Consider the following 72089-nt stretch of genomic DNA (forward strand, 5'->3'; position numbering starts at 1 on the left):
AACCAAAAATCTATTACATTTGGAAATTTTAGAAGCTCTGATGGAATAATTTAGGATGGAATGCTTCTGTTTAGTGGATCACTGTGCACTGACACTTTTATTTTTTAAATGATTTTTTCATGTGCATATGTTTTCTTTTTTTCTTTTTTTGAGATGGCGTCCCACTCACTCTGTCACTCAGGTTGGAGGGCAGTGGCGAACTCTCGGCTCACTGCAACAACCTCCACCTCCAGGGTCCAAGCAATTCTCCTGCCTCAGCCTCTCCCGTAGTTGGGATTACAGGTACGTGCCACAAAGACCAGCTAATTTTTGTATTTTTAGTAGAGGCAGGTTTCACCATTTTGGCCAGGCTGGTCTGGAACTCCTGACCTCAAGCGATCTACCTGCCTCAGCCTCCAAAAGTGCTGGGATTACAGGCAAGAGCCACCATGCCCAGTCTCATGTGTATATATTTTCTTTGGACTCCTTTTACTTTTTGCTGAACAGGTACTTCTCATGACTTCATCTTCTTAAGATGTTTCATGCTAAAGATAATCTGTTTGCAGTCCATTGAAACTTCACTTTAAGACTATTTGCCTCTGAAAATACTTTCATAATTAAAGCAAATCCTTTTGGATCCCACCCAAGAGAATTTAATTTCTGAGATAGCAATTTACTTCTTATTCCACTGCAGTCTTATCTGAAAAAGGTCCCCAAGTCTTGGGACTCTGAAGACAGCTTTGTGAAAAACTGCCACTGAATTCTCATAGTGTTCTAGAAAGACTGTGTGGCACAAGATAGAGCTCATTTTGGTTCTTTGCTATCCCTGGGCCATCCCACAAAATATTTATTGTTATGTGGGCAAAGGGTGTATTCTGTCAAAGGAGAGGTCAGAAAGAGAACTGGGAGAAAATTAAGGCAAGGCCAAGATGAGAGCTGTTGGCACTGGCTTTGCCACACCATCCACAATGCACACTTTCTGTTTTAGTTGGAGGGCATTGAGCAGTCTCTACTATATTAATGGCTCTGGGCCAAGTAAAGAAGGAAATGAGTCAAAATTATATGAGGCAATACGTTGGAGAAGTAATGTGTGTATTTCCAGGCCCAGCTGATTCTGAAAAATCACCACTGAAATTGGTGGTTTTACTGGTAATGTTCTAAAATAGACCAAGAGTGATAGGGCCACAGAGGCTCAACTTTATTGATCTCTAGAAATAGAGCATCTGGATTAAGCTTAAGGCATACTAGTGGAATTTGGGGAAGTTTTTAACACCTTAAATGACACTGCCTCTGCTGCACCTGTTCATTGGTGAAATAGAGGACTTCATTTAGGAAAACAAGCACCTTCCACGAGCACTCAATTTGCTTGTTTGAAAAAGTAATTGGAGAAAAACAAAGAGATTCTTGTTCAGTCTGAAATTCAGAAGAAACTCTTGCCAACTTTATGAATAATGAGAGTTCCCCTTTCCATGTCGAAATTACTGGCCCTGTTGCTGATATCCATAAATTAAGCAGTTGGGTTGTTGGTTTTTTTGTTTTTCCTTTTTGCAATTAAGCATGCAGTGCTCACAATGCACAATAGGTCCCCTAGAAGTGTGTCTAATCTTTCTACTCCTGTTTAAAAAAAAAAAAAACCTGGATACAGGATCTTAAACAAAGAGTCAGTTGCAGTACATCTGTACAGAGCTGGAGAGTTGAGTCCCAAGAGGATTTACATTGGGAAAATCCCCAAAGCAATAGAAGAGACAAGCACAAACATGTCCACACTCCAAATAGTGAGGCAGAAACTGCTCCCAGGCCAACATGTTGTTTCAAAGGACTGGAAGGCTTTTGTTTAGTAAAACATAATTCAAATAGCGGTGTTCACCATATAACAGTTTGCTGATAATGATTATTTCAATAAAGAGTGAATGTGTAAAGTTATTTTCTAATGTAATATGCCAATTTAAAATGCCCACACGGCACATGTATACATATGTAACAAACCTGCATGTTGTGCATATGTACCCTAGAACTTAGAGTATAATAAAAAATATATATAAAAAAATAAAATGCCCACATTCTTGCTATCGTGGTGTCATGATTTGAAGATAAGATCAAGCAGTAGAAAGTTGACGTCCCCCTCCAGTGAACTCTCAAAATAGACCTTTAACCGAAGCTGTGAGACTCTGGCTCCTTTCTGATAATGACAGACCTTAATCACCGTAGTAGTTTTAAAAATTTTAGGGTAGCAAGCACCACCAATATCTTTGTTCAGGTCTAACTACTTATTTAGAAGAGAAGTTTTCTGCAGTCGGAGTCATTCACCCTGGGAGTTGTGGCACTCTTTGGTTCACCTTCACCCCAGCATGACAGAGCAGGCGGCAACCTGGAACATTCACTGGGGGATGGAGTTTGGCTGTGTTTATAAGCAACACCTGTGTTTATCTGTGACTCGAGGTGCCAGATACCCCTTGGTCAAAAATAGCAAAGCTTCCACCAATATGCTAGTCATTTCTGATGACGGCTTATAGTATTGTTTTGTTTTCCAAAGAATCCTTTTTTCTCCATCTTTCTACATTTATTTTGATTTGAATAGAATTAGGAATGTTTAGAATCAGTAATTCTAGGGCTGAATTTCTAAACCTAAGTGAAAGAAATAACAATTTAAAAATGATAATCCTCTTAATGTATTACAGAGAAAGACTCCTTTCTTCTTTATCCTTATTTTTTCTTTCTTTCTTCCCCCACATCCCCTGCCACAAAGCAATCATGCCCATGCTTTTGGGGACATAACAGCTCTCACCCATCTTGAGAAACAGAAACATTGAAATGTGTCACTATTGTGATTTCAGTTCATGGTTTACTTTGGACCTTGAGCTCATTAGGGAAACATTTGACATCTCAACTCCAATTATTTAGTAGTCACCAAGCTGCAAAGGCCACACATAACTGCCTGCAACTGGTTATAATTGGAGAGGATCTGAAGAACGATAGCAGAGAACTGCATTTCTCTTAATCTCCAAAGACAACAGTACCTCAGGTCATGGTTCCTTTCCAAAGTATACTGAAAGGCTGGAAAACAATAGAAGTCCTTTCAGATTAGAAGCAACCAAAACATTTCTGCAGATTGGAAATATTATAAAGTCATCCCAGGAAAGTCTTATAGACCTACATGTGTTTCTCTCTCTCTCACTTGCTCTAACTTTGTGTATAAAAGCATTCTTAGTTTTTTTCTGGAAAGATTCATTTAGTGAATAGCTGCCTGGTTCTTCCTCCCCTTTGTTCTTCTCTGTCTTCCTTGTCCATAACCCAGTCTTAATTCCAAGTCAGCCTGCCAAGGCATTTCATTGCCAAAGGAAAATATTTGTTTCACAAGAGCTCTGTTTGTGAAAAGAAACCACTTCCTCATGTATAATATTTCCTTGAAAACGATTTTTCTCTTATAGTGTTTTGTAGTTGAATCTTCCTGGAGGCTTTATTTTACAAACACCTTCTTTGCTTTCATGGAGGAATCTTCGTGGTTTCTATGGGTTTGAGGAAGAGGGTAGAGTTTATTTAAAGACAATTAGTTTTTCATTTTAAATATCAATTCCTAAAAAAATTAAAAAGCTATTCACAACTAATTATTTTGTACTTCTTTCTCTCTCTGCCTTTTTTCTTCCAGTATAGATGCACTTCCTTTTCTTTTAACACTATAACTTAAGAATGTCCTTTTTTATTTTTTTGAAAGGAAAGTGTAAGGAACTCATGTACCTCTCACTCTACTTCCACAGTTACCCCCATTTGACCACTGTTGTTTAATCTCCTCATTGTTAAACCATGAGAATATTATAATGTAATAGCTATAACACCATTTACATAACTCATCTTCTATTGTTGGATATCAGATTATTTCTAATTTTGCAATATTAGGACAAAGGCTGTCAATTTTATTACATGCTTTGCACCCTCACATTTATGTTGATTTCCTTGAGGCCAAAGACTATTTTATATACTCTTGACATGTATCGCTAAATTACTTTCCAAAAGCCTTGTGCCAGTTTATACTCCCAATCACAATTTTATTTTATGTAATTAAAAAGTTATAGGTTAAAGACTATTTCTCTTTGGTTTATTTGATATTTCTTTTATTAATAAAAACTCTGAACAGCTTTCCTTAGTTTCCATTGCAGTTGAACTTTTTTGTTTTGGTGGTAAGTTTTTTGCTCATCTACCTATTGGGTCCTTAGTATTTTTCAAGTTGTATATATGACATCTCTGGTTAATAAGGGTATTAACCATTTGAGAGTGGTAGATTTTAAAGGACAAAACTATACAAAATGCTTACTTGTTTAGTGAAGAGCTAATATTAAGACATTTTCAGTCTGTAAAGAATTGACTTGTCATGGTTTGATCAGACCTGCGAAGACACGGTAGGTGATTTCATGGCCTCAGTCATGTTCTTAGACGAAATATTGTTTAAGATCATTGACAGATCCTTTTTTTGTTGACATTGGGAGGTAGATGTATGAGAAAATTAATTGATTGGTTATCAATCAATCAATCTATTGAGATACATTTATGAAGGACTTAAGATAAAAATGCCTGTGAGAAAACTTAGTTTTAATTATTTTACTCCTGTACATATAATTTTAAAGAGATATTGCCATTAACGAACAAACTTAGAGAAAACTGTATTGAGAAATTTAACCCACCAAATTTGGAATTGTTGTTAAAATGCATTTTAAATAATGAGTTTTCCAAATAACTACTCTTTATTTTTTCATATTCTTTTTAAATATAGAGTGGACCAGGAGGAGTTTTCAGAGGAGTCTGTGATAGGCGCTTTGTGACTCCAGGACACGTTGAGGTATGAGCTATGCTATTATGCCTGGAACCAGTCCTGGATCTGTCCTTGATATTTAGGTGATTGTTTGCCCACAAATATGCAATTTTTGTTTATAAATGAAAAATATATCTTTAGCTGCGACTTCTGCCTCATTTTGCCCCTGACTCTAAGAAAGAAGAACAACAAATAGAACTTGAAGGAAGAAAAGGTGACAGAAAATGTACTCTGAAATTGTACGTGTGGTTGGCACCATGAGGGGTTGCCCTGTAAGTCTGAAAAGGCTAGTGTTATTGTGCAGAGGTGTGGCTGTGCTGAGGACAAGCTATTGCATATGCTGTGGAATGTGAAAATCTGTCTGACAATGCTGTGTGCATTAATGTATTCAATGGCCACTTCCATCAGCTTTGAGAAGAACCAGGCCCAATAAATTCAAATGTATATTTTAAAAGTACCAAGACTATAAACACTACTAGCCTTTCCCTTCTCCATCCTGAAATATCAAATATACCTGTTCTTCTTCTGCATGATCTGGTTCATCAAGACTTGCTAGATGATTATAGTTAATTGGTTAAACAGAATTGTAGAATGATATTAATGGCTTATAATTACCTAATGCGATACACCCCCATCTTCACACAATAACATAGCAGTTTTAACAAAAGTCTTTGATGCCAAACTATGGCCCCTGGTGGAAATCTGTGAAGCAACGATTTCCTCATTATTAACCAATCAATCAATCTATCTATTGAGATAAATTTGTGAATGACTTAAGCTAAAAATGCCTGTGAAAAACTTAGTTTTAACTCTTTTACTCCAGTACACATAATTTTAAAAAGACATTGCCATTAGTTTACATTAAAATGGAAATAGTTATTCTCTCTTTAATTCCAGGCTAGTTTTCTTTCTACAGGAAAAGTAGATTTTTTATTGAAGTGGAAAAAATTCTGCCCTATCTAACAATGTAATCTAGGCATCACATTCTCAGAGCCTCAGTTTACCTATCTGTAGAAAAGTATCAATGGTACCTTTAATTGAGGATTGTTTGAGAGTTAATAAAGACAGTATGGGTGATTAAACTCATCTACAATTTAATAGGCTACTGTGACATAATTGATGATCAAGCTGGAATGTGAGAATTGCAATTTAGAAAAGAACAAGAATTGAGAAATTCTGACACATTCATTTTTTTTCACTATTTGTTTGTTAGAAACAGTTATATTAAAGGTGATTAAAAACCATAAGGCTAGTTTTGTTAAATATACTTGGTTGATGACCTCTAAAAGGAACATTTGCTTAGTTCAAATAATTGGAAGAATAAGCTTTTAGGGGGCTGCATTACTTGTATTCTATTCATTGAAATATGGTGGAGTGACTTCTAGTATCTGCGTGTCAGGAGAACCGATGTATTAACAAATTCCAGGGGCAGCTGTGAAGACGAAAGCTGTCAGTAACTTCTCATTAAATTCCAAGCTTCGGCCTAGCATGGAGAATGTGCTAGTCTCTGTGATGGATGATCTTTTTCAAATGCTGCATGGAAATGGCTTTCTATTGTGAGTGGTTAATCTTACTGAATTCAAATCAAGACTTTCTCAGAATTTTGTTGTATATCCTTTTAGTTTTGAAATCTGGGATATTTAAGACTCAATTTTTTTATTTTTATTTTTGAAAGTGTTCTTTTTGATTGGAACAATAATTGTACATATTTAAGGGGTACAACGTGTTGTTTTGATACTTGTATACATTGAGTAATGAGCAAATCAAGGTAATTAGCATATCTATCACATTAAACATTTATCATTTCTTTGTGGTGAAATCATTCAAAATCCTCTCTTCTAGCTATTTTGAAGTGTATCATACATTATTGTTAACATGCAGGATAGTCATCCTACAGTGCAACAGAACACCAGAACTTGTTCTTCCTATTTAATTGTAACATAATAGCCACTGACCAACCTGTTCACATCTGTCCATTCCCCCCTACCCTCCACAGCCTCTAGTAGCTACTACTCTACCCTCACTTTCTATGTGATCAACGTTTTTATTTTCCTCATATGAGTTAGAGCAAGAGATATTTGTCGTTCTGTGCCTGTCTTATTCGCTTAGTATAATGCCCTCCAGGTTCATACATGTCACAAATGACAGGATTTTATTCTTTTTTATGGCTGAGTAGTATTTCATTGTATATATATATATCACATTTTCTTTATGTATTTATCTGTTGATAGACACAGATAGTTGATTCCATATCTTGGCTATTGTGAATAGTTCTTCAATAAACATGGGAGGGCAGATGTCTCTTTAACATACTGATTTCATTTCCTTTGGATATACACCCAGTAGTGAGATTGCTGGATCATATGGTAGTTTTATTTTCAATTTTTTGAGGAATCTCTATAATGATTTTCACAGTGGCTATACTAATTTACATTGTCACTGACAGTGGGTTTCCTTTTGTCCACATTCACATCAAGACTTTTCATCTTTTGTGTTTTTGGTAATAGCCATTTTAACTGGAGGGTGGTGGTATCTCATTGGGGTTTAATCTGCATTTCTCTGATGACTAGTGATGTTGAGTATTTATTCATAAACGTATTGGTCATGTGTATGTCTTCTTTTAATAAGTGTCTATTCAGGTTTGTTGACCATTTTTTAATTAGGTTGTTTTTGTGATTGAGGTGTTTGAGCTCCTTATGTATTTTGGATATTAGCCCCTTGTCAGATGTATAGTTTGCAAATACGTTCTTCCATTCTGTAGGTTGTCTCTTTTCTCTGTTGATAATTTCCTTTGCTGTGCAGAAATTTCTTAGTTTGATATAGTCCTATTTGTTTATTTTTGCTTTTGTTGCTTGTGCTTTTGAGGTCGTATCCAAAAAAAATCTTTGCCCAGACCAAGGTCATGAACATTTCCCCCTGTTTTATTCCAGTAGTTTTATTGTTTAGAGTTTAGGTCTTTAACCTATTTTGACTTGATTTTTGTAAGTGGTGAAAGATAAAGGTCTAATTTCATATTTCTGCATGTGAACATCTAGTTTTCCCAAAACCATTTATTGAATAGACTGTTTTCCCTAATGTGTGTTCTTGGCACCTTTGCTAATAATCATTTGGCTGTATGCAAATTTATTTCTGGACTCTCTATTCTGTTCCATCGGTCTATATATCTGCTTTTATGCCAGTATGATGTTGTTTTGGTTGTTATAGATTTGTATATATTTTGAAGTCAGGTAACGTGATTCTTCATTCTTTTTTTTCAAGACTCCTTTGGTTTTCCAGATCTTTTATGGTTTCATACACATTTTAGGATTGTTTTTTCTATTTTTGTGAAGAATGTCACTGGTATTTTTATAGAGATTGCTTTGAATTTGTAGATCACTTTGGGTAGTATAGTTAGTATTCGATTTTTAAAAATCATACCCAAGGCCATTCAGTGGCTAAATTTTATCACTGAAAGTGAAAGTTTTTGCACTGAAATCTGTTGTGTCCAAAGCCCCCAGTCTTTAACCACTATGATTTTCTACCCATCACTAAATTTCATTACTTTTGGGGTCATCTCTAGTAAGTCTTATCATTTTATCCATCTACTTTAGGCCAATATTATCCATAATACTATTACTATTATGGAAGGAGGTGTTTTTATATGATGGTATTGTCTCATTTTGCAAAAAAAAATATTAATGTGATTTAAGATGAGGTCTCACTACCAGATCATTGAATCTATTTTGAGGACAGAAATATTTTTTATCAACATTTGAAATAATGCATAAAATGAGTAGAAAGTTAATTAGCATTTATTTCACTTTACATGATCATTGTAGGTGTGCACCTCTTTAGCCGTTTTGGTTAACTTTGGCATTAAAACAATCTCTGAGAAAAGTTTGACCTTTCAGAGAGATGGTCGTCTTTCAAAATTGCATCAGTGGGATATTCTCAGGTAGGATTATGCAGGAGTTCTTCTGTTATGGCAATGCTTTAATGAATGTAAAACCTTTCAGATGCTGGATGACTTGCTGTGTCTGATTCTCTTCACCAGGTTGACAGAGTCAGGATTTTTGCCTTTTAATGAAATGAGTTATCTCTTGGGTCCTTTGAAACCTAATTGGCAGAAGGGCTGGGTACAACCCTGATAGGGAGTGCCTTTCATAGAAGGATTTTTTTTTTCCAGCCTTAAAAGCTAAAAAGAAGCTTTGTGCCAAAAACCTTTATGATGTGCAGTTTTCTATCACTAAAATGACCCCGTGTTTTAATTCAACAGGTTTTAAACACACATTTCTTAGAAGCTAAGAAGGGACATTTCAGAGTTTATTGGGACCTTTCAGAATTATGAAAATATCCAGCCCTAAATGCTAAAAACAAGCTTTGTGCCAAAAAGCTTTATTATGTCTTGATTTTTTTTTAATTTTTAATTTTTATTATAAGTTCCAGGGTATATGTGCGGGATGTACAGGTTTGTTACATAGATAAACGTGTGCCATGGTGGTTTGCTGCACCTATCAACCAATCACCTAGATATTAAGCCCAGCATGCATTAGCTATTTTCCCTAATGCTCTCCCTCCCCACCCAATCCCCTGACAGGCCCCAGTGTGTGTTGTTCCCCTCCCTTTGTCCATGTGCTTTCATTGTTCAGCTCCTGCTTATAAGTGAGAACATGCAGTATTTGGTTTTCTGTTCCTGCATTAGTTTGCTGAGGATAATGGCTTCCAGCTCAACCCATGTCCTTGAAAATGACATGATCGTGTTCCTTTTTATGGCTGCATAGTATTCTATGGTGTATATGTACTACATTTTCTTTATCCGCTCTTATCATTGATGGGCATTTAGGTTGATTCCATGTTTTTGCTATTGTGAATAGTGCTGTAATGAACACACAAGTGCATGTATCTTTGTAATAGAATGATTTATATTTCTCTGGGTATATACTCAATAATGGAATGGCTGGGTCAAATTCTATCTTTGGTTCTAGATCTTTGAGGAACCGCCATACCATCTTCCACAATGTTTGAAATAATTTACATTCCTACCAACAATGTAAAACTGTTCCTATTTCTCAGAAACCTTACCAGTATCTGTTGTTTCTTGACTTTTTAATAATTGCTATTCTGACTGGCATGAGATCGTATCTTATTGAGGTTTTGATTTGCATTTCTCTAATGATCAGTGATGTAATGATGTTGGGCTTTTTTTGATATGTTTATTGGCCACATGAATGACACCTTTTGAGAAGTGTCTGTTCATATCCTTTGCCCATTTTTAATGTAGTTTTCCCTGTAAATTTGTTTAAATTCCTCATAGATTCTGGATATTAGACATTTGTCAGACGGACAGATTGCAAAACTTTTCTCCCACTCTGTAGGTTGCCTGTTTGCTCTGATGATAGTTTATTTTGCTGTGCAGAAGCTCTTTATCTTAATTTGATACCATTTGTCAATTTTTGCTTTTGTTGCAATTGCTTTTGGCGATTTAGTCATAAAACCTTTGCCTGTGCCTATGTCCTAAATAGTATTGTCTAGATTTTCTTTATTTTATTTTATTTATTTATTTTTGAGACAACGTCTCGCTCTGTCGCCCAGGGGCTGAAGTGCAGTGGCATGATCTCTGCTCACTGCAACCTCCGCCTCCGAGGTTCAAGCGATTCTCCTGCCTCAGCCTCCCAAGTAGCTGGGATCACAGGTGCACCACGCCCAGCTAATGTTTTGTATTTTTAGTAGAGACAGGGTTTCACCATGTTAGCCAGGATGGTCTCGATCTCCTGACCTTGTGATCCACCCACTTCAGCCTCCCAAAATGCTGGGATTATAGGCATGAGCCACTGCGCCTGGCCTTGCCTAGATTTTCTTATAGGGTTTTTATAGTTTTGAGTTTTACATTTACTTATTTAATCCATCTTGAGTTAATTTATGTATAAGGTGTAAAGAATGATCCAGTTTCAATTTTCTGCATATGGCTAGCCAGTTCCCCCAGCATCATTTATTAAATAGGGAATCATTTCCCCATTTCTTGTTTTTGTCAGGTTTGTCAAAGATAAGATGGTCGTAGATGTGTAGCCTTATTTCTGAGTTATCAATTCTGTTCCATTGGTCTATGTGTCTACTTTTAGACCTGTACCATGCCGTTTTGGTTACTATAGCCTTGTAGTATAGTTTGAAGAAGGATAGCATGATGCTTCCAGCTTTGTTCTTTTTGCTTGGAATTGTTTTGGCTATATGAGCTCCTTTTTGGTTCCATATGAATTTTTAAATTGTTTCTTCTAATTCTTTGAAGAATGTCAATGGTAGTTTAATGGGAATAGTATTGAATCTATAAATTAGTTTGGGCAGTATGGCCATTTTCAGGGTAATGATTCTTCCTATCCATGAGCATGGAATGATTTTCCATTTGTTTGTATTCTCTCTTATTTCCTTGAGCAGTCTTTTGTAGTTCTCCTTGAAGAGGTCCTTCACTTCCCTTGTTAGTTGTACTCTTAGTTATTTTATTCTCTTTGTAGCAATTGTGAATGGGAGTTTATTTATGATTTGGCTCTCTGCTTGTGTGTTGTTGGTGTATAGGAATGCTTGTGAATTTTGCACATTGATTTTGTATCCTGAGACTTTGCTGAAGTTGCTTATCAGCTTAAGAAGCTTTGGGGCTGAGATGATGGGGTTTTCTAGATACAGGATCACATCATCTGCAAATAAAGAAAATTTGACTTCCTCTCTTCCTATTTGAATACCTTTATTTCTTTCTCTTGCCTTATCCCCCTGGCCTGAACTTCCAATAGTATGTTGAATAGGAGTGGTGAGTGAGAGCATCCTTGTCTTGTCCTGGTTTTCAAGGGGAATGCTTCTAGCTTTTGCCTATTGAGTATGATATTGGTTGTGGGTTTGCCATAAATGGTTCTTATTATTTTGAGATATGTTCCCTCAAAACCTAGTTTATTGAGCGTTTTTCACATGAAGTGATGCTGAATTTTATCAAAGACATTTTCTGCATCTATTGAGATAATCACATGTTTTTGTCTTTAGTTCTGTTTATATGATGAATTATGTTTATTGATTTGCATATGTTGAACCAGCCTTGCATCCCAGGGATGAAACCAACTTGATCATGGTGGATAAGATTTTTGATGTGCTGCTGGATTTGATTTGCCAGTACTGTATTGAGAATTTTTGCATCAATGTTCATCAGTGATATTGGCCTGAAGTGTTTTTTTTGTTGTTGTTGTTGTCGTTGTTATATCTCTGCCAGGTTTTAGTATCAGGATGATGCTGGCCTCAGAAAATGAGTTAGGGAAGAGTCCCTCCTTTGCAATTGTTTAGAATAGTTTCAGAAGAAAGGGTATCAGCTCCTGTTTGTAACTCTGGTAGAGTTCAGCTGTAAATCTATCTGGTCCTGGGATTTTTTTTGGTTGGTAGGCTATGTACTACTGTCTCAATTTCAGAACTTGATATTGGTCTATTCAGGGATTCAATTTCTTTCTAGCTCAGTCTTGGGAGGGTGTATGTGTCCAGGAATTTATCCATTTCTTCTAGATTTTCTAGTTTATTTGCATGGAGGTGTTTACAGTATTATCTGATGGTTGTTTGTATTTGTGTAGGTATTTGTGCTGATAATCCACTTTGTCATTTTTTATTGTGTCTTTTTTATTCTTCTCTGTTTTCTTCTTTATTAGTCTACCTAATGGTCTATTTTATTAATTTTTTTTCAAAAAACCAGCTCCTGGATTCACAGATATTTTGAAGGGTTTTTGTGTCTCTATCTCCTTCAGTTCTGCTCTGACCTTGGTTATTTCTTGTCTTCTACCAGCTTTGGGGTTTGTTTGCTCTTGGTTCTCTAGTTCTTTTTAGTTGTGATGTTAGGGTGTTAATATGAGATCTTTATAGCTTTTTGATATGGGCATTTAGTGTTATAAATTTCCCTCTTAACTGCTTTAGCTGTGTCCCAGAGATTCTGGTATGTTGTCACTTTGTTCTCATTAGTGCCAAAGAACTTCTTGATGTCTGCCTTAGTTTCATTATTTACCCAGGAGCCATTCAGAAGCAAGTTGTTCAATTTCCATGTAGTTGTGTGGTTTTGAGTGAATTTCTTAATCTTGAGTTCTAATTTGATTGCACTGTGTTCTGAGAGACTGTTATGATTTCAGTTCTTTTGCATTTGCTGAGCAATGATTTACTTCCAATTATGTGATCAATTTTTTAGTAAGTGCAACATTGTGCCAAGAAGAATGTATATTCTGTTGTTTTGGGGTGCAGAGTTCTGTAGATATCTCTCAGGTCCACTTGATCTAGAGCTGAGTTCAAGTCCTGAATATCTTTGTTAATTTTCTGTCTCGATGATTTGTCTAATATTGACAGTGGGGTGTTAGAGTCTCCCACTCTTATTGTGTTGGAGTCTAAGTATCTTTGTAGGTCTCTAATAACTTGTTTTATGAATCTGAGTGCTCCTGTATTGGGTGTATATATATTTATGATAGTTAGCCCTTCTTGTTGAATTGATCCCTTTACCATTACGTAATGCCCTTTTTTGTCTTTTATGATATTTGTTGGTTTAAAATCTGTTTTGTCAGAAACTAGGATTACAACTCCTGTTTTTTTTTTTTTTTGCTTTACATTTGCTTGGCAAATATTCATGTATCCCTTTATTTTGAGCCTATGTGTGTCTTTGCATGTGAGATGGGTCTCTTGAATACAGCACACTGATAGATCTTGACTTTTTACCAGTTTGCCATTCCGTGTCTTTTAATTGGGGCATTTAGCCCATTTACATTTAAGGTTAATATTATTATGTGTGAATTTGATCCTGTCATCATGATGCCAACTGGTTATTTTGCAGACTTATGTAGTTGCTTCATAGTGTCATTGATCTGTATACTTCAGTTTTTTTTTTTTTTAATGGCTAGTAATGGTTTTTCCTTTCCATATTTAGTGCTTCCTTCAGGGGCTCTTGCCAGGCAGGACTCTTAGTGACAAATTCCCTCAGCATTTGCTTGTCTGAAAAAGATGGCCAGATAAGAAATTTTAGGTTGAAATTCTTTTCTTTAAGAATGTTGAATATTGGCTCCTAATCTCTTCTGGCTTGTATTGTTTCCACTGAGAGGTGTGCTGTTAGTTTGATGGGTTTCCCTTTATAGGTGACCTGGCTTTTCTCTCTGGCTGCCCTTAACATTTTTTTCCCTTCATTTCAAACTTGGAGAATCTGATGATTATATGTCTTGGGGTTGGACTTCTCATGGAGTATCTTACTGGGGTTCTCTGGATTTCCTGAATTTGAATGTTGGCCTGTCTTGCTAGGTTGGGGAAGTTCTCCTGAATCATATCCTGAAGTGTGTTTTTCAACTTGGTTCTGTTTTCCCCATCTCTTTAGGTACCCCAATCAGTCATAGGTTCAGTCTTTTTACATAATCCCATAGTTCTTGAAGATTTTGTTTGTTCCTTTTCATTATTTTTCTCCAATCTTGTCTGCCTGCCTTTTTTCAACAAGATAGTACTCAAGCTCTGATATCCTTTCTTTCACTTGGTCTATTTGGCTGTTTATACTTGTGCTTGCATTGTGAAGTTCTCGTGTTGTGTTTTTCAGTTCCATAAGGTAATTTATGTTTCTTTCTAAACTGGTTATTCTTTTTAACAGCTCCTGTAATGTTTTATCATGGTTCTTAGCTTTGTTGCAAGGGGTTAAAATATATTTCTTTAGCTCAGTGAAGTTCATTATTACCCATCTTCTGAAGCCTTCTTCTGTCAATTTGTCTCCACCTAAGCCCAGTTCTGTGCCCTTGCTGTGTAAGTGTTAAGATCATTTGGAGGAGAAGAGGCACTCTGGCTTTTTGAGTTTTCAATGTTTTTCTTTGATTCTTTCTCTTATTCATGGGTTTATCTACCTTTGATCTGTGAGGCTGTTGACCTTTGGATGCAGTTTTTGTGGGGTCTTTTTTTTGATGATGTTGTTGTTGCTTTCTGTTTGTTTTTCTTTTAGCAGTCAGGCCTATCTTCTGTGGGGCTGCTGTGGTTTGCCAGGTGTCCACTCCAGACCCTGTTTGCCTGTGTCCCTCTTGCACCTTGGGGTATCACCAGGGGAGGCTGCAGAACAGCAAAGATGGCATTCTATCCTTCCTCTGGGAGCTCTGTTCCAGAAAGGCACCTACCTGATGCCAGCCAAAATGCTCCTGTATGAAGTGTCTGAAGACCCCTGTTGGGATGTCTCACCCAGTCAGGAGGAATGGGATCTGGGACCCACTTAAATAAGCAGTCTGGCTGCCCCTTGACAAAGTAGGTGTGCTGCCCCCTCATCTGGGCTGCCCCGACTCTCCAGAGCCAGCAGGCAGAAAAGACTAAGACCACTGATCCACAATACTGCAGCTGTCCCTCCTCCTAGGGGCTTCTATAAGGGAGAGCAGAATTCTATCCATAAACCCCTGGCTGGGGATGCCGATAATCCCTCAGCGAGACCCCACCCAGTGAGAAGGAATAGGTTGGGATCTTGCTTAAAGAAGCATCCTGGCCGTGAACTGTCACAGCCACTGCAGTGTGCTGTGGGGAAATTCTCCTGGTCCAAACCGTCTGGTCTTGCTGGCAGCAACGGCAAGGGAAAATGGCCGACTGGAGCCACAGTGATGGCGGCGGCCTTCCCCACCTCGAAACTCAGTCTTCTTAGGGAGTTTCTAGCCATCTGTGCTGGCTGGCATGGATTACAAGTGAGTGGGCTTTAGCTTCAGCTTTTGGGGTTCTTTGGGACTGGGACCTGCAGATTGAGGCTGCTTGGCTCTCTTGCTTCAGCCCTCTTCCCATGGGAGTAGATGGTCTTCTGCCTCACTGAAGTTCTAGAGCTGTAGTATGTGAAAACTCCTGTGTCTCAGTGCCTGCCTGAGTGGCCACCCACCCAAGCAGCTGCAGTGAGTTTGTGCAGCTCTGTGCTTGGGACCCAAAGCCTTGGCAGAATGGGTTCACGAGGGGAACTCCTGATCTGCAGGTTGCAAAGACCATTGGGAAAGTGTGGTTTTCAGGATTGGGTAGCACAATCCTTCACCACCTTCCTTGGCTGGGGGAGGGAGCTCCCTTTGCCCTGTGCAGCTCCTGGTGGGCCCTCACTCCACCCTGCTTTTCTTCACTCTCCATGAGTCATGCCAACCACCTAGTCAGTCCCAGTGAAAGAATCTGGATATCTCAATTGAAGATGCCAAATTCTCTTGCTATTTTCATTCTTCTCTATGGGAGCCACAGAGTGGAGCTGTTTCTATTTGACCGTCTTGGGCTACAGACCAGAGCGGTTCCTATTTTGCCATTTTGGCTGCTCCCAGCAGATGGATTCTTAGCAAAAACCTAGAGGTCAGCTTTTTCCTTATAGAGTGCAGTGGATCTTAGGGTGTTCTGGATAATATCTGCCTAAAGTAGACGGATAAAATGATAAGACTTACTAGAGATGATCTCACAAGTCTTGAAATTTAGTAATGGGTAGAAAAGCATAGTGATTAAAGACTGGGAACTTTGGACTTAACATATTTCAGTGCAAATTTTACCTCTATCCCTCAGCCACTGAATGGCTTTGGGCAAATGGCTTATCACTCTCCATCTTTGTTTTCATGTCTATAAAATAGAAATCCAATTCCTATCTCTGAGTGTTTTTAGGATTAAATGAGTTAATATAGATGAAGCACGTAGTAGAAACCCAGACTCTATTGGCCTGCAATAAATGGAAGTTTCCCTAGGTAAACCTTTCCCCTCATTTAATAATCTGCTTCACTTTCCCCACCATTATGAGCTGCCAGAACGAATGCTATTTGGGGTATAATAGAAAATCTTTCTCAGATTTTTCTCCCACAGAGAACAAAGAATATAGCAAAAGGACCTCTATTCTTGGGCCATCATTATTCTCAGTGTCTGACTGACGTGGAGCAAATGCATGGCCATATTTGAATGCCCCGCTATTTCCTACAGCAGCAGTCAAGGTCAGAATGATACTATTGGCCATCAAAAAATATAATCTGTTGGATCTTGAAAGGCTTTAACTAGAAATTCTTCCCCTTCTCATATGCACCATCGTAAAGGCCAGTCTCAAAGCTTTTTAGTTTCTCTTTAGACTTTTATTTTTGGTCCTACATACTGTTAGTGTGCATTGCCTTGAACTATTTGAAGTTCATTGTTTACTTTCTTCTTCTTTGGAGTGTATTTCAAGCATGTTATTCTTCATGGTCTTTTGTTAAACCTCTCAGAGGCCTTCAGGCTCTAAGACAACAATGAATTAAAAGTTAATGTGTTATTATTTTTCCCTTGCTTTAATTCCATCTTATATTTGAGATGGCTTAACCCAGGAGTGCCAAAGCTTTCAAATACCTGACTCTAAACCTGACACAACACTTTAAATTCCTCTCAGAATTTACAAAGACTCATAAATGAACCAGTGGAATGATTTTCCCAATGTTACAGAGTCTGAAACATAAAGCTTTAACCTGTGAATAGCTATGTAGGAGAAACACAGGCAGAATGGTAAATGGTGAATTTTCCTGGCACAATAATTCCATGTGAAAAATGATGGCTTCTCCTAGATTACTTGTGTAGATTACTTTTCAGTAAACTTTAACTTCTTTATCTTTCCTGCTTAAGAAATAATGACTAAATATGAAACCACCTTTGCAAAATTATGACAGCAAGAGAAATCTGACACAGTTGACTCCATCTTGCTTCTAAGCTTCATGCTGTCCTTGTTCAATCCTGGAGATAGGCTAAGCTAATTTAGGGAGGAATTTAGTTTATAGTTTAACCTTAAAGCATGGACAATAATAGCTCTTTCCCAAACTAGACCACCTTTGTAAAACTAATGAAAGGCCACAAAGTTATAAGAGGGCTCTGAATTCTGATAAGATGTAGGCAAATTTTCTATAATTCCTTACTGCTCAGGAGTCATGTAGCCAGAGGTAACAGGATTTGTGACTTCCTCAGTTGCTCCTATGGATAACATCACCATTGTAGAACCTAAGCTTGATCTTATGAGATTTTTTCAGACATTTTTACAACAGACTGGCCCTGCCAGGACCTGTGACTCATGATACAACTGGTCCTGTGGCCCTACCCAGAGGCAGCCTCAATGCATGAGGACCATTTTCCACACCCTATGATTTCATCCCCAACCAATCAGCAGCACCCATTCCCTAGTCTCCCAGTCATCAAATTGTCCATGCAAACCCTAACCTCTGAGCTTTTAGGGAGGCTGATGTGAGTGATAACTCCAGTTTTTCCCATGTGGGCTGGCCTCTCATCAGTTAAATTCTTTCTCGACTACAATGCCATGGTCTCAGTGAATTCATTTTGTCTGTGCAGCAGGCAGGAAAAACCTGTTAGATGATTACAAATTTTCTTTCTTTATTATTTATCTCCATCTACACATGACACTAAAAAATCACCAATTTAAATAAATTATTAAAAATCATGATTATTCCCCCCCCAGGCTATATATAGATAGAAGCCAAACCACCTGTGTTGAAGAGACACCTAAACTCAGTATGGTACAGTATGCTAGGTACAGTCAGAGCAGAAACAGTATAGCTCAACCGTAAACTATTTATTACTTTTTAAAAATTTTTGTCTAGATTTTAATTTAATGCCCTTAATTTTCTAAATCTTGACTTAGTTTCTTGGATGGTACATCCTAATTATTGATCAATTACATCTTTAAATTCAATTTTTCCAAACTTGTGCCTGAAATATATTGATAGCTTTATGCTATGATATTACACATTGATGAAAGGGACAATAACACCCAGAGTGTCTAGTTACCACAATGGTCCTGGCAATGCAGAGATTACACACTTGGCTATGAGCTGAAAGCATACCTTTTGCATATCACTTGAGCTGATGGATATTTTGATTTCATACTCAGGACTGTCAGCCTGAAATTTTGATCATAAGTACCAGAAGGAGTTTCAAAATTACCTTGATAAAATTCTTAGACACTGCTAGATAAAGTACATTATTGTGTTCAGTGCAATGCATTTTACTAAACAGTCTACATTTACAACATTGAATATTTTACAACAAAATAAGTGTAAGTTATGAATAAATCAATTTCATGTCAGAACAGTTTATATTACAGAAAGTTGCTCCAACCTGAAGTACTTAGCATGTTTGCATTTTAGAGCTTTCAATTCGACTGGAAAATAGTTCAGTGTTTTAGATAATTAATATGATGCCCTACAAAATAGGTAAAGGTATTTTTAAAGTTAAAAAAAAAAACTCAGAAAAAAAAATTGGAAGAGAATTTGTTGTGATTATGGAGGAGGTTGGAAGACTAGAATTAAAACAAAACTGCCCTAATTGTAACTGCTGTGTTTGTGATGGGTGTAAGACAACAGTGATGAATTATTTCCTCTCTTCTAGAACTGGCTGCCTGCTTCCTCCCATGATTTCCAGATATAGACCAAAATGTACTAATGATGCTTCTTTGCTGTATTATATAACTGTTGACCTACAATCCGTCTTGCAAAGGGGTTTCTAAAGGCTTATAAATCACAATAGCCATTTACAATAATCAGCATAGGATAATTAATTATTCATTCACCTAATTGCTTACATTAAATGCCCCCTTCCTAGATGTCTAGGTCTTTCTTGATAAGGAAATCTAAGTGGTATTTTTTCTTAAATCTTATATAATCAAGTACTGGTGTAGGCAGAGTCAGTGGCCTGGAAACCAAGATTCTTAACAAATAAATTTACAAATAATGGATAGTTTTCGTTAGGTTGTTTTAGAAAGCAAAGAAAGGAGAGAGTGACCCTTGAAAACTGATCACTAAATAATTGTCTTGTGTAATCTCATGAAGAGTTTAGAAAACAACTTTGTGCTCTAATAGTTGTTCACAAAAGATTATTAATTGAACTGCTATTTTTTTCCTCAATGGTTATATATTGCACTTTTCGTTATAAGTGAAATAAAACACTTAAAGACACACATTGGATAAAAAGCATTACTCTCAGCTTTTGCAACACTCTCTGATTTATTTGAGACCGTGTCCTCTATCCTGTGTCTGGTCATTTGAGATCTGCCAGGTAAGTAAATGAACAGACTGAGCATAAACGTGTAAAGCTTTCTATAATTTTGAAAACAATGAAACTGTAGAAGACAATAGAACTTGCAGCAGTAACAGTGAAATGGCTTACCAAAGTGAATTACTGGGTTGCACCAGATTTCATCTAGCTCTTTAACATATGTTTATCTATCCAACTATCTATTTATCTATCTAATGTGTGTGTTTACACACAATACATAAATGTTATGCAAAAAGTATATAGAAGCAGATGTCACACAAAGATTAAATGTTATTTTTTATATGTCTCTAAAGTCTGTGTCTCAAATTAATACAATGGATTGTCAGATTTTTCCATTGTTCCACTTCAAAGCATGCAATTATATTGCCTTAATTGGAAGCACTGATGTGTTTTCACCAAGGATGTTTATTTGTATTCTGACTACTGAGATATAAATATGGGACTATTTGCTATTTTTAGTTTTCTACTAACATGGATTTTTTTTTAAAACAACTTTTTATCTTTATAAACAGACACATTGAGTTTATCGTCAGTTCAAAACTCTGAATTTATGGTCAATCTTAAAATCTTAACTAGTTTTTGTACTGAAATGGATCTTTATTCAAGAGGCCTGATAATACATAGCAGAAAGTATAACAGACAAATCCAGGGACTTGCTGACTTATGTATTACCATAAATCCAACTGGCATGTATTTTATCCAACAAGCTTTGGTGTCCATTTGACCAGAAGATCCTTAAATATTTCGTTATCTCTGATCAGTTTGGTCAGCAAGGATTTAAAATAACTTTTCAATAATCACATGTTGTTAGTGAAAATAGTTTGCTTCAAAACTTTGAGGATATAATCTCTCCATGGATTTTAGTGGAACAGTATTTTCATCTTGTCAGGTTATATCAGCATCAAATTATACTAATTCTCACCTAATAGGAATTATAGGCTTTTCTTTAACCCTGTGTATGTCATCAAGGCCCTGTTGACCGAAGCTGCACAGATTTTGCCATTCCTCCCATATCTGCAGTCTCAGTGAGATGAATTAACCTGTTGACTCAAATTGTCTTTGCCATAGACTGAAGTAAACATAACTTCTGGAAATGCCATTTTTAGCATTGACTAAGATCCAGGTACTATTTTAAGCATTCACATATAGAAACTCATTTAACCTTCACACCACACATGATGTGCATATGAATCGTTTCCTCATTTTACAGTTGAAGGAACCCAGACAAATGGAAGTGAAGGTACTATATGCTCTTATAGCGTTGAGGCTACTGTTCTTTAATAACAAAAATGTCTTCACAAATAATTAGTATATATCGAGCTTTCATTAGGAGACCATCATAGTGCCAACATTTCATTTGATTTTTCTCAATGTCTTTCTTCAAGACCCCTAGCGCTTTCTCTGAATGGGAATTCAGTCCAAAGAGCTCAAAATTGAGACAGTGGTAAAACAATAACTTGTTCGTTCATTCATTCATTCATTCATTCATTCATTTGTTTAACAAATATCCTATTCACTGCACATCTCCTATGCGCAAGGCACTTTCCTAGGCAGAAGGGGTACAAAGGCCCTCAGGGGCATTAGGTTATATTACACAACCAAATAAATAAGGTCATTACAGATTAGCGTGTGCAGTCAGAAAAAAAAAAAACCCAGCAGAGAACAGGTTTAAAAATACAAAGAACGTCTTCCTTTAGAGAGGAATAGTTATAAAAAAGCTTTTCTGAGGAGATGACACTTGAAATGAGAACTAAGGAGATGAGTCCTGTGAAAAGCCAGGAGAAAGATATCAACAGGCACCTGATGAAAGCCAGAGCTTAGACTGTTCCAACTGACAGGAGGCAGTGTGGCTGGAGCAGGGCAGTGGGTGAGGGCTGCACATCTAAGAGGAGGCTCAAGAGGCTGAAGCAGTCAGATCTTGCCATGGTAGCAGAGGCACCTCCACCCAGTCAACTGCCCTGATGGGCTCCATCAGCACGACACAACCTCAGAGGTGTTGGCTTCATTTTTTTTCGGTGAAGCACATTCCATGCCAAATTTACTAAATAGGTGTTTTATGGTATCCCAGTAACAGGTATTTTAACTATTCTTTTTCACTGATGGTCCCAATCCTATAACTAAAATGCAGCTGTAATTACTTACCACAAAACAACAAAAATAACAATAAAAAAAACAGATCCAGAAAAGTTAAGTAACTTGCCCCAGGCTACAAGGTCATGAATGAGGAATAGAGCCTAGGCTTCACCTCAAAGCTTGGAATCTTTCCACTATAAGACTCCATCTTAAAAAAAACAAAAACAAAACAATCAAACAAAAAAAAAAACAAAACTGTGGGGTGGAGTGGCAGGTAGAAAGATATTATTGGTGCACCTTCAATCACACTAGTCTAAGTCTCATCCTTCACTTAGTAGTTCCTCTTCTGATCATGCAAACTGTGAAAGACATGGGCATAGTCTGAGGCTCAGAGAACGTTTTAAGAATACGACATTGGTCTGTGTGCAATGACATTCCTAATAGACCTAAAGAGCTAAGTGGGGATTTCTACTTGGTTTGAGACTAAAAGGATGGAAGCTTTGTAGCTCCCCCTTGGTATTAACATAATTCCCCCTTTTTGTATTCAAGTTACATATGCATAGTTTTATTTTTAAAAATAGAGCCTCTGTTTTCTCTCTCCAGAAATCTGAGCACTGGTATCATATTGTACTTAGTTGTTCCATGGGACAAAATGGATCACAAGTCTGTGAATTCAAATGGTGGCCTATTGCTGCTTTTTAAATCACTGGGATCCTGAATATTAATTTCACATATGCACATTTTAAACCATAATTAAATTGAACAGCAATCTGATGGAAGGTTCCATCTTGTAGTACTTAGACTTTATTCTCAGACTCCTCAGGGATACTATAGTTTTCTTTTTCTGTTCAGCATTCTGCACTTGATATATCTCTTTTGGGTCATATTTTTCCATGAAGTTATTTTAATTTAGGAGCATTTTTGTGGAAATAAATTCCTCACATTTGGGCCACTCTAATAGGATAAGAGTTGTGGAGAGGAGTGGAATAGGATGTACAGTGAGTTTTAAAAAAAACAACAAACAAAAAAACCAGGTTCCTGACTGGTGTAATACTGTGTGACTTTACTTAATTGAGACTTGTTAACCGACTGACTCTAATGGAAGAAAAGAGGAAAGCACAAAGAGAGAAAAATTGTGTTCCGTAGTGGTATTTTTCCAGTTTGTCTTTTTTAAACATGTTTTTGTGGAGTCATGAGTTGAAAAATTTCTTTGGGCAACTGTAGTTTCTTAGGATCTCCACACAATAACTTTCTCCCCATCAGTCTTGGGGAGTTCTACCAGGTGGAGAGGGTTCAGGATTTGGGGTAAGCATGTCATTAGAACTTTCCAGTTGCCTAGGATTGGCATAACCTAGAGTAGAAGGTCCCAGACGAGGACTGCATCTAGTAACATAACGATCTGGGAGGTTTCTAAATACAAAGGCCTAAACTTTATATCCAGTAATTCATCTTTAATAGGCCTGGGTTGGGGTAGGAAGATGATAGAGAAGGTGGGGGGATAGGGGAAACCCAGGAATCCATGCAATTTTTTAAAGGTTTCCTTCAAATTCTGATGCACAACGTGTTTATGAATTACTGAGTAGAGAAATAAAGCCATAGGTAGGGGACAACTCTCATTCAGTCGCTAGGGAGTCCTCTTGTTTTCACTCAGCTCCTCATGCAAGGAGGGGCCAACTCGCAGATGAGAGATTGTCCAGGCACTGAAGAGGGCAACTCTTTTCTTACTAGTGTTTCTTCCTTAATTTCTCTTTCTCTTCTCCTTATTCATTTTCCTCCTTTTTAACCTCCTGACTCCTTCTTATTTATTTTTGAGGAAGGCAATTCACAGAAATTCATAGAAACACTGTGAAATATGGGCAGAAAATGTATTATGTGGACAACTATAATATTTATGTTTAAAAATCAAACTGTATTCTGTGAGATGAGCCTTTCATTCCTTACTGCATGTAATCTGCTTATCCTCTTCTTCTTGAGTGTGAGTGGGGTGTAGTGAGCCTCTTCCTTGTCCTTGTCTCCGGCTGACAGATTCTATACCACTAACCAGCTCTTGTTACTCCACTTTCCTTCAAGTGAAGCCCAACACCTCAGGACCTTCCAAATCCTAATGCACATATCCACTGCTTTCATGAATCTACTTTCACTGAGTCTGATTATTTTATCACCTGCTTAAGACATTTTCTCTCGACACCATCTCCTACAGTGGATCTCAGCAATTTTGACGTCATGGTCCATCTGACACTATGCTGTTGATGTGATTCTTTAGACACTCCACTGTCTTTGGGTTAGTCCCCATCAAATATGACCACTTTCTAGACTTCATCATCACATTGATCTTGAACCATCTGCCCTCTCTGGACATAACCTGTTTGCAAATTGTTTCCTCTTATTTTGAAAAATCCATAAAGATCTTTTTTTTTTGCCCTTATTAGGCCCCCTGGACATTATAACTATTTCAATAATTGCATCTGATTTACTTGCCCCCTCAAGATGTTTCATAAGGCATTAATCCATAAATGAAGACAGAGCCCTGATAGCCTAAACATCCTGTAAAGACTCCTCAATACTGTTATATTAGAGATTAAGTTATCACATGAGTTTTGGAGCAGACACAAACATTCTAATCACAGCACCAATCATGAGGAGTAACGTGACAGATGATAAATGTAAAGTCAGAGTTGAAAGGGGTAGTGAACTTAACTAGTTGTTATTAAAATAGCTTACTTTTGCAATGTAAAAGGAAGTGTGATCCTGTGAACGTATCTTTAGGTCCTCTCCTAAGGATTTTGAAGATGCTCATATCAGTGAGGGGCCCTGAAACTGCATTAACTTCCAAGTAAATTTGTCTCTGCAATGATGAGCATTTACATGGTTCTAATAAGTAAACATGGAATATTGGTCTAACCAAAATGACATTTTGAATTTTATTTATTCTTGCATGTGCTTTTTAACATATTTAAAAATAGGGATTATCATATAATAAATGATATCTTACAAATGTCTTTGGCCAGGCAGCAATTCATAATAAGGTTGTCATTACCTATGCAAGACAGCATGGGCTGGGTTTGGTGGCTCACGCCTGTAATCCCAGCACTTTGGTAGGCTGAGTCAGAATTACTTGAGCTCAGGAGTTCAAGACGAGCTTGAACAACGTAGTGAGACCTCATTTCTATTTTAAAAAATATCAAAATAATTAGCCAGGCTTGGTGGTGCACACCTGTAGTCCCAGCTACTCAGGAAGCTGCGTTGGGAGGATCACTTGAGCCTGGGAGATTGAGGCTGCAGCGAGCTGTGATTGCACCACTATGCTCCAGTCTGGGAGACAGAACAAGACCCTACCTCAAAATAAACAAATAACAAACAGAAAGCAAGAACATCAAAAAATGCAGCATGCTGTGTTGGAGGTGTTCTGTAATTGGTTTGGTGGCAGCTACATTGTTATATACATACATAAGGCATCAATGGTGTGGGAATAAAGTGAAGTAGTAAAGTAAATGTGGCTGGCAATATTCTTGATGACGGAGAAAAAAAATCTAGCTAGCTGTGCATAATGCAAAACTTAATTAAAAGGCCAACATCGGGAGGAGCCAAGATGGCCGAACAGGAACAGCTCCGGTCTACAGCTCCCAGCGTGAGTGACGCAGAAGATGGGTGATTTATGCATTTCCATCTGAGGTACCGGGTCCATCTCACTAGGGAGTGCCAGACAGTGGGCGCAGGCCAGTGGGTGCGCGCACTGTGCGCGAGCCGAAGCAGGGCGAGGCATTGCCTCACCTGGGAAGTGCAAGGGGTCAGGGAGTTCCCTTTCCAAGTCAAAGAAAGGGGTGACGGACGCACCTGGAAAATCGGGTCACTCCTACCCGAATATTGTGCTTTTCAGACCGGCTTAAAAAACGGCGCACCACGAGACTATATCCCACACCTGGCTCGGAGGGTCCTATGCCCACGGAGTCTCGCTGATTGCTAGCACAGCAGTCTGAGATCAAACTGCAAGGAGGCAGCGAGGCTGGGGGAGGGGCGCCCGCCATTGCCCAGGCTTGCTTAGGTAAACAAAGCAGCCGGGAATCTCGAACTAGGGGGAGCCCACCACAGCTCAAGGAGGCCTGCCTGCCTCTGTAGGCTCCACCTCTGGGGGCAGGGCACAGACAAACAAAAAGACAGCAGTAACCTCTGCAGACTTAAATGTCCCTGTCTGACAGCTTTGAAGAGAGCAGTGGTTCTCCCAGCACGCAGCTGGAGATCTGAGAACGGGCAGACTGCCTCCTCAAGTGGGTCCCTGACCCCTGACCCCCGAGCAGCCTAACTGGGAGGCACCCCCCAGCAGAGGCACACTGACACCTCACATGGCAGGGTATTCCAACAGACCTGCAGCTGAGGGTCCTGTCTGTTAGAAGGAAAACTAACAAACAGAAAGGACATCCACACCGAAAACCCATCTGTACATCACCATCATCAAAGACCAAAAGTAGATAAAATCACAAAGATGGGGAAAAAACTGAACAGAAAAACTGGAAACTCTAAAACGCAGAGCACCTCTCCTCCTCCAAAGGAACGCAGTTCCTCACCAGCAACGGAACAAAGCTGGATGGAGAATGATTTTGACGAGCTGAGAGAAGAAGGCTTCAGATGATCAAATTACTCTGAGCTACAGGAGGACATTCAAACCAAAGGCAAAGAAGTTGAAAACTTTGAAAAAAATTTAGAAGAATGTATAACTAGAATAACCAATACAGAGAAGTGCTTAAAGGAGCTGATGGAGCTGAAAACCAAGGCTCGAGAACTACGTGAAGAATGCAGAAGCCTCAGGAGCCGATGCGATCAACTGGAAGAAAGGGTATCAGCAATGGAAGATGAAATGAATGAAATGAAGTGAGAAGGGAAGTTTAGAGAAAAAAGAATAAAAAGAAATGAGCAAAGCCTCCAAGAAATATGGGACTATGTGAAAAGACCAAATCTACGTCTGATTGGTGTACCTGAAAGTGATGGGGAGAATGGAACCAAGTTGGAAAATACTCTGCAGGATATTATCCAGGAGAACTTCCCCAATCTAGCAAGGCAGGCCAACGTTCAGATTCAGGAAATACAGAGAACGCCACAAAGATACTCCTCGAGAAGAGCAATTCCAAGACACATAATTGTCAGATTCACCAAAGTTGAAATGAAGGAAAAAATGTTAAGGGCAGCCAGAGAGAAAGGTCGGGTTACCCTCAAAGGGAAGCCCATCAGACTAACAGTGGATCTCTCGGCAGAAACCCTACAAGCCAGAAGAGAGTGGGGGCCAATATTCAACATTCTTAAAGAAAATAATTTTCAACCCAGAATTTCATATCCAGCGAAACTAAGCTTCATAAGTGAAGGAGAAATAAAATACTTTACAGACAAGCAAATGCTGAGAGATTTTGTCACCACCAGGCCTGCCCTAAAAGAGCTCCTGAAGGAAGTGCTAAACATGGAAAGCAACAACCGGTACCAGCCGCTGCAAAATCATGCCAAAATGTAAAGACCATCGAGACTAGGAAGAAACTGCATCAACTAATGAGCAAAATCACCAGCTAACATCATAATGACAGGATCAAATTCACACATAACAATATTAACTTTAAATGTAAATGGACTAAATGCTCCAATTAAAAGACACAGACTGGCAAGTTGGATAAAAAGTCAAGACCCATCAGTGTGCTGTATTCAGGAAACCCATCTCATGTGCAGAGACACACATAGGCTCAAAATAAAAGGATGGAGGAAGATCTACCAAGCAAATGGAAAACAAAAAAAGGCAGGGGTTGCAATCCTAGTCTCGGATAAAACAGACTTTAAACCAACAAAGATCAAAAGAGACAAAGAAGGCCATTACATAATGGTAAAGGGATCAATTCAACAAGAAGAGCTAACTATCCTAAATATATATGCACCCAATACAGGAGCACCCAGATTCATAAAGCAAGTCCTGAGTGACCTACAAAGAGACTTAGACTCCCACACATTAATAATGGGAGACTTTAACACCCCACTGTCAACATTAGACAGATCAAGGAGACAGAAAGTCAACAAGGATAGCCAGGAATTGAACTCAGCTCTGCACCAAGCGGACCTAATAGACATCTACAGAACTCTCCACCCCAAATCAACAGAATATACATTTTTTTCAGCACCACACCACACCTATTCCAAAATTGACCACATACTTGGAAGTAAAGCTCTCCTCAGCAAATGTAAAAGAAAAGAAATTATAACAAACTATCTCTCAGACCACAGTGCAATCAAACTAGAGCTCAGGATTAAGAATCTCACTCAAAGCCGCTCAACTACATGGAAACTGAACAACCTGCTCCTGAATGACTACTGGGTACATAATGAAATGAAGGCAGAAATAAAGATGTTCTTTGAAACCAACGAGAACAAAGACACAACATACCAGAATCTCTGGGACGCATTCAAAGCAGTGTGTAGAGGGAAATTTATAGCACTAAATGCCCACAAGAGAAAGCAGGAAAGATCCAAAATTGACACCGTAACATCACAATTAAAAGAACTAGAAAAGCAAGAGCAAACACATTCAAAAGCTAGCAGAAGGCAAGAAATAACCAAGATCAGAGCAGAACTGAAGGAAATAGAGACACAAAAAACCCTTCAAAAAATTAATGAATCCAGGAGCTGGTTTTTTGAAAGGATCAACAAAATTGATAGACCGCTAGCAAGACTAATAAAGAAAAAAAGAGAGAAGAATCAAATAGACACAATAAAAAATGATAAAGGGGATATCACCACCGATCCCACAGAAATACAAACTACCATCAGAGAATACTACAAACACCTCTACCCAAATAAACTAGAAAATCTAGAAGAAATGGATACATTCTTCGACACATACACTCTCCCAAGACTAAACCAGGAAGAAGTTGAATCTCTGAATAGACCAATAACAGGAGCTGAAATTGTGGCAATAATCAATAGTTTACCAACCAAAAAGAGTCCAGGACCAGATGGATTCACAGCCGAATTCTACCAGAGGTACAAGGAGGAACTGGTACCATTCCTTCTGAAACTATTCCAGTCAATAGAGAAAGAGGGAATCCTCCCTAACTCATTTTATGAGGCCAGCATCATTCTGATACCAAAGCCGGGCAGAGACACAACCAAAAAAGAGAATTTTAGACCAATATCCTTGATGAACATTGATGCAAAAATCCTCAATAAAATACTGGCAAACCGAATCCAGCAGCACATCAAAAAGCTTACCCACCATGATCAAGTGGGCTTCATCCCTGGGATGCAAGGCTGGTTCAATATACGCAAATCAATAAATGTAATCCAGCATATAAACAGAGCCAAAGACAAAAACCACATGATTATCTCAATAGATGCAGAAAAAGCCTTTGACAAAATTCAACAACCCTTCATGCTAAAAACTGTCAATAAATTAGGTATTGATGGGACGTATTTCAAAATAATAAGAGCTATCTATGACAAACCCACACCCAATATCATACTGAATGGGCAAAAACTGGAAGCATTCCCTTTGAAAACTGGCACAAGACAGGGATGCCCTCTCTCACCACTCCTATTCAACATAGTGTTGGAAGTTCTGGCCAGGGCAATCAGGCAGGAGAAGGAAATAAAGGGTATTCAATTAGGAAAAGAGGAAGTCAAATTGTCCCTGTTTGCAGACGACATGATTGTTTATCTAGAAAACCCCATCGTCTCAGCCCAAAATCTCCTTAAGCTGATAAGCAACTTCAGCAAAGTCTCAGGATACAAAATCAATGTACAAAAATCACAAGCATTCTTATACACCAACAACAGACAAACAGAGAGCCAAATCATGAGTGAACTCCCATTCACAATTGCTTCAAAGAGAATAAAATACCTAGGAATCCAACTTACAAGGGATGTGAAGGACCTCTTCAAGGAGAACTACAAACCACTGCTCAAGGAAATAAAAGAGGATACAAACAAATGGAAGAACATTCCATGCTCATGGGTAGGAAGAATCAATATCGTGAAAATGGCCATACTGCCCAAGGTAATTTACAGATTCAATGCCATCCCCATCAAGCAACCAATGACTTTCTTCACAGAATTGGAAAAAACTACTTTAAAGTTCATATGGAACCAAAAAAGAGCCCGCATCACCAAGTCAATCCTAAGCCAAAAGAACAAAGCTGGAGGCATCACACTACCTGACTTCAAACTATACTACAAGGCTACAGTAACCAAAACAGCATGGTACTGGTACCAAAACAGAGATATAGATCAATGGAACAGAACAGAGCCCTCAGAAATAATGCCGCATACCTACAACTATCTGATCTTTGACAAACCTGAGAAAAACAAGCAATGGGGAAAGGATTCCCTATTTAATAAATGGTGCTGGGAAAACTGGCTAGCCATATGTAGAAAGCTGAAACTGGATCCCTTCCTTACACCTTATATAAAAATCAATTCAAGATGGATTAAAGATTTAAACGTTAGACCTAAAACCATAAAAACCCTAGAAGAAAACCTAGGCATTACCATTCAGGACATAGGCGTGGGCAAGGACTTCATGTCCAAAACACCAAAAGCAATGGCAACAAAAGACAAAATTGACAAATGGGATCTAATTAAACTAAAGAGCTTCTGCACAGCAAAAGAAACTACCATCAGAGTGAACAGGCAACCTACAACATGGGAGAAAATTTTCGCAACCTACTCATCTGACAAAGGGCTAATATCCAGAATCTACAATGAACTCAAACAAATTTACAAGAAAAAAACAAACAACCCCATCAAAAAGTGGGCGAAGGACATGAACAGACACTTCTCAAAAGAAGACATTTATGCAGCCAAAAAATACATGAAAAAATGCTCATCATCACTGGCCATCAGAGAAATGCCAATCAAAACCACTATGAGATATCATCTCACACCAGTTAGAATGGCAATCATTAAAAAGTCAGGAAACAACAGGTGCTGGAGAGGATGTGGAGAAATAGGAACACTCTTACACTGTTGGTGGGACTGTAAACTAGTTTAACCATTGTGGAAGTCAGTGTGGCGATTCCTCAGGGATCTAGAACTAGAAATACCATTTGACCCAGCCATCCCATTACTGGGTATATACCCAAATGACTATAAATCATGCTGCTATAAAGACACATGCACACGTATGTTTATTGCGGCATTATTCACAATAGCAAAGACTTGGAACCAACCCAAATGTCCAACAATGATAGACTGGATTAAGAAAATGTGGCACATATACACCATGGAATACTATGCAGCCATAAAAAATGATGAGTTCATGTCCTTTGTAGGGACATGGATGAAATTGGAAACCATCATTCTCAGTAAACTATCGCAAGAACAAAAAACCAAACACCGCATATTCTCTCATAGGTGGGAATTGAACAATGAGATCACATGGACACAGGAAGGGAACTATCACAGTCTGGGGACTGCTGTGGGGTGGGGGGAGGGGGGAGGGATAGCATTGGGAGATATACCTAATGCTAGATGACGAGTTAGTGGGTGCAGCGCACCAGCATGGCACATGTATACATATGTAACTAACCTGCACAATGTGCACATGTACCCTAAAACTTAAAGTATAATAATAATAAAATAAAATAAAATTAAATTAAATTAAAAAAATCTATGGTGTCATTATAATTGTATTTTGAAAGAAAATGCCTGTTTTTGAATATTCTTTCATAGATGTTAAAAACCTGATCCATAAATACACCATTTCCTTTAAGTTTCTCAGATTTTAACATCTACTTTCAGCCCAATTTTTAAACAGATCGAAATTGGAATAAATGACAATTAGAACAGGATCCAATTCATATATACTTCTCTGGTTTAATTATAGGAGCATTTTATGATATCTAACAGATTTATACAATACAATTTAATGATGCATCACATACAGGATAAAACTGAAATATTGAAATGTTTTATAGTTAAATTATCTAGAAAACAATTATAGAAACCAATAGTGTCAAGATAATGTTTAGGGAATAAATTAAAGCATTTGGTCATATGCATTAAAGCATTGGGCATAGTCATATCAGAGGAAATAATGTTTTAAAGGGAACCATGTTAATATATTTTTAATAGTATTTTATAAGTATATCAAATTATGAAGTTAATCAGATCAACTTCATATGATAGTGCATTTTACATATTATTATTAAATTATATTCAAATTCAATGCTTTGTAACTGTAAAACAGAACTATCATTTTTAATTTTATTATATGCTAATAGTTAAATAATTTAATATAAAAATTAGTGTACCATTTTGATAATACACCAGGATTTATAGAAAATTAGTTTCTTTTATCTTTTATTCCCAAATCCCTAAAATAGGTGTAGCACGTGAAATTCAATTTATATTTTCTCTTATAAAGATTTCTCTTGAGTGAATTTGAATACAATACTTTTGAGGATCTAATAAAAATTTCAACTTTGAAAATGAAAATGAGTGTATTGAAACACGATTTTCTGATCAATATGTGCGCTTGTCTTTTTGTGCACATATTGAGAGAGGGCTTATTTCAACCCCAGGTTAGGTCATGTACAATAAACAGTACTGGGATGGCTTCAAATTCCTTGCTTATTTATTTTGTATTTGCTTGTGTATGTTTGTGTGTGCATGGTTATGGTTAACACAACTTCACATATTCTTATTTATTTACCTTTACTATTTTACTATCATTAGTCAGAGATAACCCTTGCTGTATTTTATATACATCTTATTTTTCCTCCTCCTCCCAATTCGTAACTTTGTATTACAGACTCTGTGTGTAATTACTAGGAGGATTCTTTCCTTTACATCTGTACATGGATGCAACTAATCATCTAGTAAAATTTTGGTTATCTGTATACTCAAATAGCTTTACTTTAAGAAGGCAGGATGTGTAGCAGTTCTGAGCACAAACTTTGCAGTTAGGGTTCACTCTGCCATTTTCTAGCTGTATGATTCTGAATACATCACTTAAACTCTCTAAGTCTTAATTTCTCCTCTGTGATATGGGGATAACAATACACATAAGAAAACCTACATCATAGGATTATCATAAATATAAAATGAAACAACATAGGTAAAACATTTAGCAACATGCTTTGCTTATGGTAAATGGTTACTATACTGCCATTATTTTAATTAAGTTCAATTGGACTAGCATTCACTTGGATGTTGTAGTGGACATCAATTGGAATGTCTTTTTAGAACGGTATGATCTCCCTCTTTCTGAGAAAGGTGAGAATATTCAGACGTACATCGTAATATGGCCTCTTTGATCAGAGTCAACGGGTCTAGGGGTAGAACCTGACCTTAGCCATGCCAGTCAAGCTCCTTCTCTAGAAGTTTTCTTTTTTCTTTTCTTTTTTTTTCTTTTTCTTTGAGATGGAATCTCTCTCTTGCTGCCCAGGCTGGAGTGCAATGACTCCATCTCAGCTCACTGCAACATCTGCCTCCCAGGTTCAAGTGTTTCTCTTACCTCAGGCTCCTGAGTAGCTGGGATTACAGGCATGTGCCACCATTCCTGGCTAATTTTGTATTTTTTATTAGAGACAGGGTTTCTCCATGTTGGTAAGGTTAGTCTTGAACTCCTGACCTCAGGTGATCCGCCCGCCTCAGTCTCCCTAAGTGCTGAGATTACAAGCGTGAGCCACTGTGCCCAGCCTAGAAGTTTTCAAACTAAAGCTGGAGAAAGAGCCTTACTGAATCTCAGAAGGTGGAGCTAAAAGATGTCATACTTAAACACTGTAGGGAGCTTGTATAGTAGCATGTGAAGGGATCAGAGAGAGAATATGGTTAAAAGCAGAAAGAAGCATTGCTTCAGTCTTTCATCCTGTGTTTATTAAGCACCTCTTTTCTAGATACAGCTATAGGCACTGAGGACACAATGGTGAGCAGCATCAGACAAGAGTCCTGTTTCTGGGGTTCATCAGCTGGTGTTGGAGATGAGTGTTATGGAATAAACACAACCAAGAGTGATTGACTGCACAGTAAGTGCTATGAAGGGAAGGATAAAAGTCCATGACATCTTCTAAAAAAGAAAGCAGATGTAGCCTAGGGAGTCAGAGAAGCCTTCTGGGAGTAAGTCACACTTGAGCTGATACAAAGAATCAGAATTAGCTATCTAGGTAAAGATGGAGAAAAAGGTGATTCAGGTATGGGGGAAAAACATGGATAAAGTCCAGGCATTGGCTGGTTGTGGTGGCTCATGCCTGTAATCCCAGCACTTTGGGAGACCAAGGCGGGAGGATCACCTGGAGGTCAGGAGTTTGACACCAGCCTGGCCAATATGGTGAAACCCCGTCTCTATTAAAAATACAAAAATTAGCCGGGCGTGGTGGTAGACACCTGTAATCCCAGCTACTTGGGAGGCTGAGGCAGGAGAATCCGTTGAACCTGGGAGGCTGAGGTTGCCGTGAGCCGAGATCGTGCCATTATACTCCAGCCTGGGCAACAAGAGTGAAACTCCGTCTCAAAACAAAACAAAACAAAACAAAACAAAACAAAACAAAACAAAATGCAGGGAGGAACACATAGCCTTTAAGAAACTGAAAAGAAAAGTTAAGCATGAATGGAGGTTCAGAAAGTAGGATCTGGACTCAAATTAGGTGGCTTCAAACAGAGACCTACTAATAATTAGCTGTGGCTCTTTGGGTAAATTGTTTAACCACATTCTGCGTCAGTTTCCTCAACTGCTTAAGGGGATGACACAACTTACATAGCAACCTCAAAGTGGTCTGTGAGGACTGAGTTAAATATTATATGCAGAGCAGTAAGCACAATGTGTTAAGCATGCACTATGTGTTCAATGTATACGGACAGTCTCTGACTTATGCTGGTTCAACTTACTATTTTTCAACTGGATGGTGAGAAAGCAATATGCATTCAGTAGAAACTGTATTTTCCATACCCATACAACCATTCTGTTTTTCACTTTCAGCACAGTATTCAATAAATTACATGAGCTAGTCAATACTTTATTATAAAATAACCTGTGTGTTAGATGATTTTGCCCAACTGTGGGTTAGTATAAGTGCTCTGAGCACATTTAAGTTAGGCTAGTCTATGATGTTCAGTAGGTTAGGCGTATTAAATGCATTTTTGGCTTACAATATTTTCAGCTTACGATGTGTTTATCAGGATGTAACCCCATTGTAAGTGGAGGAGCATCTGTATCTACTATCATAGAGGGTAAGAGTGCTGCAAGAATAAGCTGACAAGTAGCCAAGTGCATGAGAGCTTATCAGATTTCCATTTTGGAAAGATCACCACGTCTGCAAAGTAGAAAAAAGATTTGACAGAGACAAGATTAGTTAGAGAAGCCAGTTAGGAGGCAATTGCCATGCTACAAGGCTAGGTAAACGATAACTTGGATGCGGATGATGACAGTGGAGAGGACAGATTTTAAAGAGTTTGGGAAGTGAAATCTGTGGGACTTGGAGACAAACTGGTAATAGAACATAAAGGAGAGGAAGGTGTCAGGAGAAGCAGGTAAGTTCTAAGAGATGAAGGAAGAGGTGAAGGGGCAGGAAATACAAATACAAACAATTATAATTCAGGATAATAAGTCTTACTGAGGAAATGGGAGCAAATTGCTATGAGAACCCAGGAAAGAATATGTTTGTAAACAGTCTGAGGGTCCCTGGGTCTTTCCATTACATATTTTGGGAATTTTTTGAACTCACTGTCAAAATAGACCGAAAATAATGTTGAGATTATTTTCTTATGCTGTTCTCCAAAACATCAGTTGGTGACTCACTAAAAGCACAACATTTACATAGCTGAGTGCTTTATCTTTATGCTTCATTATTTTGTCAAAACTCTAAGGCCACCATCCTTAGCAAACTAACACAGTAACAGAAAAACAAACACTGCATATTCTCACTTACAAGTGGGAGCTAAATGATGACAATATATGGACACAAAGAGGGGAACAACAGATGCTAGGGCTGACTTGGAGGGGGAGGGTGGGAGGAGGGAGAGGATCAGAAAAAATAACTGTTGGGTACTAGGCTTAGTACCTGGGTGATGAAATAATCTGTACAACAATTCCCTGTGACATGAGTTTACCTATATCGCAAACCTGCACATGTACCCCTGAACCTAAAATAAAAGTTAAAAACAACAACAACTCTTCTGTACTTTATAATACATTATTCAATGCTGATTTTCAGATACAAAAATATAATTAGGAAAAGCAAGCATTTCTGATAGACAGTGCAGACAATAGATATTGGACCCTAATGGATCTTACCAAGCAGATAGTTATTCTCTCTTCCCTGAGGGAAGTAAACAGAGGGGTGGAGTGGGGGCAGTGTTCACTCCATGCTCTGTTCCCTCTGTGAGAGAAGAATTTCCTTCCTCTAGGGAAGTGGCCCCCAACCTCTTTGGCACCAGGGGCTGGTTTTGTGGAAGACAATTTTTTTCCACGGACCAGATGGTGGAGGGGGATGATTTGGGGATGATTCAAGTACATTACATTCATTGTGCACTTTATTCCTCTTATTATTCCATTGTAATATATAATAAAATAATTATACAACTCACCATAATGTAGAACCAGTGGGAGCCCTGAGCTTGTTTTCCTGCAACTAGATGGTCCCATCTGGAGCTGATGGAAGACAGTGACAGACAATTAGGCACTGGATTCTCATAAGGAGCCTGCAACCTAGATCCCGTGCGTGCACAGTTCACAATAGGGTTTGTGCTCCCATGAGAATCTAATGCTGGTGCTGATCTGATGGGAGGCAGAGCTTAGGTGGCAATGCGAGTGATGGGGAGCAGCTGTAAATACAGATGAAGCTTTGCTTGCTCACCTGCTGCTCACCTCCCTCTGTGCAGCCCGGTTCCTGCTGTACCATCCGTGGCTTGGGGGTTAGGGATCCCTGCTCTAGGGAATCTAGAGGAAAAGGGACAAGCAGATCCCCCACAGCAGCATGATGTAGCAAGTTAACTAAAGAATTGAATGAAGTTTCTTCTGAATGTGTGAGAGGCATATTTTATTTTTCATAAAACAACAAAAGAAATTGGGCAAAAAATACTTTCTTATTTAATAATTTGGAGTTTATGCAAACAAAAAATAATGCAAGTTTTAAAAATGCTAATAAAATTTGTATTTCTGAAAATTGATTCAAAAATATATATCATTGTTTAATAAAGAATAGTTGTAATAATAAACTGTAGTTTTACTAAAATGATAAAATTCACTGGAGGATATAAAAAACAGGCAGCAATATTACACAATCTTTAGATAGGAAACTGAAAAAAAAAAAGAAAAGAAACCCAAACCACGAAATCCCTAGCTAATGTTGAGTACACAAACACCTAGTTCTATTTTTTAAATGCTGTTTTGTTTGTCTGTTTGTTTTGTTTTATGTCATGATTTAAGATGTCAATTCTTAAATAAATTATTCTCTAAAACTTTAGAATTTCAAAATTCTTGTTCATATTGATACCATGAGGTTCTACCATGAAAGTGAATTTTGATCATCCTAGTGTTCACTTACTAATAAGTGTTTATATTATATATATATGTGTATATATATGTGTGTGTGTATGTGTGTGTATATATATAAATATGCAGTATGGTATGAGTTTTCTCTTAATGCCCTAACAAGTAGCCACAAACATTGTGGCTTAAAATAAATGTATCTCACAGTTCTATAGATTAGAAGGCTGACATGGGTGTCACTGGACTAAAACTAACATGTCAGTCTAGCTGCATTCCATATGGGAGGTTCTGGGGCAGAATCTACTTCCAGGCTCATTCAGTTTCTTAGCAGGATTCAGTTCCATGCAATTGTAGGACTGAAGTCGCTGTTTCCTTGCTGGCTTTTGGCCAGGCATCCCTAGCTTCTAGAGACTATGCGAATTACCTGCTATACTTCTCTCTGTCCCCACCTTCTGCCTCATCTTTCTCCTTTCCTAGCCCACATTTCTTTGACTTCATCTGAAAAGAGTCCTCTACTTTTAAAGGCTTGTGTCATTAGATTAGGTATATCTGGATAATCCAGGATAATAATAATCTTTCTATATTAAGGTCCATAACCTTAATTACATCTGTAAAGTCCCTTTGCTAAGTAACAATGTTACATATTCATAGGTTCCAGGGATTCCAGTATGGAAATCTTGGGGAGGGGGTATTTTCCTGCCTACCACAGGGATATATTCCCAGACAGTTATTTGTTTGAATCTTTGGTGTATTCATAGAGTCTAAAAAGTTTTTTAATAAGCTAGTAAAAAAATTAAAAAGATACATAACATGAGTACTGCATTTTCATAAGGAAATTTGTAAATCATACTTATATTAGCTAACATTGTTTTATTTCTTAAATTACCATCAAATTACACATGTTGGGTAACTCCCTTTGAAGTAAATGAGCAGCATTTATTCTCTATAAAGCTTCCATTTTAACTAGGCACATTAGATATCATTAGCACAAATTCATTATAAATTACATTCCAGATTTCATACAGGGTTTATTTACCCAGATCTTGTTATATGTGAAAAGTTAACTAAGATAATATTAATATTAGTTTTAGTAAATGCCCTGCAGTTAACGAGAGTCTGCTTAATATGAGAAGCAATTCTTGCTTTCTTTTGTAATATTCACAATGGATGAATATCTAATCCATGTTTAGTTTATACTTATTAATCTAACCATTCTACATTTATTTTCATTCTAATGCTATATGTAAATTCAAAAGCATAATTTAAGATAAATGGATTTTAAATTTCAAGCTTTGGTACTTAATATCATTAATTATGCTAAAAGGTACATAAATTCTCTATAATTACCTGGCTTATCACTATTTTAATGTAACATCCTCTTTTAAAAATGTAATTTAGGTTTTTTGGCATTAGTCTTTGATTCATATTTTATCCAAGCACTGCAGTCTTGGATATCCCCTGCAGAGATGGATCTATTCCTAACAAGGTTATTTTTGGGACTTGGTAATGATTATAATACTGATGACAATTCCTGTCACTCTTATTAGGCTGTAACTTTTCAAGGCAGAGTGGTGCTCCCTGATCCTTCTTAAGCCCCTGTTTAAATGTAAATTAGAGTAGACCAATTTGTATTACCTATTCCAGGCATCCATATGCAACACCAGATTGCAAAAAGAAATATTTATAAGGAGCTATCCCTATATTTATCTTATGACACTCATCACTGTGACACTTCAGTGCTTGAGCAGCCAAACTAGAATCATTTCTATTATCTACCTAAGAAAAAAATCATACAAAATAGACAGACTTTTGTGTCTTTCAAAGCTGGGTTGAGTAAAACGGAGTGGCTTTTAGTGCTCTTGGTCTAATTAGATAGCAGTTTGGTCAAAAGTGTTATTTGCATCTTTTCCTGAATTAGAGAGATTAAATGCCCTTAACTGAATTTTGAAAGGCAGAAACAGACCTTAGATGGTCTGACATCACCTTTTCTAGTGTAGCATTTAATTTTTAAAATGTTCCAGCTCTAGGTAAATGATGGTACAGTATCATGGGCCGAAGGCAATTATGAGCAGCATTCAAGGACAAAGTAGAAAGAAAAGCAGCAAGACCCTTCTCCCAGACTGCAGAAGGCAAAAAGTCAGTAAAAATTTGGACTCCACCTTTGAAGAGAAAGTACATTTTTCTAAATTTTCATCAAGTTTTCTACTTAACTTTAACTTTGGTGATTTGTTATCCTATTAATTTAGAACTTGACTGGAAATTTTTCTTATCAGCCGAAGTGCAGTTATTATCACCAAACCTCCGTCACCTGAAAATAGGCCAGGAGAACAGAATATGGTCCTTGTTGGTATTTAGTGAATGGGTAAAGTCTCACTGATATCCCTTACACAAGGTGTCACCTGAAATCTTTGGATTAAGCCTCTTTGCTTTCTCACTTATAATCTATGGAACTTTAATTCTCTGGGCCTAACTTTTCAATGGCAAAACTGGGTCCATATTACCCATTTCACAGATTTGCTTTAATGGCTAATGGAGATCATGCTCATGAAGTCTTTTGCTTATGTTTATTATGTAAGTGTGCAATAAATGCAAGATGTTATCAATGCTATCATATTATTTAATTAGCTTATCATTCCCCCTTTATTCCATTAGCTCTGTCTTAAATCTGTTGGGTAATAAGACAACTCTAGGGAGCTCATAACAAATCTGTGAAATAGTCAAGATAGGCATTATTATTATCATTTCACTTTTAAAGAAATTGAAACGGAATTAGTTAGAAGCTTTCTTGTACATGATGAAAGGTTCACAGTGATTTCCACCTCTCCAGGCTGCTTCTCAGCCATGCAATTTCCATCTAGATATGAAGGAAACATAATTCAGAGTTTTTTTTTATTAAAGATATGGAGTCACCTATCATGGACATAACACACTGCTAAGTATGCCAGAGGAAACAGAGAGCACAGTTGTTATCCATGCTTCCTGTTCATCAGACATGAGGCCTGTGATACTTGGTTCATGGCCCTTCTTGGCTCAGAAAGTTGACTCAAAAGCATAACCACGGTGTTGAGGTCAGCATTAGTATAGTGCTGCTGATAACATACACGCTGTTACATACCAAGGACTTGGTGCTAAAACTGGCTTTATTCTTCATTCTTCTATTCAAAATAATCACTCCTCATTATCCATTATTTTTCATTTTTTCTCCTCATTGAGTAGACTTTTATTGGAAGATAAGCAGTTAAGCCTGACCTCTCTAGCGGGTAAATGCATAATGCATTATTTCCTTTATGTGTTTGTTTTAATGTCTCTGAAACAGCAAAATGATTAGCCTTGAGAGTGAAAATACAGATGATGTTTTTCCCCATCTATCTATTGAAATTAGCTAGCATTAGGTCCTTAGTAACAATGTTAATAAGACATTTGAATTTCTCTTCCTTGACATCGAAATTAAATAGCACTGGTTGAAGAAAACATACATTCTTTTTTTCAAATGTTGGATTGTAAAAGGGAAGGTAGATGGTGTAGGGTTGGAAAGGTATGATACCTTTCCTCGCCCAATGTAAGGGTTGTGGCTGGCACTTCTATAACGAAAGACAGGTTAACAAGAGAAAAGCATAACAAACTTATTTAATCAAAATTTTATGTGTCGTGGGAGCCTTCAGCAATGAAGGCTCAAAGACGTGAGGAAAACTATTTTTATGCTTAGTTTCAGTGAAGAATAGACAGCTATGTAGAAATGTGATTGGGCAGCAGGGTATGATCTAATGGTAATAGACTGAGTGGGAAACCCAGAAAAGCCAGTCCAGTTTCTTCTTGGCCGCTCTGTGTAGCATTCCTACCTCCTGGGTATAGGATAGGACCCCTCTGGAATGAGGGTCTTATGACCTACTATCTGATAGGGTAGGTCACAGAATTTCTTTATGGCCAGTTCCTACACAGAAAAGCGGAGGAAGGTTAGAATAATAGTTTTTGGTTTTATAGCTTGCTTTGGAGATGAAGAGTTCTAGTTTCTATGACCTGTCTTAGGGAATAGGAATTCTGCTTTTTGTGATGTGCTTTGGTGGAGACATAGGGGCAAGAGATCACAGGGCAGGAGAAGGCCAGAGAGAGGTGGCTTCTGGGGCCTTCCAATCTCCTTTAGTTCAAAGTACTCAACATTCCGAAGCACTATATTTTAGGGTATCATTTTCTGAACCCCAACAGGAATTTTCTTATAAACTTTTTTTTTACAACACCAAACAGAACCAGCATTATCTTTTGAGAGACACAAGGAGATGGCTGACATTCCCTGCAACCTGAGTATGTTGTCTTTGATCATATAACATGCTGACAGATGACTGTTGGTTACAACAATGTAAACGTATAGGAACTAAGCAGGTAGATTGAGTTAGATGTTGGTATGTTTGTGTTTTATGTATGTGTGCCTGTGTGTATTGTAGGAGTGAGGTTAGGTGAATTGGAGTTGCTAGATATTAAGAGTGGAAGAAAGAATAAAAACAAGATACAATGGCACACACAAACGGTCTAGATTAGGGTCCAAAACCCTAAGCTCTGATTTTGGTCAGAATCCAATGGAGCACACACTTTGTATGTCTCTTACAGCTTATCATTCTCCCTTTATTCCATTAGCTCTGTTTTAAATCTGTTGGGTAATAAGACAACTCTAGGGAGCTATATTTTTTCCCCCACCAGTTTCATTTCAATATGAGCTCTGTGTAACTAGAAAAATCTGTTTTGAGGCAAACAGCATGACCCACACCATAAGACTATTTCTGAATGATAGAGAACCAGATTGGTTATAGTAAATTCTAATAACCTTTTCTGAGCTTGTTCCTTATAGCTCAGTCTTAAAGCATTTATCTTGCCATTGGGAAGATGGACTAGTTGTCTTAGGTTTGTTTTGTTTAATTGAAATTATACAGGCAAGAGACAGGAAATGGCCAGAATTGTGATTCACCATGTAAATGGGAACAAATAAAATCTTACCAGATGCACTTCCACAAATCGTTGTTAAAAATCACAGAAGATTGCCCTTATTCTGAATTGTAGATGTCCATCATATTTTAGAATCCAGACAATCTGATAGAGCGTAATGAACTACTTTTCCAAGGTATCTCTATGGGATTTTAGGTACATTTTTCTCTTATGATAAACTGGGATCCTATATCTGGATTTTAGAACCGGAAGGTGTTTTATAAACCAGCTAATTTAACCACCATTTAATAGAGATATTAACTGAATCACAGAAAGACCAAGGAACTTGCCTTATTTTGCATAGGAAGTTAGTGAAAAGTTCTGAATAAAAACAAATTTAAATCTCCAGGAAATCTCACATGTTGGAAAAATCTAGGAGAAAAAAAAACATGATCAAGAAACTGAAAATTGTTGTTAAATGAACTATAGTGAAGGTACTCTAATTTGATTCATCTAACAACAGGAACAATTAAACTACTCTTTGCAGACCTAAGTGATATGTGGCTTTCCGAAAATCCAGTTCTTTCAGCTGTAGCTACCCAACATGCCTCTTTCTGGTGAATGTCACCTCACAGCTGAAGCAAGTTTATGGGGCACTGCAGTTCCCCGGGCGCTCTTTGTTCCGCGAGGAACCAGAGAACTTCAGTCTCAGGGACTGTGAATCCACCACCTTTCATCAGTCTGAAATGCATTTTAAATCAATGTCAGGCTGGCTGCAAAATTGATGTCGCCAACTTCATAGTAACTCCAGCTGTCCCACAGTCCCGGGAGTACCTATCCCAATTACATATGATAAAACATAAGAAATGAGCAAAAACAATAATTTTATGCTAGCTGACTGAGATAAGAGACAAAAAAGACAAAATTATAAAACTGCAGAATCGAAAACAATACTCCTAGCCGGAGCCCATACAGGGGAAAAAATCTCCTGGGCATATTATCATGGATGTAAAGAAAATATATATGGATAGAAGCTTTATGTTGCTATATATACCAAAGTGAAACTATTAAATTTTGGTGTCTTCTCTGGAGAATGTTGAAAATCTTTCTTTTTCTTTTGTCTGGCATTTCTGAAGCTATTTTTCTCACATCTGACTTTGGTTAGCCAGTATTTCAAACATTATTATACTGAAAACGTTATTATATTGGAAACTCAAGTAAAATGATTTTGCCTGTAGGTCTCAGATTCCACTCAGAATTCTTTAATTATTAGTAAAGAAGTTTTGATTTTTGCCATATTGAAACCAGTCTCCCTAGTACTTCAAGGATGCAAATATTTTTGGTTTTAATTTCATATCACTAATGTAGTCATCAGAGTTTGCACATTTTGTTATTCACTATTTCCCTGATTGGCGATTACCTGACCAGAAGTGGAAAAGCCCTCCATGAGGTAGTGCTTAACAGCCATTTGCCTGCATGTACAATTTGGCTGAATGTGTTTTTGCTACACTGACAAATCTGAACACAAAGTGATGGCCTGATAATGTCCATTGCCTAATTGGCATCACTTGGAAAGTTGTAGAGAATTTTGATATGCTGGATGATGCTTTAATATTGTTCAAAGTAGAGGGTAAGACCAGGTATGGTGGCTCGCACCTTTAATCCCAGCACTTTGGGAGGCTGAGGTGGGTGGATCACCTGAGATCAGGAGTTTGAGACCAGCCTGGCCAACATGGTAAAACCCTGTCTCTACTAAAAATACAAAAATTAGCCCAGTGTGGTGGTGGACGCCTGTAATCCCAGCTACTTGGGAGGCCGAGGCAGGAGAATCTTTCGAACCGGGAGGCGGAGGTTGCAGTGAGCCAAGATCACACCACTGCACTCCAGCCTGGGCGACAAAGTGAGACTCTGTGTCAAACAAACAAACAAAGTGAGGGGAAAATAAGGTGTTTTTTGTAACCAGACATAAGGGAAAGTAATAAGTAAAAAAATAAGAAAAAATAAAAATGTGACTATCTGAAAAAGAAAGTGTAAGCCAATTTTTCTATCTCTGTCAGTTGCTTGGGAGAAATAGGGTGGGGGAGTGGAAAACAGGATTTATTTTTAATATATTGAGAAGCAACAAAGGGCAATGGTTAAACACTCAGATTGTGGAGCCAGAATTTCTGGGCTTGAATCTTATCTTTGACACTTTTCGCTGTGTCAACAATAGCAAACTGCTTAATCTGAGCTAAGTCTCAGTTACTTAGATCTGAAATGGGGCTAATAATAGTATCTACCTCATAGACCCATTGGGAAGATTGCATGAGATAAACCATGTCTTGATCCTAGTCCAGGGCATGACCCTCTGTAAATGTTAGCTGTTATTATTATTAAATCTCAAGAGTGTGTTGTGGTTATATATGGGAGAGTTCTAAGGAAAACTGTAAAGCCCGACCAAGAGAATATAAAATCAGTTTTGTAGATAAAAGGGATTTGATAAGACAAATGTATGCTGCAAAGGCTACAATGTAAACTTGCTGGAAATAGCTTTAAGAGTGTGGGATCATAACAACCAATTTTAAGTTGGAAGAAAAGTAAGGTTATTATTTTTTAGGTCCAAGTAGAATTGCCTAATCGATTCCATACATGGTGTAAGACTATATGCCTGGCGTCCTTTCCCCAGCTCCATTCGTAGGGGGAGGGTGGGAGATCTAGTAGAAGGTGACTTGGCATACTAAGCAGCTCAATCTGTATATTCATTCTCTCAGGAGATCCTGGTGAGACAAGGAGCTGCAGACAATCCTGGAATGGGGACGCGAGTTTCCATCCAGTCTTCTTAGGCCAGAAAATCTTGAGGCCAGAGCAATGATTCATCACTAGACTATGCTTGCCCTAAAGGGAAGCCTGTACTTTGGTAGTTAAACTGTTTGGTAGAGATGAAGTGGTAATATACAGGTGCACTTACAGTGGGGTAGAGGGGGCAGGTTCCCCTATGGGTTGCAGTTTCCATATCTTTAAAATTGTTATAATCAAAACTTTCTCACTGCTGAGTTATAAAATTAAAAGCTATCACTTGTTTAAAAAACTACCTAGTCCAAAGTTTGGTAGGTAGTAGTCATAACTACAATTGTTAATTCCCTTCCCTTCACCTCTTTTTTCAGTATTTTTTTCCACTATTCTTTTAGATACATTCTTGCTTGTAAATCCCATTGTGGCATTTTGTTGAGAGAATGGTGACTTCTCAATCATTTTTCTTGCCTACTTAGTTCAGTTGATAACCTATTGCTTTTCCCTTGGCATTGTACATTTTCTTTGTCTACTTTCTTGGTCCTGTGATGGATGGTCCTTTTCAGCTCCCTTCTGTGCTCAATATCTTCTATTTGCTCTTTCAGGTCCATTTACTCCCTTCCCTCCTCTGCTCTGCTTTAAGGACTCTGTCAGTGGCCCCATGCTTTCTGGCTTCTGGATGGGTTTGACCAATGGAGAAAGGGAAAACACTGAAAATGAGGAATGTATTTCATCAGCTCCCCTCCTATGGGGTCACCTTGGGCTGGCTGCATTGGTAAGGTGGTCTTCTCTGTCTCCTCATTAGGGTTAACAACCCTGCTCCACTTCCCATCAGACCTAGTGGTAGCTTCTCAGTTACTAGCCCAAGACCTTAATAAATAGCTCCCTTTTAAACTCTCCTCTAATTACCCAATTTAAACCATGCTATCTCTTTCCAACTAAAATCCTGAGACAGCATACTGCCTCTACATTTGGATTCAACCATTCTTGAATGTCATTTTACTGTATTTCAATAAGCACGTATCTTACATTTAGAAAGCTTCAAATTGATAAGAAAAATCAAAGAACATTTAAACATATCTCAATATACATTGCTTTGGTTTCAAGGTTTCACTGATCCAGTTATTAGGTGCTCCAGTGGATGAGTTCCTAATCTGTAAGTACATTTTTTCATGTCTTAGTATAAAAGCTAGAACCTGGCTAATGATATAATATAAATTGTAAAATTTGATGTAAGATTACTTCCTTTCACGATTTCTTGTTTAGAAAATAGTGGCTGATTGTCAATGAACTTTATAAATAAGATGCTCCCAGGTATAAATCTCTGGGATAGAATTATGGTGAGGTTTTATGTTCTGTGTGTATATATTTAAATATACAGTAAATTTATATCACTAACCCAAACACTAGATAAAATGATAGGTTATTTTAGTGCATTCTAAATGAAATAGCTACTATTGAAAATTTTTATTACTTAAAATTCTAAAGATTTGAAATTAAGAGCTGAGTAGAAGTGTATTCAAGAATATAAAACATACAAAGAAAAGATGTTTATCAGAAATTAAATGTCCTTTTTAGAACTAAAAACATAGCTTCCATTTGACCCAGTAATCCCATTACTAGGTATATACCCAGAGGAAATTAAGTCATTCTACCAAAAAGACATATGCACACATATGTTCACTGCCACACTATTCACAATAGTAAAGACATGGAATCCACCTAGGTGCCCACCAATGATGAGTTGGATAAAGCAAATGTGGTATATATACACAATGGAATACTATGCAGCCATAAAAAAGAGTGAAATAATGTCCTCTGCAGCAATATACATGCAGCTGGAGACCATAATCATAAGTGAGTCAATGCAGGAACAGGAAACCAAATATCACATATTCTTAGTTATAAGTAAAAGCATGAGTTGAACAACCACCTGTTGGGTACTCACTACCTGGGTGACAGAATCCATACCCCAAACCTCAGCATCACACAAAATATCCATGTAACAAACCTACACAAGTACCCCTGTATTTAAAATAAAAGTTGAAATTTAAAAAAAGAATTGAAATATAACTTTTAGGCTGGGTGCAGTGGCTCACGCCTGTAATCCCAGCACTTTGGGAGGCCGAGGCAGGTGGATCATCTGAGGTAAGGAGTTCGAGACCACCCTGGCCAACATGGTGAAACCCCGTCTTTACTAAAAATACAAAAGGTAGCCTGGCATGGTGGTGCATGCCTGTAATCCCTGCTACTAGGGGGTGCTGAGGCAGGAGAATTGCTTGAACCTGGGAGGCAAATGTTGCAGTGAGCCGAGATCATGCCACTGCACTCTAGCCCGGGTGACAGAGCCAGACCCCATCTCAAAACAAACAAAAAAAAGAAGACGTGAAATATCTTTTAAAAATTAAATCTGTTTTTCACATCTGAGAAAAATCAAATGGACTTTAGCAAATACTTTACAAGCACGGTATAAGAAAATGTAAGTGATATAATGGTCAATTATGAGACGGACATAATATTTTCTCTTATTTTTGGGTGGTCTGTTAAAATTCAGAGTTCTGTGTTACACTACAGCACATGTTTTAGGAGTACTATTAGATGTGTGCTATAGTTGCTAATTAGTACTGGTAGTTCCTCAATTTGTAGTCAATAGTACACTAGATATTGGATCAGAAAAAATCTGACATGCACTGATACGTGCACTCAAAAAGCAAAAACTAAATATGTTTCTATGTTTCTAGAGAATTTTTTAAAAGATTACTTTGGTTCATAAGTATTCTCTGGGAAACATAAATGTGAAAACAGAATTTAACTTTCTGGTGTACAAATAACTTTCTGCTTGTATGATGCCAAATAACATCGATATAGAAAATTTTCTGTAAAAATTCCAGTTTGTCCAAATGCTATTTTATTCCAAGTATAGTACAGCAAATGTAATGATAGTTGTGTTAATTATATGTTACATTCATGTAACACATATAATACATGATGTATTACAAATATGTATGTGTATGTGTGAATGTGTATATATGTACACACATATATATTCTATTTATTGATTTACTCAAGAAATATTTGTTGAGAGACATGGTCTCTGTCCTCATGGACATTACATGTAATTAAGCATTTGTTATATATTTGAGTAATTTTCTCCATAAAGAACACTAGTATTTAGGACTATTTAGAAACATAAATAGGAAAATGAATGAAATATTGTTAATTGAGGTCTTTTAAAAACAGTGGATTTTCTCTTAGGTTTAGAAAATAACTAATCTCACATAAATCCAAATATTAGATCTCAAGATATCTTTTTCTCATTCCTACTTTTAATGTTAGTAAAAGTTAAACTGGGCCTGGTGCGGTGGCTCATGCCTGTAATCCCACCACTTTGGGAGGCTGAGGTGGGTGGATCACCTGAGGTCAGGAGTTCAAGACCAACATGGAGAAACCCTGTCTCTACTAAAAATACAAAATTAGCCAGGCGTAGTGGCACATGTCTGTAATCCCAGCTACTTGGAAGGCTGAGGCAGGAGAATCGCTTGAACCGGGAGGCGGAGGTTGCGGTGAGCCGAGATGGCGCCATTGCACTCCAGCCTGGGCAACAAGAGCGAAATTCTGTCTCCAAATAAATAAATTAATTAATTAAATAAAATAAAAGTTAAACTTTCTCTGATCCTCATTTTATAATTTTAGGGATATATTTTAACCATACTGTTAAGTTATTATAACCTACAAATTATAGCATTTGATCTTATTTAGATGTCATTCAATAATATCTTGGAGGCACTTAGTTTTCATACATACTTGCATTTTTGCTAGGAATTATACTCTTTCTATGTTGCCAGGAAAATGGTTTCATTTTCTAAATACCATGATCTGATCTCTAGTTTTATATATTATGTACAATTTGCAAATTTTAAAAAAATGAATAAATAATACATTGTCTATGGTGTATGTTTAGGGGTTGCTCATGTAGGACCCAAGCAAGGGTATGCATAATGACAAGTTGGCAGTGGGCAATTCGGGGACCCTAATGACCTCCCAAGATAGCTTCAAAGATTTTATTAATTTTACAACCATTGTAAAAACAAATAAGAAAACAATAATGTAAATATAACAATAAAATCTGATAATAAAAATAAAGATAATAAATTATTAATGGCACAATAAAATGAGAATATTGTAGAAAAATGTAATAGAACTAGATACGATATAGCCCATAACCATACATTTAAAAAGGCATTAAATTGCAAGTGTTCCCAGCATGGTCACCCAAGTTGAATATCATGAAATAGATAATGGTTCACTTGATACTTCCTAAAGTTTAGAGAGCAGCAGGGGTAGAAAAATTCATTTGTCATTTGAGCTCTTATGAATGACTAAGAGAAATATGTTCTCATCCACATTCACCAGGCAACTGCAGGAAGAGTGGGAGGCACGTGGTGGAGGCCTGTGACATCCAATGCAAGAACCAAAAGATGTACAGCTGTTGATGAAGGAAGGGAATGCTGTTTAGTGTGGGTGGAGAAACAGTATCTTTGGAAAGAAAGGCCGGATCCTGGCAGGAAGGAAATTCAGATCTCATGTACTGATCCTGAAAATAGTATAGAAGTAACCTGGAGTCTTCATAGAGTTTGTGTTCTGCAATAATCAACCCAACCATGGTTCTTCCTATCCCTCACGGGTATGTTTGCAAAACTACAGTGCCACAAGGAGATGCCTTTGGTTATCAAACGTGGCTGGGCATAACCATGCACAAGTAAGGGAGCACAGACCTGCCCTAAATAATTTTGCTTCATTAACCTGCAGGATTATTTTGAAGTGCTTTAAGGGGAAAAAAACAAGTTACAGGATATAATTGCTGAAAACTTTAACAGAAATTTCATAAAGCCTTTAAAAGATTAAATCATAAAAGAAGATCAGAGAGGACTACTGGGGATTAAAAATTGTTTATAGAAGAAAACACAAAGAATAAGCATCTATGGGCCATTTTCTGTATGATGAAAGGTAAATGGATACCTGAAGGACCAAACTCTGAGTAGAGAGCTTTAGTATGTTTATGACCTATGAGGGAAAGGATTGCAAACCCTGCTAGTGATACAAGGTTATTTAGATTGAAGATGAATAAAAACTCAGAACCTAATTTCAGATTAAAAGAAGATTTTTCAAATTCTTAACATACGTAAAGAGCTTTAAAAACCTTGACATGAGAGTGCATATATGTAAGAATAATTTCATTGCTTACTCCATTCAGTAGTTATTATATTCAATCTCATGTAGGCCAGCATTTTAGTCACCGGCCAAGAAATTTCTGTAAAGTTTGTGAGATGCAGAAATCCCTGGGATGTATTTTATTGGGTGCTTTAAATGTACTGTATAAAGCATTAGTGAGGAGAAATTATAAAAATTATAACACAATAACCCTTTCATTTTTAAAATGAGTTATCTGTATATTAAGTGCTGATGGTGTAAGTTAAAGGCACATAGGGAGAGCTTAAATATATGAGTAGGGCACAAAATGCATACTCTTATTTTCCATTTTCTCTGGCCACTTTCAGGCACAATACATATCAATTAACTTTCTAATCCATTAATAAGGATGGTTTCTCACCTGCACGTGCTCAAATGGAAGTCTAGAAATATCCCAGTTCAAGACTGCAGTGGGTTGTTATCTTGCCTTTTTCCTTTAGTTTATGATTTATTGCTGAAATGAAGCCATACTGTGTCTAGTGTAACTGTACACTTTATTTGAGGGTGTAGAATTATTATATCTTAATAAAAAAGGTTTTTCTGTTTATGTACTTTGTGACATAGGTGAATTTACCCAGAAAACTTATAATAAGAAAACTGCACAAGTTACTGGGCGTCTGAAGATGTCAGGAGGCATCATGGAATTTTTAATGTGCTGGAAAGTAAAAGAACCACTTGCTGAGTTTAAGTAAGCCCTATAATATCTATCCCATGCCAGAGCTAACTTCTGAGAGTAAAGTACTTGTATTCATCAGAAACCTAAAATGGGTGAAAATGAACCAAGACCATGGAATCTTCATATGAAATAGTGTTACCATGAGCAAATGATGAAAGAATTCTTTAATGTGCAACCACTCAGACACTTCTGCCAGTAGTTATAGAAGAGAAACTGAAGAAATCATGTCACACTCTGAAAATATAAATAAATTATAAAAAAGAAAAAAAAGAAGTAAGCTAAGAGAAAAAAGAGCTGGGGACTAGTACTTTTTAAGGTTTAAGTTTAGGAGCTAAGCCTTGTCAGTTTTTATTGGTTAATAAGATTGAGGGAATAGGTGGCAAGTACAGACGGTAAAGAGACTATATTTTGGGTACAACCCTAACGGCCTTCAAAGTGTATATCTTTTTTGCGATTCTTTCCTAGAATGTTTTGTCTTACTTGACAGTGTCTCAGAGGATTTAGTCCACTCTTCCAACTTTAACTTCCACCTACATCCTGATGACATCTAAATAAATATTTCCAGCCCCAATATCTCCCAGAAGTTCTAGATGTGAATTTCCAAATGTCTACTTTACATGTGCCTCCAGATGCTTTACAGGCATCTCAGACTCAACCTGTTTGTTGCTTCCTGTTCTTTCTATTTTGGCGCTCCGTGTGTTCATTGTCTTAGCTGATGCATCACTGTACACCCAACTACCCAAGCTAAAAGTGTGAAAGTCAAGCTTGTCTCCTCTCCCTTCTATCTCCCTAAATCCAGTCCATCAGAAAAACTTTTCAATTATATTTCCCAAATATTTTACTAAGCCCACGTCCTCTCTTTTTTTCTGACAATATTGCTCTAGTTGGGATCTTTATCATTTATCTTCCAGATAATGCCATAGTTGCCACTTAACTGCATTGAGGCTGTCCTCTTCTCTAATCTGTATTAGACATAACTCTCAGTAATATTTCTTAAATTGATACATACATGTCCCCACCCATTCTCCTCAAAATCTTTACATTGTTCCCAAATTTCTAAACAAGTTGTCCAAACTCCTTATCTTGTACCGTATCCACCAGCAACACTGGATTCAGTGGTTATTCCATGAGTAAGCCGTGATTTTATGCTTCCTTTTCTTACTCAAGAAATTCCCTGTTTACAATTACCTTCTGTCCAATTTCTTCTCATGGAGCTTACAAAACTTCTTGTTATCCTTTAATTCCCCAATTAAATACCACATCTTCTGTCAGACTTTTCTGACTCTTTTGTGCAATTATTATTATTATTTGAGATGGATTCTCGCTCTGTCACCCAGGCTGGAGTGCAGTGGTGCAATCTCGGCTCACTGCAACCTCTGCCTCTCTGGTGCAAGCTATTCTCCTGCCTCAGCCTCCCACATCGCTGGGATTACAGGTGCCTGCCACGCCCGGCTAATTTTTGTGTTTTTAGTAGGGAGGGGGTTTTGCCGTGTTGGCCAGGCTGGTCTCGAACTCCTGACCTCAGGTGATCTGCCCACCTCAGCCTCCCAAAGTGCTGGGATTACAGGTGTAAGCCACCGTCCCTGGCCTCTTTTGTGCAATTATTTATTCTTCTGGGCTTACTTAATTTACTTACTGCCTCTATTAAAACATGAACCAAATTGTATTAAAAGACTTTTTAAATGGTTTGTTTATGTGTATATTCTTACCTGCTTCATTATTTCTTTTTAACTTATTCTTTAATTCCACTCTTTTCCTTTTATGAGACTGCAAGATACTTGAAGATGACACCTTTGTATAACTAGTGCCATATATAGGATTCAACACATAGCAGGGTCTCAGTAAATGTTTGATGAGTGAACTAATCTTATAATGAGAGGAAGATGTGAAAATAAGGGCCTGAGAGATTTAAGTAGCTCCTGTGGACTATGGCAAAAGTCATTGAATAAGAAGAAGTAAAATGATTTCTAAATAGTATTGAAGGTTTAGCTGAGACTGGAAACCATATCTTTATTAAGGGTCTAGTCAGCAGGTGCACTGCTGTAGGCAAGGCAGTGCAAGGAAGAAGAGAAGAGAGTTTAAGCTTATGTTGACAACAATATGGATGAAATAATTGTCCCAGAGGTCTCAGACAGTAGTTGATAAATGAAGCAACATTGAACAATTGATCAAGGTGAGCCTGAGACCATGAGCGTTGGTCTCAACCATGGTTCTGAGACCAGGAACACAAGTAATGTTCTAGGATAATAATCACATAATTTCCAAGTTTCTCATAAAATATATGGGGATGTTAGTATTATAAAACTGGTGGCAGAAATACCAGAGAAAAACTCGCTTTGGGTCTGGATTTCTGACTATTGAACTGAGTAAATTTATAGGTGGTCAGGAGCAGCATGGAAATTGTAATTCAAAGGGAAAGAATGAGCTACAGGATCCAATTGGAAGTAAATGTTACTACTTTCTGGCCTTATTATTTTCCGTCTGCTGGATGTTTGTGATAGGCATAAATTTTTTTTCATAAAAATAGCTAACTTTTCTTTACCTACTTAACTGTCCATCTACTATTCCATTTCTTTCCTTATCTTTATAGCAAAACTCCTTGAAAAAATTTTACTCATTTTCTCTACTTTCTCTTTTCCATTGTCCCTTGATCCCAAGATTTTGCTCCTATGACTCCATTGAAACTCATCTTTTCAACTTCACTAAAGATCTCTAAGTTACTACATCTAACTCATAATTCTTGGTCCTCCTCTTAACTGGCTTATTGGCATCATGATGAAATTGATCACTTCTTCTTCCTTAAAATGTTTATTTTTCACTTGACTTCCAGGACTCCTCATTTCTTTGTTTTCCTTCAGTTTAATTGGCTGTTTCTTCCCAGTTTTCTATGTTGGTTACTGGTTTCTATTACAGACTATTGGGCACCCCAGGGAACAGCCCTTAGATATGTTCTTTCTTTCTCTTTCTCCCTCTCTCATTACACTATGCTCACTTCCTAGTTTACCTTATCTACTCTTGTGGCTGTAATTCATATTTATCATGGATAATTCCCAAGTGTATGTTTTCAGATTGAGTATCTCTTTTAACTCTAGACTCAACTGAGCACTTTACATTTCAACTCGGATGGGCAATTGACATCTCACACCTAATACATCCAAAACCACATGCCTAATCTTTCTTTTCAACCTGCTCTTCCTGCAATAGTTTTCATCTCAGTTAATGGTAATTCTGTTCTTCTAGTTGCTTAGGTTAAAGTTGTTGAATAATCTTTGACCTACCTCTTCTTCTCACACCCCACATTTAATCTTATTGCAAAACCTATTAGCCATACTTGTCAAATACATCTCAAGCATGATGACTTTTACCATCCCTCCACTCTCTTTTCTGACCAAAGCTCCCAACGTCTTCCATCTAATACATTGCAGTGGCCTTATAAATGGTTTCTTGGCTTATTTTGAACTATATGCAGTATAGCAGCCAAGTAAGCCTGTATAAATGACAATCAAAAAGCCTAATAGCCCTGTGCCCCAAACCATCCAATAGCACTTTTTCTATCCCTTGAATTCCCCTTCTGGTTTTGTCTAACATGATTCTTGCCCTCACTGTGCCTCTTGGCCTCACTCTGGCCTCATTAGGGTTCTTCAGACATACCAGGCAAACTCTTGCCTCACTGCTTTGATACTTACAGTTTCCTTTGCCTAGAATGTTCTTCTTTAACAAACACAAATAATTCAATCTCTGACTTCTTCAACTTCACCTTCCCAGTGAGGCATCCCCTGGCTACCTGTATTAGTCAGTTCTCACACCACTAATAAAGACATAACCAAGACTGGGTAATTTATAAAGGAAGAGGTTTAATAAACTCACAGTTTCACGTGGCTGGGGAGCTTCACAATCATGGCTGAAGGCAAAAAAGAAGCAAAGTCACGTCTTACGTAGTGGCAGGCAAGGTAGTGTGTGCAGGGGAACTCCCCTTTATAAAACCCTCAGATCTTCTGAAACTTATTTGCTATCACGAGAACAACACAGGAAATACCCGCCTCCATGATTCAATTACCTCCCACCGGGTCCTTCCCTTGACACCTGAGAATTATGGGAGCTACAATTCAAGATGAAATTTGGGTGGGGGCACAGCAAAACCATATCACTACTTGATCTAAAATTCGAAAACTTCCCATTTCTCCTCCTCTCTCTTCCATTTTTTTCCCTTAGCACATTTCTATTTAACAAGACTTAGCATTTTCTAAGAGCAAATCACTGTCCTAAACACTGATGAAATACTAACTTTTTAAATAATAATAACAATGCTTTGAACTCAACATCATTAGTTCCATTTTACAGATGAGAAAAGTGAAACCCAGAGAGGTTAAATGACTTGCCCAATGTCAAGATGGATTCAAACTCTGTAGGTTGTGCTCTTAACTATCACATTAGGCAGTCTCTCACCATGCAAACACTTCATACAAGTTACTTTTTGAATTTTTGGAATTTCTGTCTCCTTGACTAGAATGTAAGCTCTATGAAGGCAGGATTTGTGCCAGTTTTCTTCAGTTCCGTAGTACCAGCACCTAGAATAATGTCTGGCACATATTAAATATTCAATAAATATCAGTTGCATGACTGAATGAATGAGTGACTGAATAAAGAGTTTCTGTCTTTATGAGACTAATCATACTTAACTAAGGAAACATAAAGTCCATGAAGTATTTAGCTCAAAGTGAAGTGCTAAATTGCAGGTTACTGTGTGCGCAGGGACTGACCACTCTATGGACAATTTGTTGCTGCTGCATATGATAAATTGGTGTAGGAAAGAATTGGTTGGATTCTGAGTATAATGTGAATTTTGAGAAGGAAGAGGAAGCTTTCTGTGGGCAGGAGAAGCTTCATTCATCTCTTGATATTTGGTACTGAATCTCTCCTTTCTCTTCATAGCAAGCTCCTTGGAAGAATAATCCATGCTGCCTCCACGTTCTTGCCTCTCACTCTTTCTTCCGTGCTTTGCAATAGGGCTTCCATATGCATAATTCAATGGAAATTGCAACAACAAAGGCCAGTGGTATTTTTAACCATCAATTGCAGTGGCACTCTAAATTTCTCATTTTAATTAACTTGCCTGTGGTATTTGACCAGATCATTGTTTCTCCAATTTTGAAACTCATTTGATTTTCATATAACTCATTGACAATTTATTTGAGTCTTTTGTGAGTTCTTTCTATGTGTAGCTATTCTTCTCATTTTACTAGTTCACTGTAGGTAATTTCTTCTCCCAATATTTTAACTAACATTTAAATGATTTTGACATTCATACTCAAGGTGTTCAAAATTTGCTTTATTTATCTTTGCTTCAAAACAATCTCTCTTAATGTACTCTAAGTTTTGGTCACTGGACCATCCTCCAAGCTAGATATATAGTGGTTACTTTAGAGTCTTCTCTCTCCTCCCTCATATATCTATATATGGTCGGTAATTAGGCCCTGTTGATTTATTGTCTCAACTATATCTTGTTTTGGTACATACCTCTTTGTTCTTTAGTATAGGCATTTAGAATCTTTTCTCTGGACTCCTACAGTAGTTTCCTACTTTGCTTCTCTTCTACCACTACAACCTGTCCAGTTCAACTTTCTTGTCACTACCAGCTTTAATTTTCTAACCTCAAGTTAGAGCATATTATTCCATTAGTTAAAGAAATTATTGATTCCTCATGTACTTTAAAGAGTTTTTGATAAATGGCTTGTTCATGATCTGGCCCCCTACATACCTCCACAGGCTTATTTAACATTAAATCTGATATTTAATTGCTGGAACCACTAACAATTCCTTAAATAGAGTATATGTTTTTCATCTCTCTGGATCTTTAATCTATGCTTATAAAGCTGTTCACATTTTTGGTCTCAAATGAATTTGATCAAGCACAGGGTTCTTAATTTCTCCAGACAATTGTTTTGAGTCTTTCCTTTATGCCTTATGTATCTTGTACCTACCATTTCTACAAGAGTGGTCATTTTCATGAATGTTTGTCAGTTTTATTATAGGTATATAGACAATAAAGACCATGTACCCACACAGTGCATGGAGTACTATATTAAATGAATAAATGCCAAAGACTATGTATCTATTTTACTGGTAAAATTGTGGAGGGTATCTGTATTGGAAAGTATGAGGAAGTAGTCTTAGAGACACGGTGTAAGGGATGCTTTCAGAAGTCCTTGAAATCACATTTTTTTTTAAACAGTAAGTATTCATTTTATGTAGACATGATATTTTGAAGATGATATGGCAGTGGAGTGCATAATGAAACTGAGAGAATATAAAGTTTGATGTCCCAGTAGAAAAATATTAAAGTAATAAAACTGTAGATTGATGAAAAATAAAAAAATTAAAATGCTATAAAAATTGAAGAATGAAAGGATGGGAATTGTCATCACGATGAAAAAGAAGAAACAGGTAAACATTACTGTGGGTTTTTAGCTTGAGATAATAGAGAATTAGTGGGATTAGTAAGATGCCAAAGATTTTTTGATATGGAAAGTCATTCCGGAAAGAGAGAGAAAATATGGACAATGATAGGAAGAGGCTAAGAAAACTGGAAAAAAAAGGGTGAGGAGGAGGGAGTGTGAGAAAAGAGTGTTTGACTGATGGGGAGAGTGAGAAAGGGAATGGACAAATGCAGTGCCGTGAGCTCACATGTTGTATAGGACATAGGGCAGAAATTATGAGACTAGATTTCTGGCTTAGTACCTTACCTTAACTATCCGGATGGCCTTTAGCACTCATTTAATCACTCTGATGCGGACTCTCATGCTAATTATGAGGCTTGGCTTTTATGAAGCTTACACATCTGTTGTTAAGTCAGTTTTGAACTTGTTGGGTTGGAGGAAAACATGGGAAAGCCATGCATGGATATTCTGTAGCATTAGTGAATTGAAGGTTTGCTCAAGTATAAGTCAGAGCCGGAGATGGAGAGTTGAGAGCCAAGGTAGAGACTGTGATGTATTCTCTGAAATCCATTTCCATTTCCTCTTTGGTATATCTTGACCTCATACTTCAGTCTCCCTTCCAGTTAAGTGTAATCGTATCACTGAGTTATGGCCAATGTAATGTAGGAACAAAGTGATGGGTGCAACTTTCAGACTGGGTCCTAGAAACAAAAATAAAAACAAAAGAGACACAAAACTCTTGCATAATTTTTAAGCTCACTCTCTCTCTCTATCATCTATTAACCAGAACACAGAAGATCTAGTGAAGGATCCTGAGGTTCTCATGGGTGGAATGGGGCAATTGCAGAAGTGCTGCCCCAGGAGGCAACTGATAAGGAACACATGGGTGGGATCAGCACATGAGCAATCCAAAAACGTAGCAATTGGTCTTTCATGAGTAACACAGACATCATACACAGAGAAGGTATAGTTGAAGATAGTGATTTAAATCATTGAAAAACTCAAAAGATTAAAGAATAGAGAACTAAGGGCAGAGTCCTGGGACACACAATTGAAGAATGCAAAAGATAGAATGTAAATCAATGAGAGGAAAGTAGCAAAACAATTTAAGATGGTTCACTATCACTGAAATCAAGGCAGAAAAGAATCTCAAGAAAGGAATAGGTTAAGATCAGTGAGAATGTGCCACTTAGAATGACTAGAAACAGGTTAGTGCTACATTAACTGAACATAATTCGTGGAAGTTTAAAACAGGAGTAACCTGAGCCTCTTTGAAGATGGAAACATAAGAGCCAGTAAGAACAGGTGAATTGAAGAAGCTAGGGAGAGGTCCATGGAGTTAAATTATCACAGAAAGTGGGAATGAGTGTTTTACAGTACAGGTAAATGGAGTAAATTAAGAGAGGAAGAGAGAAACTGTCTTTGAAGGGAAAGATGAGAGAGCAGAGAACCACCCTGACACAAAAACATGTTTTTTGTTTTATTTCTTCAAGATAATAAAGAAACAATGTTCTGGCTGAACTTGAGAATGCAAAAAATATTCACAGAGGTTATTATGGATTGGAGCTATGCTGTGGAAAGATGATGTGAGAATTCTAAAATCTTGGTGTGACTTCTGGTACTTTCTAATACAAATAGAATCAAGGAAGAAGAAAAATCTACATGTGCCATAATATATTTTGGGACCATTTAAAATCCATCCATCTCTTCTAATTCTACTTAGACAACTGATTTAATTTGGGTAGCTGTACCAGTATGGAGAATTGTGGACAAATAACACAAAAGACATTTTTCTTTTTTATGAAATGAGAAGTCTAACCAATGACAGTAACAAGAAGAGCAATTCTTAAGTCCTCTTATTCAAGTACAATAAATTAGTAAAAGATTATTGGCCATGTTTATGATTTACTGTTCTATTTTTGTTTTGGGAAGACGTCTTGAATAGGCTTCTAGTAAGACTAGGAAAATAAAGTACATGGTAAAGAAATGGTAGAATCAGTCACATTTGGTCTCTGTCTCTGATACTTAGTTCATCACATGTCAATTCACTGATCACCAAGGTCCACTCAAGTCATAAAAAATTCTGTAATTCTACAAATATAGTACTTCTTGTTGATGCAAATCCGTTGAAAAGATTACTACATCAGAGAAAAATAGGTAAGCAGGTGACCATTCTCTGATGTTAGAGGAGAGAAGTAAAATATGGCATATTTTTTAGACTAAGATTAGCATGAGCATTGGTAAAGTCCCCTCTTCTTCCATTCCCCAAGACAAAAACTAAAGAATACTTCATCCAAATCTTTTTTTATGAATTAAAAACATTAAAAAAATTTGTGGAGATAGAGTCTCACTATGTTACCCAGGCTTGTCTTAAACTCCTGGCCTCAATCAGTCCTCCTGCTTAGCCCTCCCCAAATGCTGGAGTTACAGGGGTGAGTCACCATGGCTGGCCTCCTTTACATCTTAAAATAGCTAGCAACATCCTAAATGCTAATCTTGATTCTGCAACTGTTGTATTTCAATTTCTCTTGTTTCTACTGAATGACGTTTACAAAAGTGCTGTACAGAGGAACAACATAAGTTCTCTGTTTATAGACAAGGAGCAATGTGATAAATGCTGTCACATTTGTTTTCTAAGTAACTCCTGCAGTGGCTTGAGTGATTATACAATTTGTGTGCAAGCTTTAGAACTAATAGTATTGGTATTCATAATATAGCAGAATGTCTACTTAAAGTCTAATAGGATTTCCAGTAAAATTTTCATGGCATAAGGACTGTCTCAGAAATAGACTCTTCTTTTCCTATAAGCTAGCTATGTCAACTCCAAGACTCCTTCTTGTCTATATGGAGGTCATAATGCCCTGGTGCAAATTGGAATTCTAGCTGTAATCAGTTAACATAACCGTTACAATTCATTTAAGAAAAATATTGCCTAACCTAAGAAAAGGAGCATGTTGCTAAGAAATTCTGTAACAATTAGCAATTGTAACCTTGTGATTTATTAAATAAATATCTTACATGATTTGTCTCAGCAATAAAAGTGTGTCAAGTCAGGGAAAACTGTGAAGAGGATGACTTTAGCCTTGATCACCTTGTTTTATTCTTTCTGTTATTTTGAGAAAATGAAATAAATCCTGGTAGGAATAGATCAAAAGGTTATAGACAGGAGGTAGCATCATTGTCTTTCCTGATTAGTCTATAAGGACAATTAAGCAAGAACTATAAGTCATAATTTTTTTTTCTGTCTATTTTTGGGGGTAAGATATGACATCCTCTATAGTCACAATCCTTTTGAATGCTATTTTACATGTCGAGATGCCTAAGGTCTCTTACTAATTGGAATACCTTTGCAGGGGACTCATGTTGGGATGACACCTCTCACTGAGGGAGACCGTGTGGAGTATAAGACAAGCAATGAGATACTTTTTACACTTCTATAATTTCTATGTACATTTTAAGTTTTGCATAAGTCAATTAACTCTCTCACCCATTACTAAGCATTGTCCAGATCTTCCCCTATTTTTAGATTGTGCTTCATATCTGAAATTGTAAATAATGCACAAAGTGGTGGCTACCTACCATGAGTCTGTCTTTTGGCCTAGTGACCAGAGACCCACATGGGCAAAATATAGGATTTTTTTTGTTCTACTGTAATTTACTAAAGCATAACCATAGAAAGGGAACACTTCTGTTTTCTAAAGGTGTTTAGACCGGTCTGAGTGGTTTCATTTCAATATTTTAAAGTAGAAAAAACATTGGTTTGGATTTAGGATATCTGGATTCAAATCTCAGCTCCATTATGTAAGAGCCAGGCAAGTTACTCTCTTAGTCTATTCCTGTTCTTATTAAAAAAAACCTTAGGCATTTATAAAAACAAAAATTTATTCCTCACAATTCTGAAAGCCAGGAAGTTCAAGATCAGGGCACTAGCAGTTTTGGTATCTGGTGAGGGATCTTTGTTTCCAATATGATACCCTATTGATATGTCCTCATATAGTGGAAGGGCAAAAGGAAAGAACTCACTTCCTGAGGTCCTTTTATAAAGGCACTGATCCCCTCCGTGAGCATGGAAGGCTCAATCACCTTTTAACAACCTCACTTCTTCATATGGTTGTACTGGGAATTCAGTTTCAACATGAATTTTGGAGGAACACAAACATTCAAATCATACCAGTCACTTAATCTGCCCATCTCAGTTTTCTCACCTGTAATATAAGGAATTAATAGTAGCTAACCCTTATAATTAAGGAGATTCAAGAAGGAAATTTATAGAAATTAATTTAGCACCATCCACTCATCTGGAAGATGTTCAATCTGAATCCTGGGGAAGAGTAAACAAGCCACTTTCTAAAGAATATATAAAGACCTGGCTTTGCTGAGACTCAGGCACAGTTGGTATGACAGCGGGGGGCTAGCTGAGACAGCTGAAGGAAGGGTAGTCTCTAGGAAATGGATGGGAAATGCTGAGGCCAAAGTGGAAGCCACAGGCAGAATCCAGGCAGGGCTGATTCAATGGGAACAACCTCAAACCAGGCAGTGAGGCATAGTTGGAAGAAAACAACAGGATTTGGACTAGGAGCTTGAATGCAGCTCATAATTGCATCTGTTCGGTAGATCTCTAAAGATACAGAGTTGTCACTTATGATTGAGGATGGGCCTTTCTAATCTTTTAGTTATGAACACCTTTCCTGGTGTGAAGAGGTTTAAGGCTAGTGGATTTAGGCTGTGCAGAGAGAGAGAAATGTGGTCTTGCCAGCACTAATAATAGTAAGGGCATAAACACCGAGTGGTTTTCCCAATTCATGCAGGCTGTCTGGCTCTCCTCATTTCTGCAGGATCTTATGTAACAGAGATTTTCGAATTAGAGGAGATTAATTCTAAATTATAAGTAAATGACCCATGAGTCCTCTCTGGAACTTGTTCTTATCCCTAGTATTAAGTGGTGATTGGCTACATCCCAAGAAGCAGTTTCCCAAAAAGGACAAACTTATATATCGGTTTTGGTGTCAGATAAAACTTATTTCAAGTCCAAAATCTACCATATATTAGCTGCAACCTTGGTAAATTTATTTGGATTTTAACAGTAAAATGGGGAGATGGATCCTCACCTTATTATTAGGATTGAGTAAACCTTATTATTAGGATTGTGATGTTTCTGACACTTAGTGTACATCAGTAAGTATTAACGATTACAATTTTGAAAGTGGAATAAACATATGAAAACAATGACTACTAGTTTAATTAGGTATTTTCTTTCTTTTTTAAAATTCTACAGATTAGGCCTGGGTAGGATGTGGACATTCCCAGAGAAGGACCATACTTTCCCCATTATTCAGTGTTTATTACTTCATGATGTTTCATATGTTGTCTCAATTACATTTCCATTTGCCTTTGATCACTTTGTGTACTGGGTACAAATGTATTTGTAGAGCTAAATTTTATTTGTCACTGCCAACATTGTCTCAATATATTTTTCAATGCTATTAACATTGCTTATTAATGAAAAGATGGATGGGTAATAATGATAAGAGGAAGTTTTACTGATGCATTTGCTTTCCTCTTTTCCTTTCTTCCTTCAGAAGTTTCTTAAGCATTCCTATCAGCATGAAATAGGTAAGGATCCTCCTGGGCACAGTGTAATTCTTGTGGATAAATGGTATATATCAAGAAATCTGTTGACTTATCATGTAGTGACAGCCATTCAACTACCTTTCTCCCGACTGTGGAGAGTCACTGGCTGAATCATCAGAAGTTGATTAATAGTCAAAAAAGAAGAATCTGCTAGGATGTAGGAAATAGGCGCTCTCATACACACTGCAGCTGAGGATGAAATTGGTTCAATTTTTTTTACAAAGGAGCATTTAGCATGAATACATACAATCTTAAGTTAAGGTTGCTCTTTGACCTAACAATTGCACAGTTACGAAATAATTCTAGACACATAATCAGATAAATGTGCAAATATGTATGTACAAGGATGTTCACTGCAGCGTTGTTTATAATAAGGAAAAATTAGAAACTGCCTAAATGGTCAGTAAAGCAGGCCTGGTAATGATACTGTTATAAGACAGAATAATGTGGGCATGTTTTCAAATGCTATAAAAACTTCATAATGATATAAAAAATTTTCATAAATATCCATAACATCAAGTGAATAAAAGCAAAGCAGAAAGTTGTATGTTTAGGTAACATTCTGCATTTGTAATAAAATATTTATGTTTATATACTTAGAAAAAACTATAGGAATACGTATCAAAAGGCACAAGAATTGTGCTAGTGTGTTGGTGCTATCATAGGTGATCTTATTTTCTTCTTAAACTTATCTGTCATAAACATAATTTAGTTTTATAATCACTCAAACATAATTGTAACTTAGAAAGCCTGCCTTTGTGGTGTCAAAGCAGAGGTTTTTATCTCTTTTCTTCACTGCTCTATACCCAATAGCTAGAAGAATGTCTGCCTATATTAGAGGCTCAATAAATCTCTGTTTAATGAATAAATATTCACTGTGTTCTACATTCTCAAGCATTAACAGAGATTGAGCACCTTCTCAGGACAGTTGTGCTAAAATAAATGGGAGCCTAAATGACTCAACTTCCCAAAGGAACCTTCATGTACAGAACAATACCAGAGGTTTAAGGCAATAAATTAATGCTTTAAGATACCCCCAGTTTAATTTACATTATTTGTAGGGTTTAAGGTAGGAGCCAGGTGTCAAAATAGATAACAAATTAATCATCCATTTGTTTATCCATTTATTCAACAGACATTTGTTGCATGCTAATTTCTTATGTTCATTGTGAAAATTGCTGGGAGTATAACAGTAAACAGGTAAAGATCTGCAGTTTAATATTTCATAGTGTTGACTGCCCAACATCTCCCTTTTTATGTTTGGAGAATTTCTCCTCTTATGAGACCTGTATCTTCAAGATAGATGTCAGAAACTTAATTTTCAAACCTTTTCTTTGCAACCAGGGCCCAATAATTTGATTTAGGTTTCTCCCATCAGATATTTCCAAGCAAGATTTTGATTAGGAAACATAGTAGGAAGAAGGAGGCACATTTCAGAATCATTTCCTGGTGAGAATGACAGGGAGAGAGGCAGTATTACATGGGTTCCAACAGTGGCACCATGGGGTCCACACAGGCAGGAAAAACTAAGGTACCTGTTCCTAGCAGCAGTGGAAAACTGTGTCTTGCTGGCAATCTTCCAATGTAATTTGGGTACTGTCCTGGTTGGACAGCCTGCAATAATTCTTTGACCTTCCTAAAGATCCTGTGAAATGCCTAATTATGTCTCACAGTGTGTCTCCCCTTTTACCAGTGATAGAACACCCAATAGAACACTTGCTATGATCTTGCTTTCCACCTCACCGCAGCTGCTTATGCCCACGGTCACATATGTAACGCGCCATTACCAAAACCCCATTTCAAGTGTCCCATTCTTTGATTGCCACTTTCCCCTCCAGGTCACTGCTTCAATTTTTCCCACTCCAGTAACCCCTAGAATGGCTGGTCCTGCTCATTTCACTATCTGTGGCTCCCACTCATGTCCTCACTTTCTTCCTTTGTTGGTTCACTTTGTGGTCCATCACTGTAAGTCATCATTTGCATTCACTCTCAGCTCCCCTGCCATTCTGTTCTGCTATCAAACTCACCTGAGAAGACCCCATTCTGGTTAAATCCAACTCCCCTTCTCCTTCATCCTGGCACCCTAGCAGTTGAATGAGACTGACATAAAATACACTAACATGCTGACTATCTCAAGTTATATCTCACTATGTATATCACACCTTAGTCCTCTCCAGCCAGCCGAATATGGCCGTGTTTCATCAGTTGTCTCTTGCACACTGACATGATTTCTTACGATATCCATCCCCTTTCCTCTCTCCATCTATAAGGTGTTGTGCCACCAGAGATACTGCCTCACTTGCATCTACTCCCAAGTACCCTGTATCCCTGTCTTTTACAGTTGAACTGTCCCTGACCCATAATGCCAGCCCATCGTTTTACAACCTGTATCCCACCTTCAATCACCTATTAAAGGACACGACATTGGGTTTCCTCAATCCTATATCATTACCATTTCCCTCTTAACTGGATCATTCCCACTAGGGTAAAATATGCTGTGATGTGTCATAGTAATATTCTCTGACTTCACTGCCCTCCCCAGTAAATTAACCACTTCTCTGCGCTCTTCTATAGCACACACCCTTAAAAACGTTGTCAGTGTTCATCATTCCCACTTTCCTGCATCTGCAGTCACCTTAGGACAAGCTGCCACCATCAGTTTTCATCTGAACGACTTCTCTGTAGTCTCCCAGCCTCCTCACTGACACACCTACAGGCTCCTCAAAGCAGCTAGAGTGAGTCTTTAAAAGTAGAAATATGGTCAAGTCACTCTTGGCTTAAAAGTTCCCATGCTTTCATTATACTCATGTAAAAGTCAAAAGCCCTTGCCAGAGCTTACAAGAGCTTAGGTTGGCACCAGGCTACTTTTCTGACCTCATCACCTACTCCTCTCACCCTCCTCCAACTGCTGTTCTTCTTTTTCTTTTCTTCAAACATTACAATATGCTTCCACCTCGAAGCTTGTGATTTGCTGTTCCTTCTTCCTTGAATAGTCTTTCCCAGAGCAGTCACATGTCTTCCTCACTCAATTAAGGGTTTTACTTGAATGGTACACTGTCATGGAGGATTTCCCTTCTCCTCTGCAATAGCTGCTCACCACCCCCATCACTCTTTGCTTACCCCAATTTCTTTTTCTTTGTAAAACTTATTACCTCTGCCATATATTATGTGCTTTTTAAAAATTATTTCTCTACTCCCATTAGAATATTATCTCCGTGAGAGTGAGGATGGTGTTTTGATCACTGATATATTCCCAGTGACTAGCGACGTTGAATAAATATTTGTTGAAAGAGTGCCTGGGGTTGTATGAGAGCAGAGGAGAAAACATCATGCTCTTCTTAGGAGGTTCTTCTCTGAGCAGGTGACTCTGGAACTAGTATTGAAAGATGGGAAATATGCCAGGCAACAAGTGAAGGCAAGAGGAGAGAACATTGTGGGAGGGGAAATGATATATTTGGAGGCAGAGAGAAACGGAAATATTAATCTTAGAGAGAAAAGTATTTCCATTACAACTAGAGCCTAGCAGTAGATACAGTAGAGGCGGAGGTAGGGTTTTCAGAGATAAACCTGGAATGGTAGACACTGTAAGTGTGTTAGGCTCTGTCTTCCAAAGTTTAGCAGTGTCACTTTATGAATACTGTACCATTCCAAATATTTTTCCTATATTTTTCATATACTTATATTTTTGAGTATTGGAAAGAAAATTAAGCCACTCTATATTGCTGCGGATGAAATGATGCAGAACTAAAAATCCAATTGCCTAATTTATGTCATCCTCTCTGAAAATGCGTCTAATGCTTCTAGTATTTTCCAGCCTTCACCAAGTGGTGTAGCTTTATATATAAACTATATACATGAGCTAGGTTTATATGAAGTTACAAATCCAAGATCAAGTCACTCTTTATTTGAATAAACAATGTTGACTTGTGTCAATCTCATTCAAGAATATAAATGGGGAGGATGATTTTCATCATATACAGTGTATTTTTAATCCTTTAAGGCTCTGATCAAAGCTATGGATGGTCTATCCAGAAAAATATGCATAAACACACATAAGCAATTTTGAATAAAATTTCAGAAGGTATTAGATGCCAGCCTAAGGTTGTTCATACTTTCCTCATGTCCATTGGCTGGGTTAGTATCCCCTTTTCTGACACATTTTGTGTGTGTGTGTGTGTGTGTGTGTTACACATATGGTGCCTACCAAATTAAAAGAGTGTGAAATGGTTTAACTAAACTTGCCCTGCCCATGTCAGAGACTTTCCTTGGGAGCCAAAATTATTATATATGTGAATGTTCATTTTAAGGGATCAAATACAATCCAAAAGTTGTTACTTTTCAAAATTAAACACTCGTGAAAGATTGCTAGCATGTGATTTAAAAAAATATATGTGATGTCATTATTTATCCCATGTGTGTCTGAATGATTTATAAAAACACTGGATTCTCTAAAGATAAAGATCTAGAAAGCTTTGGAAAATAGTCTCTCAATGAAAAAACAAGATAAGCATATAAGCAGTATTTTAGATTAACTGAATTTAAAACATAGGCCAAATTAGAATACAAGCATGATCACTTAATGATGGGGATACATGCTGAGAATCTGTTGTTGGGGAATTTTGTTGTGTGAACATCATAGAATGTATTTACACAAATCTAAATGGTATAACCTAGTATATATCTAGGCCATAAGGTATAGTCTGTTGCTCTCAGGCTACAACTTGTACAGCATGTTACTGTACTGAATGCCATAGGGAATTGTAACACAATGGTAAGTATTTGTGCATCTAAACATATCTAATAGAAAATATACAGTAAAAATACAGTATTCTAATCTCATGGGACCACAGTCATATACATGGTCTGTCATTGATAGAAACGTTATGTAATGCGTGACTGTATTTCCCAAGTTATTGACCAAGCAGTTAAATGGTGACTTACACTATTTAGTCTCCAAGGTTGACCAATAAACCAAATGTAATGGAGATTTTTATTGGTTACATATTTGGTTGCAAACATTTAAAAACACAACTTGAAAGGCTTAACTCTAGAAAAAGTTTATTGTTTCATATAGAGTTTCTATATAGGATGATACAAGTGTCACAAGAAATTAAAGTTCTTTCTATCTTTCCACTACCACGATTTTGGATCAAGCTAGTCTTGATCCTCAGGCTAGCTTCCCTTAGGTTGCACTCTGACTACCATAGTTCCATAGTCACAACCAGACATGTCAGTATTCAGAGAAATAAAATGACAATCTCTTCTTTGTGCTTCTTTTTCTAAGTCGCTATCCTTAGACTCATGAGACCTGCTTCTTAGATCTACGACCGGAATGGGTCATAGTTCCATCCGTAAACCAATTATTGAAAAGCAGTATGAGTTAACCCGACAGAGTTAAACTATTCAAGATTTACTTCTGAACTGAAAACAGAATTATATTCTGTAAAGTAAAGTATAAATATATGGATAAAATTAGGGCTTCCTTAGTGAGCAAGAAAAGAAAAATTACAGGGAGGCAACCATCAATCTCTCCTACAAGAGTTAAATAGAAACATGAAGAAAAATTTATTTTTTAGAAAAGCAAGTTCATTTAGAGTGTGTGTTTGTAACTTTAGCTTCAGTAGGTGATAGGTGGATGAAAAATGTCAGGAGATTACTAGCTTCATAGAAATTGATCAATATGCTTTGTGCATACAAATGGAAACAGTCATAGTGTTATCAGAAATATCAGTTAATATTTGAGAAGATAGTGTTGTGGTTACCATGAATAAATCATTTATCCTCTGTGAGACTGATTTCCTCATTTGCAAAATGCAGATAAAGCAACTTGCCCTGCCTACCTCATAGAATTTCCTTGGGAGCCAAAATTATTATATATGTAAATATTCATTATAAAGTATAAAATACAATCCAAAAGTTGTTACTTTACAAGAAGGAGGAACATCTACAATGAAATTCATGAGTCAAGCAAGAGTTGTTCCAAATTATCCTTACATATTTTTCCAAAAGTTAAACAAATCCGTGTGATATTTTTGTTTATAGACTATTTCTCTCAAGATTTCAAAACACTTGACATAAATGGTCATTAAATTGCTGTCAGTGAAGTAGTTTACAAGTGCTATTTGTTCCTTGTTTAGAAAAAAAAAAGCCATTTAGAGATCTTGACTTGCACAGGAACAAACAATGTAAAGGTAATGAAACTAGAAATAGAATCATGTTTTTAAATATCTGGCTCAGGTTTTCTTTCTGGAATTTGACCATTTTGACATTAAAAATACATTCTAACATTGTGTCTTAGTTTCTTCTGTCATCTACAACAGTGACTTTAAAACTTTTTAACTGTGAAAGAAAAATTTAACTTTATATTATGAACGACTGCAAACACACACACACTCTTTCACACACACACTCTCTTTCACACACACATGCCACCTGTCTCTACACAAATACATACATATAAAATGGATATGAAAGTATAGGAAAACAGTACATGCTGCTTTATGTGACATTAGCTGTGATATTTAACACTATTACAACCTACTAAATTAATTTTATAACCAACCAATAGGCTATGACTCATACCTTATAAAACACTAGTGTACAAAACAGTGAAAACAGTGGCAATCTAGAGACTTTGGGTTCTGTCCATCCAGCAGAAGTCTGACAGATGTGTTTTGTTAGGCCTGAGCACTGTGTTTATTTATTTGTTGGCTTTTTATAATTAACCCAACTTTCACCTCAGAACTACTGAAAATATCTAAGGCAAGGCTTGAGTGTGCATACTTTGGAATATTCTTACAGTTGAGAACACAACTGTTTACATTTTTCCTGAGTAATTTCATCCAATACCACGGTCTCACCACCAGCACTATCTTACTGGACTGGATGCCCATGTATCATCATACTCAAGATGTACCAAATTGAACTCAAGATTTCCAATCTCATCCAGCTCACCCCTCCCTTTGTCTTCAGTGTCCGCATCCCATACCCGCATTATCTTCCACAACAGTTTCCAGGCTCTACATTTTTTACCTATGGAGGGCATCACCATGAACTCACTTAGCAGTGAGTTAATCTCCCTTTTATTCATCTTTCCTCCATTATGAAATTAATTAACCCTACTTGTTACTTCCACTGTCACAGCCCCTGCCTTAGTTCAGGACCTCATCATTCTTTACCTGGACTGTTGGAGTAGCCTTCTAAGCATGTTTCCTTATCTTTCCTTGTTGTCTTCAAATCAGTTATTGATGCTAGAAGCCAGAAGGATCCTAGGAGGGTTTTTGCTTAAGCAAAAGCTCTTCAGTGTCTGCCTTGCAATAGGATAAAATCTCAACTCTTTTTTTTGGCAGCAAATCAAGAGCAAGGTCCCTATGAGCTGACTTGTAATTGATTTTCCCCATTGTAATCACTGCAGAACCTTTTGGATCCATCTTCAATTTAGCAGGTTCCCAATACATTCCACACTAATTCATGCTTCTGTACCATTGTACATAACTACCCTACAGACAGAGTTCCCTTATTTGATTCCTAGCTCTGGTCTTTTCTTCTCTCAATCAATATTTGCGCATCCTGCCTGATGTTGTGGAGATATACTTGTGTTCTTTATTTTTTTATTTTTTTGAGATGGTGCCTCACTCTGCTGGAGTGCAGTGGCGCGATCTCGGCTCACTGCAACCTGCTCCTCCTGGGTTCAAGCAATTCTCCTGCCTCAGCCTCCCGAGTAGCTGGGATTATAGGCACGTGCCACCATGCCCGGCTAATTTTTGTATTTGTAGTATAGATGGGGTTTCACCATGTTGGCCAGGCTGGTCTCAAACTCCTGACCTCAAGTGATCTGCCCACCTTGGCCTCTCAAAGTGCTGGGATTACAGGTGTAAGCCACTGCGCCCAGCTAATACGCTTGTATTCTAATTCTAAGTCCATGTGAAGGTTAATTTTGTGTATCAACATGACTGGGCTAAGGGATGCCCAGATAGTTGGTGTAACATTATTTCTGGGTATGTCAGTGGGGGTATGTCTGGAAGAGATTAGCATTTGAGTAAGTAGACTGAGTAAAAAAGACCCACCTCCAACAGAGTGGGTGGGTATCATTTAATTCATTGATGGCTCAAAGAGAACAAAAAGGCAGAGGAAGGGCAAATTCTCTCTGTCTCCTTAAGCTGATACATCTTTTGTCCTCATACTTTGAAGTTCCTGGTTCTTGGACTTTCAGACTCAGACTGAATTACGCTACTGTCTTTCCTCATTCTCCAGCCTGTGGAACTTCTGGTCCTCTGTAATAATGTAAGCCAATTACCATAATAAATGTACACACACACACGTGCGCGCACATGCCACACACATATGCACACACACACACACACACATCCTATTGATTCTGTTTCTCTGGAGAACCCTGACTAATATAGTCCGTTAATCTTTTTGTGTGTGTGATTTTATGCAAGATACCTCTCTGCACTTTAGTCTGTCCCTTTGACTTGTAGGAATCTTTTGGGGTTTAGACTAAATACATGTGACATGCACGACACAACTTCTGGGCATCTACGCAGACATTTTCTAACCCTTGATTTCGTGTTTGTAAGTCAAATCTAAGTTTTTTGCATAGCAAAATTAACAAAGTTAAAATATTTTGCTTCAGAGGAAATGACGTATTGTCTAAAAATACACTTTCAAATGTTTGTATATTTATTGACAATCTATGCCAAATCTAGAGGTAATCTGGAGGTAAAAAGTGAATAAACTACTGACACTTTAATCCATATTGTTTTGCATCAATATCACAAACTGTACACATTTTGGGGACATTTGTTTATTTCTAATAATTATAATGACTTGTATAAAATATTTGGTCGCATCATATCTTCTTGTTTTCTTTAGCAGGGAGGTGGGAGTGGGGGGTGGCCTCAAAGGGAAAATATCGAAAACCAACTTAGTTTCGTAACCAAAGCATCACAATGCTTTCAAATGGCTAGGAGTCGATCAATTTGGAGAGGTAGCTAGTCAACTGTAGCATTAATATGACTCACACAAAAAAATCTTTAATAATCTCTGTAAAAGAGTAAATAGAGCTTCAATGAAATTTGGAAACGATGACTTTAT

At 37.4% G+C, this 72089-nt stretch overlaps 1 annotated feature.

Moving 5' to 3' along the window:
* Positions 25739-26238: an enhancer, noted in NCBI's record as "H3K4me1 hESC enhancer chr1:82716029-82716528 (GRCh37/hg19 assembly coordinates)". NCBI's record gives its function as "activates a minimal SCP1, AML or CMV promoter by ChIP-STARR-seq in naive H9 embryonic stem cells {active_cell/tissue: H9 hESC(naive)}" and the evidence as "EXISTENCE:reporter gene assay evidence [ECO:0000049][PMID:30033119]".

The sequence above is a fragment of the Homo sapiens genome, chromosome 1, assembly GCF_000001405.40.
Source record: "Homo sapiens chromosome 1, GRCh38.p14 Primary Assembly".
In the NCBI taxonomy this organism is placed as follows: Eukaryota; Metazoa; Chordata; class Mammalia; order Primates; family Hominidae; genus Homo; species Homo sapiens.